Raw genomic sequence first — 52,687 nt, forward strand, 5'->3', positions numbered from 1 at the left:
CCGGGTTTACTGGTATTGTAACTGCGCCCATTTAATCCTGCAGCCTCGAACCGCACATCCCCAGCACTCATTACTGTCACAGTCCTTTAAGATTAGATTAGCGACCCTTTGGAAATTAGAGGCTGGCCAGAGAAGGAGGCTACAATGATTGCCAGGAGGGATGAGGAGGGTTATCGCCCACCATCCATCCAAATCTCTTATGTTCCCTTTGGGAAACCGGACGCCGTGGCCTGAGCTCATGTCATCCGATGTGGCCGGTAATCGCATTAAAAGTTCACACAGTCGTGGGAGATGGCGTTAAAACGGTGCTGCCCTTAAAGGGATCACGGTGCGGCTCTCTGTTGTACATTACATGGATGTGACCGGGGGGCTGAAATGGAGCTTGTTAGCCGATGGTCACATGGACACTCGTGGACCGATCTGGAGAAGTCTTCAACAGAAGATACATCCGCCAGCTCAATGGTGAATGTATCTGACAGCGTCAAACTTTGGAATAAAAAGCCTACGACTGCATTGGTCTCCACGGTATCCTGTTGGCTTTCATGGATATGCTTTGATACAAAATCCGGCATCTCTGAAGAGGTTCTATCTACCATTGGTGTCCAGATCTACGGCGTACCACAGAATCATCTTTACTTAATGTAAAGCTTTTCTCCTCATGTCATTTGTTTACCCAAAGACATCTCCTGCTCCTGCCCCAGAAGGCATTCAGAAACTTTGAGTTTTAAACCGTGTTTTCCTCCATATATCACCTCGCACATGGAGCTCATTGGACCTCTGGTTCCTCTGCTGATTTTTGCTGTGGGTGGTTGCGGTTGGCCGGTGATATGGCACACTGGTTTGATTAGCAGTGTTTCGTTTATTCCACGTGGAACATGTCATCATGTTTGTTCCATGACAACATGAAATACATGGCATTTGTAATGGTAAACACAAAACAGATGCAGATTTTGGACCAACTGGAATAAAGAGCTTCCTGATCAAACAAACAGTGGTTCCTGTTCCATCACTCCCAACAAAGCAGGGGTGAGAAGACTGTAATGTTGTGCTCTTTCGTCATGTTCCCACTTACAAAAGTGGATGAATGTGTTTGGTGTGGCCAGTGTGATTCTTCATGTATGACGAGTGTTTCTGTCATCAGGCAAGGAACATCTATTGATTACACTTCTGAGAAATCCACTAACTCGGTTATTTCCTGCTCTCAGGAGGAACAATCATTCTGACAAATGATGTCAATTTATCAAATCACAGGCACTCTCTGGTAGAAAAAACATTCACATTATTTATTCAAGGATGAGGAAAATCCTGAATCATGTGCTCTTCAGAGTGACACAGACAATAAAGGAAGACCTTTCTTCTTTTTTGAAAAAAAATCTGCTTTGATGTCATGCTCCATAACCGACGCAATACTCTCCATTTATCCTGCACAGCCAACAGTGGAAAACCAGGAAATCCACGAGGTTACATACAGTTTAAAACTTGAACTCTTTAGTGTCCCAAATTGTAACTTTCTCATAACGTTGCCCACTTGAAAATACTTACATGCTAAATTTCAAAATGAAAGGGAGAACAGGCAGACAATATGAGCAAAGAATAGGAGAGAACATACTGTACGTCATGCAGTTTTGGGTCAGTCTGGGTCAGATGTAAATTTGTTCCATCTGACTTGGGCAGAGGATACGGCCAGGACAGAAACATCAAAGAAGAAAGAAATTCATGAAAATTCATCATGAAAATTGATAAAGCGTTTTGCACATGCAGCCTTTAGCTTGTATATCTAAGACTCTGCAAGTTTATGTCAAACCACAAACCACATCCTGATGATGATGTGAAACAAAAGATCTGAAGGAGATACAGAATAAACCATCTCCTTGTTCAAACACAAAGGTTGGCACAAATGGGGGCCAAAAGCTACAGATGTTTGCTGACATCCGATGATTGTGTAATTGGTTCTGTGTGGCAGTTTTTCCTTTTGTTAATTTCTACAGGACAAAGACAAGCTCAGTCTTAGAAGAACCTACATGGACTCTTGGATCTCTACTCAGATCTAAATCAAAATCAAGGTGCATGAATCTAGATGATCTAGATGCCAGTAATCACACTGGGCAGTCCAGCATCATTTCAAAGGTGTGTCTCAGCCTAGTTTCAGAGTCCAAATTTCCTGGTTGGTTTTAGTTTTCTGGGTCAGCGGGGTCGGGCGTAGACCCGTGTCACTAATATTCAGTGACATCGTGGTGACTCCAGCCGTCGCCACAACTCTGATTTCTGGAAACCTGAGCTGGAAAAGGCGGCGAGCGAGCCAAAGTCGATGGAGGCCTGGCATTCGGCTGGCTACGAAGCTGCGGCGCAGCACCGAAAATGGCAGCTGTCAAGAGCTGTGATGCCCAGGCGGAGCAGTCGAAGTCCCCCGACCGACGGCAGCGACTGTCTGAGGACTTTGTCACATGCGCTAGATCCTCCTGGTCATCAAAATAAATGCAGACAGGCAAGCTTGTCAAGTTGAGTGAGGAGGTTAGTCTGTGTGTGTGAACTCAAGTGTGACTGCTTAGGTAAATCCACTAAAGAGCTGAGAACTAGGAGGAATTCTTCAGATAAATACATCCCATTGATCATCACATTCCTCCTCCTATCACTCAGGACAAACGCGTGATGAGAAATAAAATCCTGACATTACAGATTTGAATTGTCTTCATGTAACTGCTTGTTTTGTATACGTTTAACTCATTTTACATGAAAAACAAGTTTTAAATGGATAAAATTTGTAAAGATTAGTGTCAAATGTAGCAGCTATACATTTCAGACTATTAGAACAAAGACTGCGTCTAACAGCACTTCTAGATTTTGTTAATTGTTTTTCATGAATTAATTGGGTTTTCTTAGAAACAAAATATAAACATCATTTTTCTGAGTTTTTAATAATCCATGGGAAGGACGTGATTAAGTCACCTCCACCCACAAGACAAAAATCCATTGGATATATTTCAAACAGTAAAATAGACTGAATACTCCATTAGAATGGGCCTGGAAAACAAAATGTCCCTGTAGATAAGAGTGATGGGTCTTCTGTTGGATTCCAGAGTGTTGAAATGAAGGCAAAGTTCTCTGCTGGGACAAGAGGAAACAAGTTTTCTCCTGACGTTGAGGAAGTGAAAAAACTCCAGTGACAGGCTGGGAAAAACATCAGCAAGATGAACCCTGAACACGACAATTGGTCTTTGCTGTCTTGCCCCTGAGCGCCTGGGGCACTCTGAACCGGGGCTGGTGGTTGGACACGAGAGTGGGTAGGTGGGGGGACGGAGGGCTGCATTTCACGCTGGAGGAGACAAGGTTGGACCGATTATCCGCTACCAACTTAAGCGACGGCAAGGCTCGTGGACTTCCTTCTTCTCGCAAAAGTGTTTTCCCCCCTGGGGGACAGGCTGCTGTGGGACCATCATTAAGCTGTAAAGGGATGGCGCTCAACAATCAGCCCCCGTCACCGGGTTCAGGAGCCCCCCGGTCTGACATGTGAAGCAACAACTAATCGAAAGGCTTTGCTTTCACATCAGCGGCTGCGCTCTTGCTGTTCGTTCTCTGTGTCGTTCTTGGTTCTAGTCCTGGTTCTTGACCCATTCAAAGACACGCGAGTCAACTCGAATTTCTTGAGCTCTCCAAACACGCAAAGAAAAAAGGCATCCCTAAATAACAACTCTCCATTTTACTTAGGATAAATCTAAAACGCAGACCTTTCACTCACATTAGCCACTTTTGAAATATTTCCTGGAGCTTTTATTGTCACTCTTGCATTTATCTGCCTACTTAGGCTTTTCAGGGAAGCTTTGGGGTTGAGGGGATGCTCTTTTCACAGGTACTTTCAGTGGAAATTAAGCGCTCAAGTTTTTCAAAATTCTGGTGAAATAACAAAGTTCCTTCAAAGTTCCTAATTGTTTATGGACGTTTAATCTTAATTTTTTAAACTTTCGCATCTGGATGAATAATGTCGCAGCTGCATTAATACAATCAGCCTCTCTGGGCTAGCTCACGCCCCCACTACAAAGAGCAACTGTACCCCAAAGGGAACATCTGCATCAGTATCAGTCACTCTAAGGAACTGTATGCAGTTTACAGTTTACAAAAACTCAAGATTTCTGTGTCTCTGCATAAACAAAGTCACTATTTTCTGGATCTGTTGGCTTTTGTACATCACAAAAGCTACATGACAGAAGCTAACAGGAAAGAGTCGTTTGTCACACAACGATGCTACTGGGTGCATCATGCCTCTGGATGAGAAGCCCGGCAAAGCGTTAGCATCCAACAAACGTGGGAGAGGATGAAGTGATTGTTGTAATAAGCAGGCTGTCAATCGACCGTCCTACGTTTTACAAAATAACCTTGAGCAAGAAGTTCCAACCAAGCAGTCCTGCATATGTACTGTACTGTATGATAAAAAAGAGAGAGCGAACAAGCCCCAGGACGCCGGGCTGACCTGATGCTTGCACAGAAGGTCTGACGGCCTGGAAGACATTTTAGTAGAGTGGAAAAGAGAGAGAGAGAAGAAAAGATGTGCTGACACTCATCTGGACCGGAAGGAGAGCAAACAGTCACCAGGAGCAGGTGCCTTTTGATGGTCAAAGCTGCCAGCATCAAGGCTGCCCAGTAAATAAAACACAGATCTGGGAGGAGAGGACTGGGAGGCTGGTGGGACAGAAAGACAGAGTAAAAAGAAGGTTTTTATAGAGGTCTGACAAGCAGTTATTCTCTATTTGTGTAACCTGTGTGCAGTGGCTTTAATTTCCCTTAAAATCTTTACAATTTTAGTAAACTTAAACATACAATTAGCATTCATAAACTAGCAGCAATGAGGTCACACACCTCAGAGCATTCCAGAACTTTAAAATAGAGCCCCTCCTGTTTAAAAAGAAGACTTCCCTATGCATGGAAGTTGTCAGACTGTGCTAAGACAGTGACTGAAGATTTAATAGAAGGCGGCTCTGGGAAACCACTAAAAGCTCCCGTTGTGACATTAATCTTTTCAGCCCAGTGTTTCCAGAAATTAATCCATACGTCCTCACGCGGGCTTTCTCTTCCTCCCATGATACCCCACGCCAAAGAAATTTCAGACATCTCAACCGCTGAGTGAAAGGAGTTGAAAGGATGGTTCTGAGACGACTTCATCACCTGTTTTTCCCCCTCGTCCTGCCCCCCGGAGCCTCCTCTCTGAGCGTATTTATCCCGATTTCACTCTAATCCAATTAAAGATGGGAGCAGAGGTGCTGTCACTGCCAAACATGTTCCTGCAGAGGCCAAAAAAAAAGCCTCCAGACAGATTAAGGCAAAGAAGATCCTTAATTTGTTAATCACTCAACTCAACTGTGCTGTCACTGATAGGGGGAATGAGCACATCTTCTTACGTGCGCTCTGATATGAGTGGGGAGTCAAGCGTGAAACACAAAGGGGGAATCAAGAACAATTACAGGGAGACGGCGAGTGGATCAAACGCCGGCTCCTTTCATTAAATAGGATCACTGCCTGTACGTCTCCAAACATCTTCCTCTGAGGGGACTGAGGTCCAGCATGCAGGCATGTAATGAATGGAGGAACCACAAGAGGTCCTGTGAATTATAATCTGACGTCCCAAATTATGAAATCAAACATTCCAGATCTCAAGAACTGTCCATTTACTGTTGAAAATTTTAAGAACAATCAGGTGTTGCCAAGGGGATAGGGTTTGACAGTCTGATGACCTCATTCTAGTATCTAGCAGCATTCCAGGAGATTCTGGCTCTGTCTCCCGAGACCGTCACTTACCCACCACTGAATTGATCATTCTGAAGGATGCAGCAGGCAGCAGAACTTTCTCCACATCATCTCCAGACTCCAGACACATCAGCTCATTGGGAACCTGCGGTGCAGAAACAAGTCCAGGTCACAATTCTGGTTTTCTGGCCTTCCTACCATTGTCTCAATGGTAGAAAACCTGTGTCTCAGTTTCAGCAAAAATATGCATAAGCAGCCTGTTGGAGGCCGTTTTTCGGCCTCCTCCTTCTACAGGTTGTGTTCTTGCTGCTGTGCTGCTGCCTTCCTATGCCTGTCTCCTAGTATCTCCTGGGACACAAAGCAGACATCTTTGAAGAAGTTCTGTGGACTGCAGGGTCGTCCTCATGCTACTAATATGGTGTTAGAATGAGGTTTTCTGGAAAAAGGCTCCAGAAAATGGAAAGCTAGAATCAACAACAAAGGAAGAGGTCTGTGGCCTCCGCCTCCTTACACTATTTATTAGCAACAATTCAGTTATATGTAAAGTTAATTCTTCAGCATACACAAAGAGACCATCTGTAAAACTCATGAAAAAACAATGTTCAGATTCTTTACCTCAGTTAAAACAGCATTTTTGAAGGTGACACGGAACAGCTGATGAGGTAGCTGTTCCTGTTGATTTGGAAAAATTGCTTGTAAACAGCAACAAATGCTGACTTCAGGCATAATCACCATTCACACGTATTTGGTGGACACACTACACACTCTCCACACACACTGGCACACTTTGGCTTTTGTGTGCTGCAACATTTGGCCTCGGGTCATGATTGATAGATGTTGTTTACTTGTGGGCAAGGCACTCAATTTTAACTTAAAACGCCATTAGTGACTAACAATGCTTTCTCAAAGGAGGAAAACAGGCTAAAATAAGACTTATTAAGGTAATTATGAGTTATAGGCGCTATTAGGCCTTGATGGATCTTTGTTATTGAGACTAATTTTTTTATCAGGTAGATTTTCTTGTGCTGGTTTGATATCTGACACACCTGCAGTTCTGTGATCTCTTAAAGTCCCTTTTGAACCACAGGAGGATGGTGTTAAATAATTGTAATGCAAAATTACATTGTCCTTAATGAGCGTTGTATTTTTAATGCTAATCTCAACTTTTTTGTGGGGGGGACTCTGTCCAAATATTGGCATTTTAAGCTAATTCTATATGGCATACAGGTGGAGCAAACCTAAAGACACAAGAGTAAACTCTGATGGCTTCAAATTTTGATTTGGGGGAGAATTACTAATGAGGAATCCACTGGGCTGTTGGAATTTCGGGCTTCGAAAGGTCAAATGGAATGCATTAAGTGAATGAGCTCCGCTTCCTCTGGCCAAAGTGACATCAAGAAGTCACTCCTGGCTGCTTTTTCACCTAAAACAGTTTCCATCAGCGTAAAGATAACTATAAATCAAATAAAAAATTGATCCTTCACTTTAGCTCTTTGTTAATATTTTGTATTTACTCATTGTTTTTCTTCCTTTTTGCTTCAACACCTGGTTGCCTCCATTCGTTCCTCCTCTGCCTTTAAACTCTGTGACAAATTCGCGCAGTTCCGATATTTTCCGAAGCCAGCGGGTTCCCCTTAATCTCTACGTTTCCAAAATAATTGGAATGACAAGCTTCTTGTTGCTTTTTTCTTTCTATCTTTGTCTTTGTTTTTTAGTGCTGCGTTCAGGATACACTGAGTTAGGTTACGTAGATGGAAACCAAACGGCGTGCAAAAGAATTAACATTCCAATTAAAACCCTAATTAGATTTTGATTTGCCGGATAATTATACTCGTGTGTCGCTGTTCTCTGGACTGTTCAGATTTGATGAGGTGTGTTAGTGATAATTATCTCACTGATTTGGAGTTGTGTGACAGCACAGTTTTAACACTGTTGCAAAAAGGGAAAAAACTAAAACATAAAGAAGCTCCAAAGTAGAACCATTCATTTAGGAGCCTGTTTTCAGACACTGGATTCTGAATTATATCAGGAATTTTTGAAAAGATTTTTAACTTTGTTTGGTTTCCTTGCAGGGATTTTGAGGTCAGCCTTCCTGTGAGCTGCATCAACTTTATTTCCTTTGGTTTTCATTCCCTCCCCAGTTTCAGCTGTGAGTTTTGCTCAGGTCTGCGACCTTTTCTGGCAGAAATGTGCTCAAATCCAGAAAGTGTAGCTTTATCTGCTCCTGTGAACAGAAGCAGCCGCGGCAGTTTTCACTTCATCGATGTCAGTGAATTTCATAGCCTGGGGCCTCCACCATCTTGTTCACACAGATTAGATAAGACCAAACTTGGAATTTCCTGCATAAGGAATATTACTGTGTCAGTCAGACAGCAGTTGTGAAACACGCTTACTCACCTGTGGCTAATATACACATAAAAAACAGGAAGGATAAACCTAGAGAAGTGTAGTCATCTGGATGTTAAGGCTTCACATCTGCAGTCTCTTCCTGTTCTCCTCTTGCCAACATTTCTTTCTCTAGTGGGAAAAGAATTTTGGAGGCCAACTTTGCCAAAATAACACTCACAATGCAAAACCCTATTATTGAGATTGCAATTTGACATGTAAACAATCAAGTATATATTCTAACAGATTGATGGCCATAAAAATTCCTTTATGGGAAGATAATGATCAGAACAGTCTTCTCTTAAAGCTGTACAGATTCCAAATCCTGTGTTTGGGTTAAAAGTGTCAGTGAAAATATTTTGATTGGTATCTGACACCAATCAAAACGTGTTAAAGGCCAACACTATTTTAAATACAAACTAATAGTCCTACAACAATCAAAATGATTCCAAAAAGACAGACTTTATGCAGATGTTTGTGGGCGTAGAACCACTGGCTCCTGTTACCCGGAGCATGCGCACTCGGTAGGAAGCGGATGAAGCCTTCAGGAGCCGTGGAAAGATGAAAGATTTTTCTCAAAGATGAAAAACACTCAATATAAAATGGAAGTTTAAGGACAGATTTTATAATTTATGAGTTTAACATCTGCTGTCCTTTACAGTGTCGGTCCAAGAAACCTCCCTTTACACATTTTTATATGGTCATACTGCCTGTCAGTGTAATTTATTAAGGTTTTCTTTCCCCATCTGGTGTTTTTTCCCAGTCCACCAGATAGCGATAGCGATTGTATTTTTGTCTATCTCCAAATAGTTAATAATAGTAAGCGAATGCGTTTCGATTATTCTACGGTTGGGTTGCTGCAGGTGAGTCCTGGAACCAACAAAGGACGATTTTAAGCGAGGTTCGTGAACGCACCACTAACTTTCCCCGAGGTTTGGACTTTCGTAAAGTTTATTAATCTCATTTATCTTCTCTTAAAATGGGTCAATGCGAGTTCCGGATCCGGGCTTGTTTTATTGAGTTTGTGAGGGCATGAAGAGTGAGTCATGAAGATGAAGAAACCTCACATCTGTTGACGTCTGAGCGGTTATTTCCTTTATTTCGCAGGGGAATCGGTTAAATCGATTGTTCTCCGGAACTTGACATGTAGTTGTCTCAGACAGATGTGCGCGTCTTCCGCGTCTCTCCCTGAAAGAAGAACCCAAAAGTCTCTCTTTTTGCAAACAAGACATTTAGTCGAGATTCATTAAAGTTGCTCGTGTGTTTAGAAGAATGTTGGAGAAGTGGTCGGCGGATTTCACCGCGGAGGATGAGCTTCGCGGGACGGGTCGCTGGACTTCGGCGGCGTTCGCCGTCTTCTTCCTCTGTTTGTTCGCCTCGTCCTGCTTGGCCGAAGAAGCATCGTGTCACGGAGCCTACGACCTCTACTTTGTTTTAGACAAGTAAGTGAGCCAAGCAGACCAAAAACAAAGGTCTGAACCTTTGTTTAGCCCTCAAGGCTAAATTATGCTTTGTTTTGTTAGGATGCGAAACAAAAGGTTGGAAACTGATTTACACGTTTTCAGCTTTTAAAATGGGCCAACTTGGTCTTCTGACCAGGACATTGATAAAACCAATTTATGCTGGTGTAATCATGTTTAGCTTCGTCTACAGGAGGTTTTAATGGAGCTTCTTGTAACCTGACCCATGGGACAAAGACGGTGTCCCTCCCCTGGTTATTGTGTCATTGTTCATCATCATCATCATCATCATCATTACCATCCTCATCACCAGTATTGTTTTAAAATGGCAGGGACCAGTGTTGATGCCTGCAGTTTACGCTACATCACGGAAGCTAAACATGGTCCAAAAAACCAAATTGTGAGTCTGAACAAGCTTCGGAACCAAACTGAGGCTACATGTTTATTTTAAATGTCATTGTATACATGAAAGAATGAATGCTGTAAACATCCGTTTAATCTTCCAACTGCACTGGGCTGGGTGTTATCAGGGCTGATGGTGCAATTCCCAGCAGTTAATAACAAACCTGGAGGAAGCGCGAGCCTTACCGTGACCACACCTCAAGCTGGTTGACAATTTCAGCCAGCTGTGGTTAACCGAACCTCACACATCACACTTCACCATTTCAGTCAGCGTGCGCAGGTGTGTGTGAACGCCCAGGGACAATATGACTGCATTTCCTGCAGCGCCGCCTCAGCCATCAGCCAGAATCTGCTCGTTAGTAAAAGAGCCTGAAATTGTCTGTGATATATTATGTGGAGTTTACGACTCTGCCAGTAAATGTTCTGAAACCGTCCTCGCTCAGATTGAAGCTGTTACAGTTAAACTAAAACAAGCCCCCCGACCCATTTCAACACGACCTCCACCTCTCTGAACCCCAAATGACCAGATAAAGGCTGAGACGATCAGCAGACGCCCCCTGTCCTCCCTCCCTTTAGACTAAAGAAGCTTGACGTCATCTCCGGAGGCTCGTTCTGCAGAGGTTGCTGCAGCCGTTTGGAGGGTTTTTGCAGCTCTGCTGACGCTGCAGATAATTGCTGCCGGACTTCCTGATCCACAACACAGATAAGGAGGACGAGATGTTGCCAATTTGCTGCAGCGGTGAATTTTGCTTTTCGGGTAGGGGTCGGTTTTAGTCCCAGCCACCGCTGTCTGCTGGTCACACCGATAATTAACTGCTAAATATTCCGCCACTCAAATATTGTTTGATATTCTGTAGAGAGGGGGGAGGCAGTTGGTCCTGACCGGTTTCTATCCAGCGTACGCAGAAAACTGTGATTGTTAATTACACCTGTGCAGGTGGACTTAAGCAGTACTTGGTGAGCTGAGGGGTCTCACTTCCATCCTGATCAGCGCACATTCATCAGCCCCGGTATCCAGCACGTGGCTGTGGATGGTGTCGCCATCCAACTGTGGCTGTGGTACCGGGCACCAGCACCGGACGGTGTTTCACTCCCCGGTGCTCAATCTGCTCCTGCTGACGAGCTGTGAACCCACTGTTGTTCTCCTGTGACAGGTCTGGGAGCGTGGCCGGAGACTGGGTCCAGATTTACTCCTTTGTGAAGAACCTCACCGAAAGATTCGTGAGGTGAGTGTGACCAGCGTGTAACAAACATTTCTGTCTCACCAGCAACACACGCTGATATTGTCTGAGATACACTGGATGTCTCCCCCCTGCATCCCCCTGAAACCATAGATGTTGCACAGATATTAATCGGCCTCCACCTGTTTCCCAAACTGATCCGAAACAATCAATCATCTGTGTCTGCACAAAATTCCTTGAAGAGGAAGGAGGAACCGGATTGAAATGCTCGGCTTGCATAACGTTTGAGTCAAGCGGCGCCTGCCAGCACTGTACAGACGGTAGCGACCCAGCCAGAATGAAGTGGTTGGTTGAAGAAAATAGCAAAGGCACCAGGTGGGAGTGGGTGGCAGAGAGGAGCTGTCTTCTGGGCTGTGAGAATGGCCATTTGCACCGGGGGGGTCCGGCTCCACACTTATCCCCTGCTTCCACCACAGAGCGGCTGACAGGCAGACAATGTACAGTAAAGGAAAAGAACTCTGGAAGGCGCCGAGGACAATCTGCTAAACAATGCTAGCCCACCAAGAGCTCTTCTGTTCCACCATGTGGACCACACTGGACTGTTCTACCAACCGCCCCCCCCTCGCCCGCCTCATCCCTGTCCTTGGCGTCAGCCCGGCTTTAGCCCTCCCTGCCATGAAAACATGTCGGAAGGACTTTGAGCTCCTCCGAATGTCAAAAGTTCGGCATTTAAGCCGCCGCCCACGATTTGTCATCTGCAGCTTGAGCGAGGGTAGTTTTTAGTCGACATATTACTCTAAAACTTGCAAACAGGATGCGGACGCGTACGCCTGCTCGCGCTCGATGCCAAATCTGGCCGTGTGCTGTGTTTGCGGGGGCGGATGGCGACGGGGCCGTGTGTCACATGGTTGAGAAATATCAGCACCTCTCCTTATGCTCCCAAAGGTTCGGATCTCTACAGGAAGCTCCGGAGCGCTTAATTATCAAAAGTTGAGCTGGAGAACTGAGCACTATTACTCCAGTCCTGGGCTGGAAGGAGACTGGTGCTATCCCAGGTCTCCCAGTCATTTTTCCTAAATGTGACTAATGTGAATTTTAGCTCAATACTTTCTGAATTTGTTCCTGTTCCTGTTTTATTAAGTATGTGATGGAGATTTCACTGACTGTTGGTCACATGTGTCTAAGTCATGAGTCACTTCCCATTTTTATACCCACATGATGTCCCCCAAATATACATTTTAAGGAACTTCACATTGGGTTTTTTTCTTTTGAATGATCAAGGGGGCAAAATATGCTTACTGTTTATATTATATGGAAAAGGGAGGGGGGCAGATTTAGGAGAACTTTTCTAATTACAACAATCATCTGCTGGAACGTGTCGCTGAACAACGGCGACAGTAATGCGAGGGTGACAGCGCCGGACATTAACGGTACATCTGGTACAGCAGATTCAGTCCGACGCTACGCTCACGCTCCTAAAGTCACAGGTACAAAATATATATTTGTGCGACAGGATGTTTGTGTGCGGAAGCGTGATTCATCGGTCCAACATGTTTTCTTGCCCGTGTGGTTATTAATTTCATCCCATGGGAGAGCCAGAGCCGCTTTAAAGGCTGTGCGATGGTTAAAAAAACCCCCAAAACCTCCATTGGCTAATAATTTTAATTTTCCTGATTGGGGTTGGTGGGATTTATCACCGTCTGTCACGCTGACATTAACAGCCGTCCCCGGCGTCTCTCGTGTTCCCTGTGCACGCGAGTCGGGGGACAGAAGTGATGTTTTTGGGGATTAAACCCAAATAAACTCTTAAACACGTGTTCCCTAAATTCCTTTAAATATTATTTCTCCTTTTAGCCCCAGAATGAGAGTTTCCTTCATCGTTTTCTCCGCCCAGGCGACAGTGCTGCTGCCCCTGACCGGAGACAGGTACCACACCTTTAAACATTTTATTTAGTGCGTTGCCATGGTTACACGAACAAAGCCTGTATGTTGAAAGATGCTGTTATCTGTCTTCTTGATAGAGTCTGCTTTGACTCTTCCACCATCAACATTTGCCTCTAGATAACGACAGGCTGCTTTAGATTATGATCACATTCCTTTAAAATTCCATTCATTTTAAGATTTTATTTTTTCAAGTTTTACTGCACATTTTTAAAGTAGCTCGGCCTGCTGATGCCAATTTCTGTTTCACTGCTCTTGGCATTAAACGCATTTCAAAATTAATGGTTAACTGTGCATTAAATTCCACATTTTATTGCAAAAGGTAAATTGTAAATTACTCTTCCTATTTTGGCATATTGTACAAATTAGACATATTTTTATACAGATATTTAAATAAATATAGTTGATCTTTTATAGGAGGTTCCTGAGAAATGTAAAAACCTCATAAATAACACTAATATTAGACATATCGTTTATAAAAATCTACAAATATATTTATGATTTTGAATGATATACTAGTAACAAGTGCTCCACATTAACATGAGACAAAAGAATCATCTTCAGGATTCATACTAAAAATCTGTCTTTCTTTTGCTGGTTTAGCTACAAGATTGAGGATGGTCTGAGGAAGTTGGCTGACGTGAAGCCGGCAGGAGAAACCTACATGCACGAGGGGATAAAAGAGGTCAGATCAACAGCTTTACTGTCTCAGAACCATTAAAATAACAAAGGCATCACTGTGAAACTGACTGGTTTGTCACGTGTCGTTAACCTGAAGGCCTCGGCTCAGATCCGGGCCCAGTCCAGCACCACCTCCAGTATCATCCTGGCTCTGACGGACGGCAAGCTGGCGATTTATGTCCATGAGCTCACGGTGAAGGAGGTGAGATTGGACATAAATCTGCCCTGCTGTTGATGTGCAACCTGTTGGATTTGATCTGAAAACCTGTTTGTTCCTCAGGCTGACGAAGCCAGAAAATACGGAGCACGTGTTTACTGTGTGGGTATTAAAGACTTCGATGAGCAGCAGGTAAGCACACACGCACCAGACAGGAGGCTCCATGTCAGAACACCTGCGCTCACCTGAAAATCAGCCCCACTAAAGCCAGAAATACCCACGATTCTGCTCCTGCTGAGAACAGGAAAGGATTTCATTTGCAAAGGGATGTGGGTTTATTTGGATATTTTCTTAAGGACACATGTAAGCGTGTGTTCTTCACACCCCAAAATCACAAATTTTGCAGCGTGCGGTGTAAGTTTGCGTGTTAGACATTCACACTTGAACGGGCCGGCAGGGGCCATGCACGCGTGCAAGCACACATGCACAAATCTGTTCAACACTGATGTGTGACCATTTAGAATGTCCAGAAAATCCACTTCAAATCAGAATAAAATCAATTTTAATATGTCCAGCTTTAGCTAATACCACTATTATTGTAACTAACAGTAAACGCATCGAACAACAAAAGGAAATGTCGAGTCCCAGTTAGTGCTTCAGTTTTTTTTTTTCTTGAACTGGTTGAGCGAAGTGTTTGCCACAGTCAGGCCATCTGTTACGTCTCCTCCTGCCCATGATGCCGAGGCAAAGACGCCGCTCAGTCATGAAGACGAAAGGAGGATAGCCGCGTTAAATCGACTTTGCTTCTTGTTTACCGACTTCCTTTGTGACTCCGACAGCTCGCCGATATCGCCGACAAGAAGGACCAAGTGTTTCCTGTCAAAGATGGCTTCCACGCACTCAAGGGCATCGTCAACTCTGTAAGTTTCCTCGCATTGTTTTGCTCCATTAGCCGACCGGAACGCACTTGAAATGTTTGCAGCTGTTGCGTTTTTGGCCCTTGCTGCAACTTCCTGTGAAGGTCTGTGGAAATAAGCGCTCGCTGAGAGGAAGCGTGTGTGAACGCTGGGATAGGCGTTAGTCACCGTCCATCTGAGTGTCCCTTCAGAGGATTTTACTGTAGGACAGAATTAGCAGCAGCAAGAGTCCCTTTAACTGTGTTTACATGAAGTTCCTCAGTCCCCCCCCCCCCCACACTCCCCCTCCCCCCCTCCCCTCTGCCAGCTAATTAGTGATACTTTCCATTTGCTGCAGCTTTTAGCCGGATTGCTGTCAGCCAAGGCGGGGGTTTGTATGGCAACATTTTCATATGAATCTGAGCCCGGAGCCCCTCTCTGACCGGCCGGAGCCCATCTCACTGTATAGGACACGCTCTGGCCGGCGAGTTTGTAGAAAGAGCAGAAGAAGAAGGATGCTCGCGCCCGCCAAAGGGATACGCCCTCAACGGGCGATGCAGACCGCACGTTTGTTGGAGCAACAACCAAATGCATGTGAAATCTGCAGAGCTCCGCTGTGTTCAAAGGAAGATGCATTTAAAATGGTGGACAGAGAAAGAATTTCCAGTCTGTCTTTGTCTCTGATGAGTAAAAAAAATATTTATAGAAGCTTCTGCACTCATGGGTTCGGAGCCACGGAGCCGAACACAGAACCCCTCCGAATGTTTGAAAATCTGCCCATAAATGATGAACCAGCTCATCTCTGGGTCCTGGGAGGTGCTGAGACGCTTCCAGCATCCTAATGAAACCCAGCGCATTCTTCTGCCCTTAGTAATCCTGGACGGGTGACTGGTTGGCCCCGGCGCTTCTCTCTCACATCATCTGTGCAGCGTTTTGCTGCTGGATCCCTCCTGCCTCTGTGACCAGCGTGGCAGGTTTCTCAGGCGGGAGGCTGGGAAAATCTGCTCTCTGCTGCTCCGTAACACAAATGGCTCTTTGTCGTGTTTGAACCCTGAAAGAGCTGCTTAGCTTTATTTAGCTTATCTTAGCTTAGCAGGTTAGCTTCGTACCTTTGCTGACCGATGTTTGTTTTCCAAATGATGATCTGGCCAGAGTTGTTCATATTTAAGCACTCAGGAGGGGGGCAGCAAGGTCATTCCTTCTTTTTCTTTTTCTCTGGGAAGTAATTAGACGGGGAAAATAGTGGCCCAGTGGAACCGCAGCAGATCCTTCTCCTCCCAGCTGTCGTCCCCGGCCTCCCCTCAATTTAACTGTCCCATATCAACCCATCAGATTTAATAAGGTGGCTGTAAACACTTCCGTCTTCCACTCATCAGACTGAAGCCTCCGCCAACGTCAGATGAAAGCTTCAAGTGTTCTGTACTGCAGTTAATATGCTTCTTTTTACCAACTGTGTAGTGGGATTTGCATAGTTTGTCCTTTGTTGATTTATTGAATCGCAGCAGATCAGTCGTCTTTGTGACAGCGGGCTCAAAGGCCTCTTTATATGATAATGCAGCTTCCCGGAGCTCTTTAATAGAACTGAGAAATGTAATCGTCTTGCATAATTTTCCCATAAATGCCGACACAGCTGCCGTTCCTCCTCGCAGCGAACATCCGGAGCTTCCCCTCAGAAAATAGGCCGCAGTCGGGATTGAGACGTTTCTCAGGTGTTGCGCTCTAATCTGTTTTTGAGAGTTGACAGAGCCGATAAATGCCAGGCCTTGATGTATTTATTTCTGAACCCTGGGCCTTTTCCCCCTCCTTCATTCTACAGATATTAAAGCGATCGTGCACGGAGATCCTGAGCGTGGAGCCCTCCACCGTCTGCGTGAACGGTGAGTGGAGGCTTGGCGAGAGAAACCTATGAGCTCCACACGGTCTAATCTGCCCTTCTGTTTACTTTGCAGAGACCTTTGACATCGTTCTTAGAGGAAACGGCTTCACTCTCGGACGCACTAACGAAGCGGTTGTCTGCAGCTTCATTGTGGGCCAGCAAACCTTCAGTAAGCAGCAGTTTCACAGGATCACCCTGTTATTTATGATGACGTTTAGTAGCAGACTAGCTTATTATTTAGCGTGGGTTTACGTCCATAATCGCTCCCATTGTCACTGGTGAGCGCTGCAGCATCTAGGATCTAAAGGAAACAGGAGAGAGGAGGCTATGTGGGTCACCCGGCTCCGTATTTTCAGCTCCGGCCTGTTCTGTTGAGAAATCCTTTTTCAGGAAGCAAACAGGATTTGGCAGCGGAAGCCATATTTTCAAGCTCTCATTTGGCCGAGGGAGCCGCCGTATTGACGGCTGCCAGTGACAACACTTCCCGTCCTTGACAAGTTATTTTTGATTTTTAACATTTTTACTTGACTAAAACACTGGAGCATATTTTCTTTACGTCTTTTTTTATTTAATAATGTAATCCTAATCAGGAAGCAGCTATTAACAGATGCCTTCCTGTTAGTCCTTTCTCAGTTAGGCTGTCTCACATTCGCCCACTTGGGGCTATTTATTCCCTTACTGGCTTTTGCAAGTGTGCAGCTCAGACCTCTTTAACAGTGGGGGCCTCTTGGAATTGTGGACATGCGTCACAGCAAATGCGGAAGGCATCACATATGCGGAACAGATGCTACTGTAGTCTTTATCAAACAGGAAGCAGTATTAATAATCTGAACGGCCTCCGCAGCAGGAGAGGGGTCAGCACTTAGGTGTCCACGCGTTCTTATATGTTCTCAGACGTTCTCAGACGTTCAGTCTGAGCCCTGGAACTGTTCCTCTCAGAGAAAATAAATGGAATTCTGAAGACGATGATGTCTGCATTCTCCAGTAAACAGCTGAAGACAAGAGCCAGAAAGCTGAACGTTGGGTGGGGTTGAGTGTTCCAACAGGGAAATTATCTGGACCAGAAGAAGTCTGAATCAGGCCAGAATTCAAAGTTTGGCCCAGCCTTCACACAGTCCTGACTTGAACCCCTCTGAGGACCTGCAACAAGCCTGTCTGAGATCCAGAACCTCAGAGTTGTGGATCACTGTCTCCACTGACACCAATGCAGCTTTAGTACATTTTATTTTCCAAAGATATGTCATTTAAGCTCGATTGGTCTCTTTGTTTCAGATAACAAGCCGAGTACTGTTCTGGACGATTACATGCTGTGTCCTGCACCCCAACTCTACGAGGGACAGTAAGTTTGTGAATGGGGGGCAAATAATGCTGGTCTCATCTCTGTGGAGACACTAACCCTGATCATAAATGTAGCATTTCATCTACCGCAAAAGTATTTACTTTTGCATTTGAATCGAGCAAGCACAAACACACGCACACACACACACGCGCGCTTTACTTTAGCAAAGACGCAAAGTTTATTTTTCTACTCATTTTTTGCAGACAAACACTTGCTAAATCTATAAATCAGCTGAATGTTAAATCAGTAGATCAGAAGGATGAAGGCTTTGGCGTAGTTTGTGGTAAACACTGTGGATGAATGCGACTCGTAAAGCACCTCATACATCTTCCCCGAGGATCTAAGAGAAAACAGTGTAAATATGGATTTATTCCAGGCCGTGCAGATACTGTTTGATTTAAACATCATCTCTTATAATCCCAAACCACAACAGATGATTGCTAAGGCATTCTAGATGGAACAACAGATTTTAATGTCCCGCTTGACTGCAATCCAATCAAAAATGTATGATTGTGAGTGCTGTATCCTCCTGGAGGGTCCTTCAGTTTTGAGACAGATTATGGATCATATGATGGAACTGTAACTCCTCCAAATCAACTTGAACCTCAGATAATCCTGTCAGGGTAATGTCTGAAACAGATAGCAACACAAAAAATATGCATGCGCTGCAAAAACAGCATGGCCCCTCGGCAGAAGGTTGTTTGCGAGGTCTTGTTCCTGCCTCCTTCTGTCCTGATATTTTCTCTGAATAGAAATCAGGGCAGCTAAGCTAAATCTGCTGTTCCTCAATAAGATGGTAAGAAGGTCGCCTCTGACTACACCTGTAAACCAGACACCTACGGCGCTGCTGCGACCTGCCGGGACCTGAGCTGATGCTCCGGCTACACAACCGCCTTTGCAGAAGGCCGCTTAATTAACTCTTGGCTGCCGATGGTGACCCATTAAGTAGTTAGCTGGTACGGGCGGTGAGTAAACACATCTGCTGGAGGGGCTCTAAAAGGATGTGTGACAGATGCAGCCATTCCCGTTTCCACGCTTTCCATTTAAATAATTCACCATGCACTGTCAATCCCTGGACCCTGGACCACCTCCACGGAACGACAGAGCCCAGAAAGTTCCGTCTCCTTCCATCTGTCTGTTTGTGCGCCTCCACCCCCTCGTTGCGCCGGGGTGCTCCTGGTAACTACTCAGCCGAACGAGCACGCTTTTTTTCATTGCCTGTTCTACCCGTTTTTTTGTTAAAGGCGAGGCCTCCTCTCCTAAGCGAGAGCGCTGGGACTACCCGCTAACACGCCATAAATGGCAGCGGCCCCAGCCGCAGCACTTGGCTGCAGATTTCTTCCAGCGGGACATCTCCAGTGTCCAGGCATCACAGCATCCTCCGTTGGTCATGGAGCACTCGCAGCAGAGGCATCATCTGTGCAGACAGCTGCAGCATCAGGCTGGAAATGCTGGCATCTGCCGACACCCTTCCTCTCCCCCCCCCCCAGCCTTTCCCTGTCCTCCCTCCCCCATCAGGAGACGAGGCGCACCCCAGTGCGGCGGAGACTGCAAGGTTAAATAGCTGCCCTCCCGCAGCAGCATGTCACCTGATGTTTTCACAATAACGGTGGAGGGCAAAAAATAACTGAGGCTCCATTCAACACCTGCAGGACGGTCAGGTACAGCAGCTAATGCTAATGCTCATTAATAATTCACACTGGCTCTCAGAGGGCTGTTACCAGCAGTGACATCACTCCATCTGCTCCAGCAGGGCCGTGAATATGTTTATATTAATAGAAGCATCCTGGTGGGAGTTTTTTCCCGTGGCATGAAAAAGTTGGAACCGGCTCTCAATATCTCCGGTTTTCCACCTCATCATTTGCTGCAGTCTAATCAGACGGGTTGCGTGTCTGAGGGACACCGCTGTGCCTCAGACCCCAAACTTCTAGGGCTTCGCGACATCGTCACAACTTCTGCAGAACGACGGCTGCTGGATTTGGAGTGACAGGCGTCGCATATGCTGCGCTGTGAATAATTCAGCCTGCTCACTTTTCACGTCTTTAAGGGAAGTTTGGAAGCCATTAGCGTGCTCGTCGTCAGCCACTCCAGCTGTAGCACATCAGCAGAGCTTAGCGTCAGCGCAAACGCACTTCCTGATGGATGAGCACTGGCTTGGGGACAAAGTTTAGGCTTCTTACAGCCACACATCCACAGCTGGAAGGAGCCTTTTGCCACTCAGCTAGTTTCTAAGGGAGTCGGTGCGGCTTTTTACCTAAATTTGACTGATCCCTCGGCTCCTTTGACGATCGGGCTGCTCATCTTCCATCCAATCAAACACAAACAGGGACTCGCCAGCAACTGGAGTGTCACTCACTGGCTTTTCACCATGAAAAAATAAAATGGCAGAAACACGCCCTAAATATTTCATCCAGCTCTGGTCTCTACAGTTAACTTTACAAAAAAATAGCGTCAATATTCCTTCGGCCTTCGTGTTCAGTCTAAAATTTGATTTTTAAAATAGAAAATCAGTAAAAATTGTTTGTCTAGTTGACCTGTGTTGTATTAAGCATGTGCAGTAATGTGTGTGTGTGTGTGAGAGAGAGAGAGAGAGAGAGATTGGGGTATCCTCTGTGTAACTCTCTCGGGACCATTCCTCCTTCACACACGGGAGTTCAGACCTCCAGCCTGATTAACAAACTGCCCACCTTTATCAGAGATGGAGTGTGTCAGCTAATTTAGCTTCTCCTGCTCCTCCGCTGAGCTTGAATGCTCATGTGTGCGCAGAAGAATGCTGTCGGATAGATGAACCGGACTCGTTGTTGAGACCAACGTATCTTTTTTTTTTTGAGAACTGGGGAAACTTTAAAACTCTATGTGACAGATTACAAGGAAAACAATGTGCAGTTCTGATAGTTTTGTTGGTAAACCAGGAAAGGTGCAAAGGATTGGGTTTAGAATGTTTCGTATACACTGCATAGTAATGGAGACATGGTCTGGTCGCTCAGCTGTTCTGAACCGCAGGAGAATCGGTGGCCCGGGGCGCTGCCTCAGGCAAGATCCAGAGCAAAGCAGAGAGGGTTCTGGTTATTATTCTGCAGCACCGGCCTCCCCTGCACACTGCCACACACTCACAGCTGGCCCCTCGCACACACAATATCACTCCGCTCTGCTTTTTCATCCCCCTCCTCTTCTCCGGATGGAGGGAGGATTTCAGGCGTTTCGCTCGTTCCATACCCTGAATTCTCATTAAACCTGCGGTAATTGGATTGGCCGTAATAGACATATGGAAATCGCGGTGCCGTTCATCATTAAGGATTTAATTGTGCCTGTTTTACACTTTGCATTTTACCTTCCACATAAGTCCTGGCACTCCAGGAAAAGACACTGGGAAATGTGGCAACAGGAGGATTTTTGTGAAAAACCATCAAGAAAAATAGACATTTATTATATCATTCCTGTGTGGAGCTCAGGGTTGGACAGTCAAGCCTGCGATGTAACCGCACCTGAGTCAGAGGGACATAAATGGCATACATTAACACCATTGGGATGATGTAACGTCCGCTCCATTTCTGGCCCAATAAGTTATTGTTCCCTTTAGGTGTTGATTTCAGTGGTTTTTCTTCTCCCTGCAGGACCATGGATGTTCTCATCAGCCTGAACCAGGGAAAGACGTTCATCTCCGGCGCTCACACCATCACTGCCTCTGCATGTGTGCGTGAGGATTTGCTGTTTTTAATTTGACACATGTATCGTAGTTCTGGGTGGAAAACAACAATTTCACTTCATCTTTTCTACATCCTTCTTTCTTCAGACACTGGTTACACTTTCTCCCTTTCTTCTCCTTTCTCATGCTGAACCTTTGACCTGTGTCCAGCTGTATAATCATTGATTTCTTCCTGTGACTTCAGTCCGGAGGTTTGGCCGTGGCCATCGTCTTCCTGGTGCTGCTGGTCCTTTTAGCCCTGGTCCTCATGTGGTGGTTCTGGCCTCTTTGCTGCAAAGTGGTGAGTGTTGCTGCTACAACAGCTCTGTCTGTCTGTCCGTCCGCCTGTCTGTGTGATCGTCATAGAATTTCTGGCACCGAGAGCGATGATAAGAGCCCTTTGACACAAATGTAGGACGTTGGCTGCTGCCAAAACCAAACAATGACGTGCGACGCTACTGCTGGTGTAGCACCAGGAATTATGAGCAGGACAGAGCTCACAGCGGGACTTTGGGTTTTCACCCACCCGCTCTGAAGGGAAGTCGTGTCACACATCTGTTCTGGCCTGTCATCCCCACTTTGATCCGCTCCCGGCCGTAACCCTGACAACAGAACGGGAGGCATGAAACGGTGACGGGCCACATCCTGATAACTGCATCTACTCATACGTGCAGGAGGAAACAAGTGTGTGCACAGCCTTTCAACAAATAACAACAAGAGCTGAGCCGGAGTGACAGATTGTGTAGCAGTTAACCAAACCCACAATTAGACCTACCTGGGGACTGATGTGATTATTGATATGCAGAGATTGTTTATGGTTTAATCTCGGTCGAGTCTGTTCGGCTGCAGCTTAACGCAGTGGTTTTGCTAAACACACAATTGTCTTGCTAATCCTGTCAGGCAGAGCTTTTCATTTCACGTGCACTTTGTTTTCATCCCTTTGTCCCTCCCGTTGCGATTACGCGCTGCGTTTTCTTCGGAGGTGAACCCCGCTGCCGCCAGCTCCTCTTGCCCTCTTTCCCTTAAACAAACACTCTCTCGCCCTTGTACATTTACAAAAATACACAGCAGATTATTGTTCGGGGCAGTGGGAGAGGGGCTACAGATGGTGCCCCCCGCTCCCTTTTCCCCTTTCTCCCTCTTTTTTTTTAAATACTGAGATCTGATAAAGGCAAATTTACCCTTCAGTGTCACCAACCGCCTCCCTCAGCCCTCTCCCTCACATGCCTCCATCGCTGCTCAGTCCTGCCTCCCCAGAATGATAGATGTCACCTGGCTTTGTGGACCTGAGGGGAGCCCGTCCAGGATGAGATGGAAGCATATTTTGGAAAACCAACAAAGGCATTAAAATGTAAACCCCCTGCAGCATGTCTGGCCACCGACGTGTTTGTCTTGGTGGAGGGAGCTGCTGTTGCCTTCCATCCAGGGACATGGCAGGAGAGGAGGGCCATGTGTGGCTTGTTAATATTTAAACCCCCAGTCTGCCAGGTTTCAGCAGTCGGGATGAGGCCGCACACACAGGCACACATGCCTACCCTTTATCCCCACAATTCTTGCGCATGCAGCATGCACTTCCTCCCTCCGACATGGGTTGAAGTCAGAGAGGTCAGATAAGCTCTGATTGATGAATGCTTTGTTTAGGATTTGGTTGGAAATTTAAACTCTGAAGTTGACAGCATTTAGACCTGAGTGACTTTAAAGAATTCCTAGATCGAAATGGGCAAACCTGATGATAACACTTCCATAGCTGCGGTGTAAAGAGCAGAGTATGCTCTCAATCTACCAGTGCTCTGCCTTCTACAGTGATTATAAAGTTCAACCAGTCATCAGGAGATGATGCCCCACATGACTCTGTGGTGCCATTTCCCAGCGGTGCCGAGCCCGCGGTGGCGATCCCAGCAGGGCCGGTGTTCAGGATCTCCCAGTTTAGTCTTTAATTACATCACTGAGCGCTTCTATTTATCGTGCATCTGTCCGTCAGGTATGCGGGAGCCAGCAGCAGCGCGCTGTCATTTGTGTAATGCTTTATTTATCCCACAATATGTCCAGAAAAGCTGCTGCATAATTACTTAATAAAAAGCCATAATCCTGCTAGCGTAAGGTGTGGCTGAAATGACGTTAATCAGCGTATGGAAGAGCTGCCGGCCCGCCTCGGCTGGATTTGCTCACAGCCAGTTGTGTGTCAGAGAGCAATGAATTAACTCTAATTGATTATTTTCATTATTCTAATGACGCTAGTGTGTGTGACGGTATCTCTGCTCCTAACAGAGAGTGAAACAGCTGTTGGAATTTCTGATACACCATAATTACGCCGCTCTTTTCTCCCCTCCAAAACCAATTTAGCAAATGCAGCGGTTAGAGTGAAGTATGCGTTGCTTGTGCTTAATGGACAAAGGTCTGACTGGCACTCAGCTGTATTTATAGTCGCACCACAGCCACACACACTTTTTCTTTATCATCTTAATGTCCATTCCTGATAAGAAAAAAAGCCTTTCGCATGAGTGGACAAGTAAACAGCAGAATGTTCCCTTTCCCTTCAGAATTCAGACATTTTTCATTTTAATTTAAGAAGTGATGAAATTTGTTGATGCTTGTCAGCATTTCTAGAAGCATATGTAATAATTAGCATATTTAGTGAGCATTTATTGCTATTTTGGGGGTCAAACACAGAATTTTTACACTGACATCAATGATGTGGAAGAATCTAGTGCATATATCATTTCGGGGACTATTGGTAGCAGAAGTATAGCAGCAAATAGTTCAGAAATGGTCAACAAGTCTTCCTCTCTTCTTGCTTTTTTCCTCTTAAAAGCTCAGAACCCAGAGGAGTTTGTAGACATGAGTGTTTTTTTAGCCGTCCTGCAATAAAATAAATAAACCCACAGACTCCAGCGTGTGAAGCATCTGACTGACACCTGACAAATGTCGCCGTCAGGCTGCTCTTTGCTTTGCGATGCACATCTGAAAAACTCAGCGGAGGCATCTTGTCCTTGAGTGGAATCACATTGTGGACAACCTGCTCCTCAGGTGCGGTGCCATCCGCTGTTGTCATAAACAGTGCCGGGGGCCTGGTCACTCTGCTTAGGGAAAAGTGCGTCCCAGTTCTCTGCTTTGTTTTCCTGCGACTTCACTACAGACGGAGCTTGGAGCATAGCCTGAACCACCTCCTCTGGATCTCATCGGAGCTAATTAACTCCTTAGGACTATATGATTGGGAGGACTGCTCGGAAGCGCTGAACCCCGTCCAATTAATTAAGAGCTAAACGGGCAGCGGCGCACGCCCCAAAGACTCCCCTGTCAACAAGTTGATTTTCAGCTTTCCTTTATTTTGCACAGGGGGCCCCTGATGTTGGTTTACAAAATGAACCCTTGTAATCAGTAGTCAGCGGGGTGATGGGGTGCCAGTTCCAGCTAGCAAACAGCCTGGCACGGACAGCATCTCCACCGCGTGACAGGCTGAGGGATGTATCTGTTTGACTCAGTCACCTGTCACGAATCACCCCCGTCAGACTCATCAGCTGGTGTCTTGACAGGGTCTGAGCGAGCGCACCCACACCGTCCCTTTGTGCTGACACTCTTTTTGCCTTTTCTGTTTATCCAGGTCATCAAAGACCCGCCACCACCCCCTCCACCGTCCCGTCCCCCGCCACCTGTGAGTACATTGCCGTTGTGTTGAACAGCCACAGAAGGCCAGCTGCTGTTGGAGTCAATTACAGAATTAGCCACTCATCTGGAATCACTGTACATTATTTATCTGCTATTTCTCTCTTAATGTAGAAAACAAAAGGGTTGTTACGAATTATTATGGCTGCTTTGAGTCAGAAATGGTCAATTAATTTGTAGAAATTTTCAAATTAAAAGCACAAAATGCAGAACTGACAGGAACAAGTTTACAGTGAACTGTAAAATATTCCAGGTCGCAGAAAAAGTGAATTCAGCTTTGCACAACTGTGACCAAGTGGTTTTTTTTTGATAGGAGCCGGAACCTCTGCTGAAGAAGAAGTGGCCCACTGTGGACGCCTCTTACTATGGAGGAAGAGGAGCAGGGGGGATCAAACGCATGGAGGTCAGAGTCTTCTAACATATTGCTTTCAGGAACATGAAACGGGTCCCGTCGTCATGCCGGCTCTCCCGCTTGACGTGCAAACCTCTTTCTTATGTAAATGAGCTGTTAAAGCGCCGGCGCCGTTTTAATGTAAACACGAAGCAAATGCATGAATCCGCGCTTGCGGGGAGGCGTGTTTTTCTGACGGCTGCAAACTGCTGACGTCCAGCCTTTTGTCTGAAGCTCCAAGTTTGTGGAGTTGCAGGGGGTCTGACGGACTGACCGCCGTCCTCGTCAGCCCGCTGATGCCTCCGACATGACAGGCCCTGCCACGCCGTCCTTGGCTGCGCGGGCCTGATTGGATCAAGTCCTCTCCAGGATGAAGGATTGAGCGCTGCTGTCAACTTGACACATCCACCTCACCCACCTGCCCCCCCCCCCCCCCCCCCCCCCCCCGCCTACCAAACCTTGGCAGCCTCTTTGTTGTCCGCCCCCTCCGAAGGGAGCCCAGGTTTAAACGCAATTTTCGACTCCCTCTCTCCCCTCCCCCTTCCTTTTTTGCTGTTGCGCCTGAGCCCCAAAGAAGCGCGTTGGTTTGCGGGGATTTCCCAGAATCCTCAGGGAGCTCCCATCTCCGCGCGTGTTTCCCTCAGGTATCAGCATGCCGTCCCGTCGCTCTTTTCTCGCCGTGGCAGGTTGATTCCCACCGACAGGCTTCTGAAGCTTCCCCCGACGGAGGGAGGACGAGGTGCTTGTTAAGATCAACCTACCTCTGCTTTGTATCCACATTTAAGGCACCATGCAGGGAAAACCACGTCCAGCACTTTGCTGCTGCCAGTATTTCAAACGTCTGAGGTATCTTTTATTCATGGCGGTGCCTCTCTTTTCTTCATGCAACAGGCCAGGGGCGGATGATTCTGAAAAGCTGTTCTATATTTTCACGGCTTAACCTACAGCTTGAAAAGGGTGCTGCTAATTAATCACCTCCCCCCCCCCATTCATGTGACACTTTGTTTTTTTATTAATCGCCTTAATTCAACAGATGTGGTGAATTGGGTTAAAAAGCAAGATGACCCACATTCACACGCTTCTGTGATGACTTTGCAGCCTTTTAAATCGCGTGGTCAAACCTCATAAAGCAGTTTTAAATCCCCTTTCAGGCACATTCTGAAGTAGAAAAAAGATTTTTAACACAGAAGCTACAGGCACATTTGTGGAGGGGGTCCTCACGCTCGGTGCTGTTCTGGGCTTTATTGATGCAGGTGCGTTGGGGTGAGAAAGGCTCCACGGAGGAAGGGGCCCGGTTGGAAAAAGCCAAGAATGCTGTCGTGACTGTTCCAGAGGAAGAACCGGAGCAGCCAATGAGCAGACGTCCCACTGCTTCTGCAGCCCACCACCAAACCCAGAACAAATGGTACACTCCTATCAAGGTGGGTCAGCACTCTCTCCACTTCCTCTTTAGATGATCGTGGTGTCTGTTGGTGTCTGTTTTATGACAAATGTCAAATGGCCACTTAAGCCTTTAAGATGTAACAGCTTCTTTCTTTATCATCAGTGAAGTTGGCTGAGATTAGAGTGTAATAAAGGGAGGTTTAATCAGTCTTCCATGAAGGAGATCTCAAAAAACTCTAAAACCATCAGTGCAAAGTCGTCATTTTAAATGCACGTCCTGTGTTCTGTTGCGGTTCTTTCAGGGTCGCCTCGATGCCTTGTGGGCTCTGCTGAGACGCCAGTATGACCGCGTTTCCCTCATGCGACCCACATCTGAAGATAAGGTAAGATGTGATGCTCTCAGCGCAGCGCGTTTTCATCCCCCTGAATATTTGGAGCTGTTTTGTTTGGGAGTATTTTGGCATCTGACGTTTTTCCAGGGTTGTTGTTGATGTTAGCCGCAGCTGCAAATGCTCAGTGAGGGGAGCAGGGACATACAAACCCAAATATGGTCTCTGACTGTGGACCAGTCGCACGGTTGTGCGGCTAACATGCTAGTTCCTGCTGCCCCCATAACACAACTTGTGGTTGCATCAAACTGTTCCTCTTCATAACTTGCCTGTGGTTTCTAGTTGTGCTCAGTTGCCCGTTACATCATATGACGCTTGAGAAAATTAACATGGCAACATGAACTGCCATGTTAGAACAGGCCCTATTTTCATGCCGGGGACACATGTGACAACAGTTCCCAGCAGCCATTGCTCTAATATCCCTCTGCTCTGAGCGTCGCATTGAAAAGAGCAGGACTTGGAACCACGGCGGCAGAATAGATGGTGATAGATTCAATTCAATTCAATCTTTATTTATATGGCACTTTTCATACACTAGGTAGCACAAAGTGCCTCAAATCAGATGTCAAATCACTTGTTTTTCATTAGAAAGGAAGAAGATCCGCCTGTTGAGTTCATGGCAATTTTGGATCATTCTATTCAGGCAGCATCGTCATGCTGCATTTGATCAGGACTGAAGAATCCACCATGTTTGTGGCTACCTAACAAACATGGTGCCACTAGCAGCCATGGAGGGGGACCGGTATTCATATTTTTATAAAAAATCTTAATTACTAAGACAAGAATGCAGCACTTTAAGGTTCCATTGTTATGGGAGTGAAAGCTTCTGGGAAACATTTACAGCTTTATTCCACATTTCAGTCTTCACCTTTTATTAGAATCTGTAGTTGCCAACCTGGAGTTCAGGAGCTTTGGAAAGATGGCGCAGAGAAAAATGTCTTTTTGGAGCCATCTTGGGAATGTCCAAATGCTAGGAGGCCTCAGGAAAGACTCAGAACAAGCAGCAGTAATAATGGGTCTTATTGTGGCCTGGAACAGCCTGGGGATCCCCTGGAGGAGCCGGGGAATCAGAAGGGAAGAGAGATTTCTGGCGTGGCTGGACACTCGGACACCAACATTTTGTTCATTATGATAGTTTTGTCGAGGATGCTTCCCGGACTCTCATTTTGTGTTTTGCAATTGTACAGTGTTGGGATGGAGCGCGTTCTTCCTGCTGTCTTTAGTTGAGTGCCAGCAGAGTTCACATCTTTAGTCCTGATATTGATCGATATCGGTAATATTGCTCCCATCACTGAAGCGCCTCAAACATCAGGCTGAGCAGGTGAGTCTGATCTGGTCCAGTCGGTCAGGCTTGTCCAGTAAGAGGTTCAGAACAGGCGACGACAGCGAGGGAGAAGGGGCGGCAGGCTTTGATGGTGGACAGGAACCCTCCAGGGTCATGAATTTTTCAGTGGGCTGCTTCCGTAAGGTTACAAGGACTCGTACAGGTGTAAGGAAGCAGGTTGTCGCAGACATCTGTTCAGCACAGGGACCCGGGTGTCCGATCCAGCCCCTCCCTCTCTCACTGAACTTCTATCCTCACCCCTGCCGCCCTCCCCACAGTCCCCAACTCACCTCCCATCCCTTCCCTCCCCCTGTCAGCGCTGCTGCCGGCAGCCAGGCTGCTGGATTGTCAGCAGATGCGGAAGAGAGACAGAAAATGAGAGTGAAACTGTTTTTTTACGGTCTCACATTTACCGCCGGCGGGCCTTCAACACCAAAGGTAGAGCGGGGGTGGACACAGCTGCGGTGCCGAACTTGCCCCAGGCACAAATAAAGAGATCTGATGCGGTTTGACTGTGTTGTGGGTGAGACCGGGGAGCAGGGGAGGCACTTCAGAGCCAACTTAGCACAGCAACATCTGCCGCCAAGTTTTGCCGGCGATCGACGGGGGACAGCAGGTAGAAGGAGGCGGCAGAGAGAGCGGGGGAGCTTGGCCTTATTCTGGCGTTCACCAGAGCTCTTTTGAAGTGGCTGGCGTGCATGCGTGTGCACGTTCTCGATGTACACGCTTCACATTCTCTCCTTCTTTTCAAAGCAGCCACGTTTGCCACGTCCCACCCTATATCCCCCAAGACGTTCCCTTTAAAGATGTAGTTACTCACCGGGGGGACATGCGGAGCTTTAAGATGTTTACTGACACAACAGCCTGGGAGGGAGCCTTTCATGGAGTGACTGCGAGCAGAGGGACTCGTCCCGTCTGACGGGAGAGAGCCGAGAAGATGGTGTAAAAAAGAAGGGAGCACCGAGGGCAGAGGTGACAAGCTGTTCACCCGATGCAGTCTGGCATCCTGGAGGTCACAGCAATACAGGAGAACTGGAACATTTTTATAGTTTTATATTTATATTCATATTCTATTTTTAATTTATTCTATTTTATTTCTTATTTTATTATATTTTTATTATCTTTAATAGGTTTAATGGGGTGTAATGGTGGTGGGAAATTTTGTAGATGCTTGTAGATCTTTGGAGATGCTAATTTCCCTGGTGGACACCCCCTAAAGGGATCAATAAAGAATCTTGAATCTTGAATCTTGAATACATGCTCAGGCGGGTTTCTCCCCTTTTTCAGCAGCACAGCTAAAGATGGGAGGTGTCTGTTGACATGGAAGTGGAGCCGGTGACACGGTGTCAGTGAAGTGTTATCGATCCTTTCGTGTTTTAAGACGTGAGCGTGTTTACTGAGGATGATGTGACGGGAGAATTAAACTGTTGAGCTGCTGTGTTTTGGAACGTTCACATCGGAGCATCGCGAAACTCATTCTGCCGCTCTTTATGCTGGTGTTGTTGGTTGCCATGGAAATGTGTGATAGAACCCTGTATTTACAGCAGATGTTAATATTCAAACTAGCACAGTAGAAGACATTTGTGTCTGATCTGAATGTTGCTCATTTTTCTTCTGGTTCTAGATTTTGCGGTCCTGCTGGTAACACTGGTTATACTGGAGCACCAGTATGCTGCTGTGGGCAGAGCTCATTTACGTTTAGAGTTAGATCTGTCCTCATCCTTCAGAGATGACGGCGCCGTCTTTGACTGGAGCACGTAAAGCGGAGCAAAAAAAAAAAAAACGTAAACAGATGCAGGAACGATGGTGTTTCTCACTTTCTCTTTGTCGCCTTTGTCTGGTAGCATCACAACACGGCACGGAATATGGTGAGAACATCTTTGCCGCGGCTAATAAAGGCCGTCCATTTGTATTGTTCAGTGTCTGAATAAATGCGCGCCAAGAGCCAAAAGATGACACACAGTGGAGGGCCCACGTTTTGCTTCCTCCGCAGCCGCTGAAAGGAATAACTCTGTGTCTGATTTAAGGTTCCACCTCTCTGCCAGCGAGCAGCGCAGCGGCGCTCTCTGGGATGTTTACCATCACGGGGACGAAACAAACCTGGCACTTCATTTCACAATAAAGGCTTTAATGGAAGGTAAACAGGCTGGCAAACCACGTTAGGCTGAGACGCAGCCCCAGATCAGAGAGCATGAGATTCCCTAATTAAGGGACGTAATTGGAATTAAACCAAAGCGTCACAAATAATGAAGCTGGGCGGAGGGACGGGGCTCCGGCTGAAAAGGCTGGAGACAAAACCCGGGATCGCAATAACACGGCGAATCAGACGCCGCTCATGCTTGACATTTACCCCCCCCTCCTCCCCCCGCGACCGCCGATGCCGTGGTCACCTCTCCAGCCTGAGGAGGAATATCCCTAAGAGATAAAAAATAAAGGAAATCCTTCCTCATTTAGCTTTATTTCACTTCCAGTTTGCTGAGTAAATGTGTATTTAATAATCTTTTTGCGGTAGCAAACATTTCCCGTCTTTAATGCGACGGTAGCAGCGGTGGTGGCGGCGGGCTGAGCACCGCGGCTGGCGGAGCCCAGGCCTCATTAGTCCTATCAGTGGACGCTCTTGTTAGCCCTAACAAGTACCCAGCTGACAGCTCCATTCAGCCGCTGCTCCCCCACAGGAGAAGTGACAGCTTTAACTATGGCAGAGGAACGGGCTCTCTTAACCAGATTAGTTCTTTTTACATTAACCGGAGAAAAGTAGGGCAGATGTCCGTGTGACTGGTTGTAAATTTGATAATGAGTGCCACGTTAATCCCCCGCTCGTCCATCCTCCGTGCCCCCGCATGGCAAGACCAGGGTGGGACCTGACTAGTAAAAGGATCATTTTGTGTGTGTGCGCGTGCGTGTTTTGCACCAGGAAAATGAAGCTGACTGTGGTTACGGACCATTATTGTTGAGGTGTCAGGAGTTCTTTTCACTTGTTCCCTGATATTTCCCATTTTTTTGCTCTAACGATCTTTGGCCTTTGATTTTCCTAATCTCGGGGTTTAAAGAGTAGCAGGAGAACGCAAACACGGTCAAATTGCTGAGATCATTGCCATTTAAACATTTTTTTTTAATCCCGTCATGAATCAATCACTGTGTTTTATTTTCTGCTTTTCTTCCTTCTCCACTAAAATCCAGCTTCCATCCCTCCAGTCTCCTGCTGCGTTTTTTATTTTTTTTATTTTTGACTTGTCCCTCCCATGTCAGAGGTTACCCCCTTTTCCTGTCTCTGACGGGTGCTGTTGTGTTTGGGTGGCCGGGGCTGGTACCTGCACCCACCCTTCTCTCCCCTGGCCCCCTCCGCCTGATACGATCTGAACTGATGTCCTGCCGGTGCCTTTTTTCCCAGAACCCCCTCAGACTGGTCGGAGCGGCGGCGGTGTCACCGTGCGCCGAGCCGTTTCTTCATCGCCTATTAAAATCAAAGCGGTGGTGTTGGGTGAGGGCAGCGCTGGGATCTTGGCTTTAATTAAATTACATTATTGTTAACGTCAGCTTCGCCGGGGCTGTGCGCACTTTGCCCTCCTCCTCCTTCGCCTTCTCCTCCTTCTCAGCTCAGCTCACCTCCTGACAGACATACAGAGGAGGGAGGAAGAGGAGGGAAGTGGTGGTGGTGGTGATGGGGGTCACACATACTTGCAGTAATGTATTCTAATCCCGCTCATTTGAATTTTTAAAAGGATGGAAGCAGGGAGTAATGTTATGTAGGGAATATGTTCACAGTGAATATTCAATTAGCATGCTCATATTTTGTATACATAAATGTAACAGTGTGTTGGTGCTGGTTAATATGTAGTGAAGGGCCCTTGCATGAAGCAATGTTATATGATCTAACATGTTTGATAACGGCGCGCTATAAATAAACATTTAGCATGTTCCGCCGGTGAAACCGAACAGGTTCAGTTGCAGCAGCGTCAATGCTAATGTTGCCTTCACAAGATTAGCACGCCACAGTTAGATTTCTCTGCTTTAATCCCCTTTTTTTGTCTGTTTTTTTTTTTAAATCTGCTTTGTTGGAATACGCCTTGATTGGCCTCCTGAGCATCTCTCCACCAGTTTTTTTCCTGTTTTATTGTGAACGGAGCAGCGAGGTGTCACTAATGCAGCTCTATTCATGGGTTCGCAGGCCCGACTTGGTCTTCGGCACCGACTCCTCCTCCTCCTCCTTCTCCTCACTTTCTTTTTCTGCTCTTCTTTAGTTGCTCCAGTAAATCTGATCAGATTTGGTTTAGTAATGATTTATACATAATGACTTTTCACCCTTCCGACTTCACTAAAACAGCGGTTTATTGTTATTTATTTTATTCTAATATAATTACAACTTCATGAAGGTTTTTATTATTATTATGTTTGCCTAGGTTTTTTTCCCCCCTGTAATTAACGAACAAAAACACTGACCTGTTTGGAGCGGGTGACCTTTCTGAACCGATCGATCCACGGTCGCACTAAAATGCTAACGTCTGTGTTTGGATCCACCTCCGGTGACCATTTAAGTGAATTAACCATGTCCCTGTCAGCAGCTGTGAAAGGGTCGCGCCTCGTCCAATTAGGGGCTTCACCTCGTTAACTCCTTCCCTCCACCGCCGCTGTAGCATTGTTTTAACAACCTGCTTAATTACGTTAATGAGCTTAAACGTGCGAGCGTCGTTCTCATCTTAAATCAATTTAATTGAACCTTTTTTTCCTTGTAATAAGTGACCTTGGCTGAGACCTCTGGCCTCCCGCAGCTGAGCTATGGAGGTAAAAAAAGATCTTTTTCTTTCTTCTTCTCTGACTTCCTGGGGGCTGAACTCTTGGTAGATCCTCTCAACTGGAGCCCATGAATAAGTGACGCCTCTCATAATTGATTCAGGGAAAAGATGCAGACGTGACAATAGTTGGCAAAACGTCACGGCAGCTAATTGAAAACATTGTTGAAGCGGTTCCAATATCCCCCCCCCCCCCCCCAAAACACGGTGAAACAGAGGATTAAAAATTCATCCGGACCTACATCCACGAAAAGGCTGATTTTTAACGCCTGTTTTGTCAATATGTCGTTCATCATGGTAATCGATGTGAGGGATGTTAATGATGATAGTTTATAAAACAGCTTATTAACCTTAATGACGCTCTGATCTCTCACAATTGATAGGTTGTCTCGCCTTCAATTATTCTGAGTAGACTAATGATGATATAGATTTAATTACAGCTCAAGTGCTTTGATGGCTTTTTTCATGGCGCGGCCGTGGTGCCGCTTCAGCTTTTTTTTCTTTTATTGTTGTTTAGTTGTTGGCTGTTGATAAAGTTTTCTGCCCAGGCCTCGGAAGGACGCCGCGGCGAGGAACACGGGAATTAAAAAAAAGCCAAAAGATGCTAGAAACAGTTTTGGTGAATTAAACCAGAGCATACTGAGATGAGCTACTTTCACATAAACCTTAATTCATCTTAAAGCTGTGTTTGTTCATGAACTTCCAAAAGAGATAAAGCCGCCATAGAAGCGTAGTAGCAGAAAACAACAAAAGAATCTGTGTTCTTGGGTCGCTCCTCCGCCGTCCATCTGTGTGCGGCGGAGCGAGCGGCTCAATGGCGGCGTTGAATCCCACTGTTTGGGAGCACAGATGTACATTCAGTCCCGTGTTCTCTGCAGTCTTAATAGTGTTAACCCGTCAGCTGTCCCCAATCTGAGGACACAACCGTCTCTAGTGTTTTCACCACTAAGCCGGATTTTCACTCTTTTCTCGCAGAGCAAGTAGCCAATATGAGTTCTTCAGGAAAAAGCCCAGTTGGGTGTGTGTCTGTGTGTGTGTGTGTGTGAGAGAGAGAGAGACTCAACACACAGGAAGTTTATTTTTCAACAGGATAATTTAAAGTCTTTTTCAGCCATTCTCATCATGTTTTTTCACTATTACTGTGGCACGGAACGGACTCTCTTAGCCAGATTAGTTCTTTTTACATTAACCAAAGAAAACTTCCCTAACTTACAGGAAATTCCTCTTTCTTTGCTCGCCCACACACACCCAGAGACACACACACTTCTCATTTCCCTGATTATCCCGCTCTTTCTCTCCTCCGTTGTGCATCTATCACTTCCTTCATTCTTTGTCCGCTGCCTCCGTGTCTGACTTTGTCCTCCCCTGCGTCTTTCACACTCCCTTCTCGTCTCCATCGCTCTCTGTCCGCTCGCATCGGGACGAGTGGCGCTGGGCCCCTCTGACAGTGCTCCTAATTAAGACGTAAAACTGTGGGCAGCAGGTTTCTGAAGGTTACACTGTCTGTACCGCAGGAAGTGATAAAGAATGGACTTACTGATGACATGTGACGTTTTCCTGGGAATGATGCAAACCGCTGCTAATGAAGGTGAGGCTGGGGAGGAGGAAACGAAGGGGACGGGGGGCCTCTGTGTGCGCGTGAGCGTGTCTCTGGAATACCAGGAGTGGATGTTTGAGTTGGACAGACAGATCCCGAGCAGCCCTTCTCCCTCTGGGTTGTGCTTCCTTTGTAATTTTATTTAAAAGCAATAATTCCGGGCTTCAGGTGAGGCCTAGCAGGACAAAACTACCATTTACTCCAGAGAAAATACACTTCCCTCATTAGACTAAGACCTTCCAGACAGACTCCAACCATCAGAAGCGTGAAGTCCGTACGGAGGAACTTATAAAAGCCGAAGGCCGAGTCCAGCTCCGTCCTCCAGAAGAGACGGAGGAATCGAAGTGAAAAGCAAATGCGTCAAACATGACAGCTGGCGTCTTCTCCTCCGATGCCACAATCCCGACAAACTGCATTTAAAAGCGCGTGATAAAGGACGCAACGTTACTGATTAGAATGTGCCTCACCCCTACGGTACAGCTTGACTCCCGCTCAAAAAAAACTGGAAAGTGGGCCAGTGAATGTAACATCATATGTCGCCCCTCCTGGTGGAATATCATTTGCGGCTCGTCGGCGGCGCGATAGTTTGATTCGGCGCCGGCTGCATTAGCCTTTTAGATGGTAGATAATGCACGGCGCTTTCGCTGGTGAATAATTGCTCATGATTCCGTGTCGCTGTTGACGCTTCAGGCGACTGTCTGTTGTCTGCAACATATGCGAATCGCTGTTGTAGCGTTGGAGTCGACCCGCTGCATAGCCGAGCGGCGCGGCCCTCGCCGCTGCCGCTGACGGTCACCTTTGCGTCAATGCTAGCTCATAGAGATAAAGGATGAGGCCAACATGTTGCCACTCGTAGCCTCTAAGCTGCTAAATCTCCCCCTCAAACACGACGGCGGCGCTCCGCAATCCTCACCAGTTCATCGGTGTGAGCGTCTGAGCCCAGTGTGAACTCTAGCCCAAATGTGACACACTGGCTCTGGCCATATGCAAGCTTTTCACCCCCCCTTCCCCCCCTCTGCACACACTGGTGTTGTGAGTCATGACTGTTGGCCACCGCAGCACACTGACTCACATAACCCCTCGCGCGAGCTCGGGCCAAGCTCCTCCAGCCCAGGCCAAGCCAGGCCGTCTCTGCATAAGACCCTAATTGATTTGATGGACTTGTGCGCCATTCACACCTCTTCCCCAAACAAACAGTCCGCCCAAGATTTCCCTCCTCTGAGACAAAGAGTGCAGCAGCACCGCCGCGCCGTCGCCTGAAAGGGCGACGTCGGCCTGCCAGAGTTGCTAATTTCACCGCTGGGCCTGGGGGAGGGTTTGAGCGTGCTGTGCGACAATTCATCACGCAGCAAATGAAGCCCCCCTCATTACTCCACCGAGTCCCAGGTCAACCAGAGTTGACTTAAGTTCACCCTCGTGTTTTCAAGCTCGTAGCCAGAGTGCAGCAAGTGCTAAAAGTGTTCCCACGCAGAGGCGGATACGCCGCAGAGGCGTTGCTTTTTATCAGCGGCGAGACCTCCGCTAAGTGTTTGGCGACCCGCAGATTTCTTAAAGACGTCGCGCCCGAATCACCGAGGCGTCATTATTTTCATCCAACAGCGGTGAACTGCTACGTGGGGAGATTCTTGTGGAACCCTACAGGTTCAGCCTCTCACCTCACTACGTCCATTCATCACTTTACATTCACACCTTTTTTACAGTCTAAACAGATGTTTCAGGATGTCCCAGAACAGAATCCAACCAAAATCCATTTTATGAGTTCAGCAAACCTTTTTTTTTTTTGACACACCTTCTGCCTCAGTTGTCGTTATTTATTAGTTTATCTTTTATTTTTATTCTTCTATCCCCCATTTACATAGCTTCGCGCGCGCGTGTGTGTGTGTGTGTGTGTGTGTGTGTGTGTGTGCGTGCGTGTATTAAAATGCCTGTTGACAGTGTGCTCAGTGTGTGTGGCTGATAATGTCTTCATTGCTCAGGTCACATTAGCCCAGTTCTCACAGTTTGTAGCTCATGTTTAAAAATAAATAATTTTCTACAAACGTACACACACACACACACACACACACACCCCTCCCTCCCTGTCGTCAGGCTCGGTCATGCTGTTATATTTCCAGCATGGCTGGACAATGATCGCATTATTTACTGCATGTATTAGCATGCGGCTTGATAAGCATATTTTCCTCAGTGGAGCTAACAGGATGCTTTATCGCCGAGCCTTCCCGCCCGGCGTTGCGGGCCGTCGCCACACGCCCGTCTCTCCCGCCTCTTTACGGCCTGGTGAATAACAACTTTTCTGCAGCTGAGATTTAAAGCTGGAGAAACCTGAAACATAAATCAGCGTTGAGTTCTGCCCAATAAGCAGAAAGACGTTGTTAATATATTAATATTTAGTTGTTTTCCAGGTATCCAGCTTTACGATTTAAAATTCTTTAGGAACTAATGCAGATTAGCAGAGACAGCAGGGGCTTGGTAAAATAATCCTAACACCAACTAATGACAGAGAGAAGTTTGAGTAACTTTTCCACAGATGTTGAGCAAAGCTGTAAAACAAACTAATAATCAGTGATTCATGGAGTCGGCAGAAGCAATTATCTCCTTTGTGCCTTTGATTAGACCCAATCTTCCCTTTGTTTGAACTTTGTTGTAATTGTAATCATTGATGTTTCTGTTATTAGCCGTCAGTCTGCATCTTTCATTCCCAGTTTCCTTCCTGTGAAGGGGGGGGAGGGGGGTCCGACACATCTGCGATGCAAATATTGCATTTTTTCCCCTCACGCTCGTCTCAGGTCAAGCTTGACCCAGAGCAGCCTCCTCTTCACCTCTCGACAGGGCAGGCGGCCAAGCCCATTTCCTCCTGCATTAGTCTCATCAGGGACTTTAATATGTGCCACCCTCCAGGAGGCGTGGGGGGGTTTTGGGAGGGGGACTCCCTGGCACGCACACGACCGACACACCGAAAACACACCGCCCTGTCTTGACAGCTTACTCCAATTACCGGCCCTCCCTGTCGCATGGCCTGCATCTCTGCTCAGAGCAGATCACATCTGACCCCGTCCAGCATGCCGCTGGGAGGGGGGGCAGTAACACACAGCCACTGGTGCACCTACACACACACACACATCCCAAACTGTGTGTTTTAACCCAGGAATTTGTGGGAAATCTGCCTAAATGCGACTGGAATGTCTGTGTCTGTATTGGAATGACTGGGAATTACTTTTGATGTTCCGAGTTTGATCTTGATGTAACAAACGCTGATGTTTCACACTTTTTAGCATAAAGCAGACAAAATTTATGCATTCACTCAGAGACGGGCCCCCGCTTGTTTGCTGACTGGGGGTCGTGGCCCGCAGTCGCGGTGCGAGCTTATGTTCCCAGCGTCCGCGGCGTCTCTCCCGGCCTCTCCGGGAGGACGGGTCCTTCGATGACGCCTAATTTAAAAGTACAGATGAAGCCAAAGGCCCTGCGAGGACACTGATACGCCGCGGCACCCAGGAGAAAAACTAGCCAGCGTTGGCGGTTTGGGCTGGTGTTCCGAGGCCTCGTCGGTGTGATGCTGTCGTTGGAGACGCCAAACAGCTGTGTGCCCGCTGCACAGCTGGCTCCGTTTCCCGTTGTGGTCGGGTTGGACGCCGGCTGTTTGCACGTGTTTATCTGGAGTTTAACTCTGTGTTGATGTGAATACAGCAAATGTACAGGCATCATAAACATGGCAGCTTCTTATTGGTGGGGGAGAACTGAGGGGCAGTTAGCATCAAAGCTAGCAACTGTACATGCTAAAAGCAGGAAGCAAAGGCGCAAGGCATTATGGGAAATGTTTAAAGGATCACCATGTTTCCTTTACCTCTGTTTCCCGTAAAGGCTTTAAAAAAAATAAACTCTCGGCTGTAACGGGCTCGAATTTTAAACTCTGACGAAAAGAGCAGGTTGTCAGCGGCTTCTTAACACCACTTAAAGCTGTGACAAGTTCTTCCTACAAGCATCTGCTTAGCACTGCTAGCTTAAAAAAAAGGTGCCGTTCACGCTGGTTCTGTCCACTCTTTCCACAACAAAGGTTAAGACAGACTGGACCACGATTAAATCCCGAGTGTGCAGCCTGAGCGGCTTTAAAACGGACCAAGGCGCAGAACAAAAGTCCAATTGTCACAGGAGAAGGTTCAGTCTATCAACTGTCCTGACAGACAGCGCCTCAATCTGTCCATTAGCTGTAAACCCAGTTGTCTTTCTGGACGGCGCTGACTTGGACGCCACCGTCTATCTCACTTCAACACATATCGGCGCGGAACAATCTCTCCTCTGTCTGATCCTCCTGGCGCTGTCCCACACCGGTCCTCCCACCCCCCCCTCTCTCTCTCTTATGATTATTTTATCATTTTAAATTCTTTATGCTGTATTTCCATGGCATAATACCCACTAGAGCAGAGTAGCAGGTTGGCCATACAGTACATTCACACTACAGTTATTTGGACGGCGCTCCGGCGTGGCACTGTCCCGGTCCCTCGGTTGGATTCTGCTCGTCCATTAGTGCCATCTGTGCCTTCCTGCACCGTCTGTGAAGCCCCCGTCGACGCCAAAACGATTGGCATTTCTCTGGAACAACCAGAGGGATGGTGCCCAGAGCTTTTAGCTGCCAATGATGTGCACTTACTCTGACAAAAAAAACTGTGGGTGGGGGTAGGAGGGTGGGGGTGCATCCAAATAAGCCAGCAAAGGAGCTGCTGTAAACAGCTGCAGCTACAGGAACGCAGCATCTTTGTGGGGGTGCACCGGCAGGGTAAAGTCACGTGACTCTCTACCATCTACACTAAGTTGTGGCACCATTTTCCCAGTTTGGTGCTCATTGAACTGGGAGCCGGCGATGCTACATGGGATGGTGTGGGAGCCATTTTCTGCTAGCTGTTGAGGTGGGGGCGGCTCTCTGTCAGACCAGTAACCCCCCCCCCCTGAACAGCTCACCTCTAATAGATCACTGGATCACCTGCTCCTCCAGCCTGGGTCCTGTTATCTCTTCTGCTAACCCCTGAATGCTGTTAGCCTCACTTTTTAGCCTCACTGGTGCTCTCAAATGGAGCGTCGCTCATCTTCAAGCTCCGGGTTTGAATATTATATTCACACAAACTCAAACATCTGAACAGACAAGACAGATAAATGCAACACTTTGTTTTTTTTTCTCTAGCCAACTAATTCCAGAAGGTCCGCAAACTCCCCACCAGAGAAAGGAGCCACTATTTTCATGTGGCTCCACCATCTTTCTTGTTGTGCTGCTTTAAGCTTTATTAATCTCTTTACAAAGAGAAGAATTGCAGAGTTTGTCTGCGAGCATTGCGTATTTGGCCGAGCCTCAGGTGGCTCTGATTTCCCAGCAGGCCAGATGGCAGCGTTGTGTGGGCAGTGTGTGTGTGTCTATGTGTGTGTGTGTGCGCGCGCGTGTGTGTGTGAGGGGCCACAGCCTTGTGGAGGAAGGATTGGTCACACCCTGGCTCCGTCCCCTGTCCCCGTGCAGCTGTGCTCCTCCCTTCAACTTGAACTTTTAATGTGTTCAATATGTGGCGGAGGACAGAGAGGAAAGCAGAACACATGTCTGGTGGGCGGAGCTTGACAGAGCGGGCCATTTTTACACCCGTTTATATTAAATTAAAGTGTTTTAATTAAATCTAGATGTTATAACCACCTGATTATCAGGTATGAGGGGTGAACACAGATGGTCCCACCTCTGAGGGCTTAACCAGAGAAATGAAGTGTTTTAACTCTGCCAGGGTGTGAAATTAATGTTCAGCTCATTAACATTTTGTCAGAACAACAAAAAGTGTTGGAACCACGAGATGAGGGATGTCGTCGCCCTGTTGCTGTTGAGTTAAGTAAGCCCTGGATTAGCTGAGCTACTGTATAGGCTGCAGATCTCTAATGTTGGGGGGAGAAAGTGTCTGTTCTGCTGATGAAATCTTTCAAAGCCTGTAGCTTATCACTGCAAAATAAGCATCTTGCAACTGGATTACAGCGCTCGCGCTCGTGCTCGTGAGCGTTTTCACGCTGCAGCCCAGATGGGGGATTCATTGGGTAACCTCGGCGGGGGTCTACTTCTCTGCACCTGAAGGGCTCAAACCAGCCCCCGCCTTTGACCTTGGCGCTCGTATTAGCATTTATGGGCTAATTGCCTGCTAAGTAATGTAGCCACCGTGTGATGGAGAGAGCTGGAATGGGTGAGAGAAATTTATTTTCTTATTCATTTGCCCCAAACCCTCCCCAGTGCAACCATGAGTTCATTTTTGCTTTTTAAATGAAATAGAAATCTCTCAGCCTGCCCCCCCCCCCCCCAATCCTCCCAGCCTTGCGGTCACGTCTCACCCGCCCGTCTGCTCCTCTCCTGATTGGGATCTCACCGACGTCTCCTGCCGACGCATCCAGGCTGCTGTTCCGCGGCTCCTGGCGGCACAGGTGGGCCTCCGCCGCTCCGGCGTGGCCTAGTTACAAGGCGGCGCTCCCTGCCAAGTCAGGCCCCGGCTCATTCGGGAGCGGGGGAGCTGGAATGGGTTTGACCGTATTGTGCTGCACCTGCTTCGCCCCTCAAACCATATCCCCGTGCTTTGTGTGCCGCTCCGCCACCGCGCGGAGCCCCTCTCCCCCCGGCCAGCCCCCGCGCCGTAAAACCCATGAAATCCACTAAACTTAGCCGCTCTGATGGCCGCGGCCAAAACAGCATCTGATGTGCCTTATTTGTTGACTGTGTGAGATTAGATGCAGAGGGTACACGTCGAGGGGCTTAGCACGCGGGGATGGAGCGGAGCCCCCACCTCTCCCTCAAACAGCCAGCAGCCCTGCCAAATAACGAGGACTGGAAGATTCTGCAGCTTGTCTAAAGCCCCGTCAGAGTGGGTCCATCCGTGCACGCTGCTGCTCCGGAGCAGATACTGTAAGACCGGGCTCCTCGCCGCCGCCTCCACAGGCGCCATAAACCAAACATCTTAACGCCTGGCTCGCTTTTACCTTTATTGAACATTAATGTGCCATAAACCCAGCGGCGCTGCTCGCGGTGGCGGCGTCCCCTCGTCCCCCCCCCGCCCGTCCTCAGGACAGACACACTCCTGTTTCAACTCCTTGGTGGCGTTGACAGTCGGTCCCATTGTCTGCGACATCATCGTCCGAACGGCTGCCTCGTCGACCGGGCGAGCCGCGCTCGCCGTCCGCCGTCGGCGCCGCCGCCGCCACGGAGGGACTGAACCGGCGCCGTCTGACGGTTGGATTCAACTGATTTATACCAGCCAGATATTCGCCGAGTGAATATCCAAATCATTTTCATCTCTTTCTGATCAAATATTAGGTTTTATCACTAATACGTCTCATTACATAAACGGAATATAGTCAAATTACATTTTGTTTTATTTTTTTTCAACTGTAGATGATAAAACTTCCACCGCAGCAACATTAATTACTGCATGAATACAAATTAAAAGGACGTTGTCCTCATTGAAAGGAGGAGACTCGGGGTTTAAAGGCCGCCCACAAACAAATGCACGATGACAATATTTATTCTAAACACGACGAGGACGCGAGTGCGTTTATTACATCACTCAGAATGTAAAGCCACCTTTAATGTCATGACCTAAAAACACAACAAAAACACACACCAAAAACCGTCCGTCCTCCTCATGTTCTGTCCGTTCACCTTTCACCAAGACATCGGTGTGTTCGTGCTCGCAGAGACGTTTAGAAACGAGCTTTAGGCGGAGAGAGCGTGAGGTCGCGGGCCTGTTGGTGGAGACATTTGCTGTGTGAGAGCTCCCTCTTGGTGTCAGTCGCTCTATTGTTGGTGAGCAGGCTGCTGCCACACACACACACACACACACACACACACACACACACAGAAGCTACAGTGAGATGTGTTTTTGTGCGTCAGGAAACAAGAATTTCTGCTGCAGGGTCACAAAGTGAGTCAATTAAACACATACACACGCGTATATAGTTATGTACACAATACCATGATATATATTTATCTATATATCATGGTATTATATAGAAATAAAAATACGTGTCTGTGTGTGATTAAATTGAAATAATTTTCCCAAACCACTGTAAATTATAGTAAAAATCAAAAAATAAGCTGTTTGAAATGCAGTAATTGGAAAGTTCTTTCCTGTTTTTCTCTGTTTTTCAGGGTCGGTGTGTTAATTTCAGCCGTGTGCAGCATCAGTAAAGAGGCGTGACCCCGGCTCGCTGGTCGCTGTGGAGCACTGATCCAGGTTCACCAGATACCACTATCTGCCCCCCCCCTGCACCCACACCAGCACAAATCCCCTTCTTTTCCCTGTTCTCAGGCCTATTAGCTCGTTAGAATTAAGTTATTTATAGCTTTTTTTTCTTTTTTTTGGTGAGATGAAGAGGAGCGGGAGCGGCGCTCGCCCCAGAACTCAGCGCTCAAATGCGGTTAGCTTCTCATGCGCACCAAAGGCTTAACATATTCTGACCATATTGTGCCTTCTGTGGAAAACCTAATTTCACGGACACAGACGGAAGCTATCTAAAAAAAAAAAAAAAAAAAAAATCAGGGAGAAAGAGGTTGTTGGCCTTCAGCGCAGAAGTCAGAATAATCCCAGCGGGCCTCACCAGTGCAGAAGTCCGCTGCCTCTTGGCAATGTCTCATCACGAGTCCTGTCCAACTTCAGCGGGGCTGGACGCCCGCCGGCCCCTCTTTGACTGGCTCATCCTGTCACTTTAACACTGAGAAGTGCACACGCATGACAAATTGTAGACAGGACGCCCCAAGGTGTTGGACGGCACCGATACTTTGCCTTTAGTTTCTTTTTTTTCTTTTTTTTAAAGACACCTTCCTTTCATTATGTGCCCAGGACGGGAAAATTAATAGAGCGTTATTTGACCGCGGGACAGCCTCCCGACCACGATGGCTCCAGCTCCGTTTGAGGGATTGATGCCTTCAAGACCTTGACATGACGGTTGGTGTTTTTTGCCCCTGTTTCCAGCACAGTCTGCTCTCTGCTCAGCAAGGCGTAGCACATCAGCGCCTATAACCAGGCCCATCACTTAAGACCTCCGTACCTTTAAGATATGGACGCGGTCCCGCCTCCCCGCCCACCACCTCCGTCCTCGGAGGGCGGCGGCGCCGCGCGGCGCCTCCATCTCCGCCGGAGTATCAAAGTTTAATTAAAATAATTAAAGGCAACAGCAAGCAGCAGCCTGTGAAGACTTGGCTGTCTCCTTTTTATGCCTTTTGACATTGAATGACCTATAAGAGCGCTCTTGACTGGGGGAAAAGGAGGACAGCGCCATGGCGACGGCGCACCACGTGAAAACGTAAACTCAAAGCAACGGATGCGATGGACGGATAAGTATTGTTCATTTCCAGAAATTATGCCCACCCCGCTCCCACCCCCCCCCCCAACTCCGCGGCCTCTCAAACAGGGGATCCGCGTTTATATACGGTGGATTTCTCCAGCGCGCTGTCATGACGCCGACCCCAAATGATGTCACCGAGGGGGGAGGAAGGGGGGACGCGGCTGAAGAAAAAGGCTCGAATGATCCAGTCACTTCGGATACCGGACTTCAGAGGCAAAATGGATATTGGAGTGGAAACCTGACAAAGCGCGGCGCCTTTGACGGGAAGCGGTATAGACAATGACCAGTGGCTGGGTCAGTGGGATGTCTCCGCGCAGGCAGGGAAGCTTATCAAATGACACTAAAAATAAGTTCAACCATCGTCAAGTTTCAGGGGGGACGCGCCCCCGCGTGGCACATTCGGCAGGCAGGAGACCGCACCAGACGCCTAATTATTCCTTTTGTTTGGCGCCCTCCTCGTCGGGGGGCGCAGAAATAACGCCGGATCGGATCCTCGGGGCGCGCCGCCCTTTGACGCCCCTCGACGCTCTCGGGGGGCGGGGGGGGGTTCTTGCGTCATTTCACCGACAGACATTTCGCAGTCGCTTTCAGCACGGACGAGGAGGTTTTGGGAACCGGGAGTGTTTCTAACCCGGACCAGTGCCGCCGCCGCCCTGCTGCGACCGGCGTGGCGACGGCGGCGGCGGCGGCGGCGGTCACGTGATCTCCCGCCAGCATCGCAGCACTTTCACACACCCAGAACAGGGAAATTACTCTGGGTAAAACTATTTTTGTATTCCTGCATGTTTTCATTGAGATTTTATTCTTTCATGGTGCACGAGGACTTCGGGGTTTCAACTCATTGATGAGGCAGTTCTACCCCCCCACCCTCACCCCCCCCAGCTGCACCCAAAGGCGCCACCTTTATATTACCGTCACCTTTTTGCACTGTTTGAATTCTTCATTTATTTCCTGTTATTGTTTTCGTACCCGTGTCTTTGTCTTAAATATGCGTCCAGCCATAAAACCAAGCGTGTTCGTGTTCTTCTTTTTCTGTTTTTTTTTAACACGTGTGTGCTGGTAGGGGCCGACATGCTGAAGGCCATCTTTAATTGGGCCCTCGCAGATTTATAGGGCCCGACAGGGAACGTTATTACACAGAGTGTGTGTGGACAGAGGAGTGGACAGTAGGCATCCTCTCCCTCTGTGAAGTCAATCACCAGAGGCAACACACACACACACATTGCAAATCCCTCTAAGGTCTTCAACGCCCCAAAAATGAGGTCTTGCATTTAGTAAAAATATGCACTCGTGCACCTTCTGTGCTTCATCCATGTTTACACTCTTTGGAACGGTGCCAGCTGTGTGTGAGGGTGTGTGTTTGCGTATGGTTGGCTGTGTGTGTGTGTGTGTACTGTATTGAATACCAAAATACATGTTCTACTGGCAAAGTGAGGACATTTTCTTAGAAGTGAGGACCTTATAATTGGTCCTCACAACTGTAAAAGCTTCAAAGTTCTTTCTATGAAAGTCCTCACAAAGATAGAAGCGGCAGTGTGTGTTTTATGGGTGTTGTCATCGGAAATTGCAGTTCCTCTGAGTAGTTCAACACTTCTGTCGACACATACGACATTTTGTGGTCAGATTCCTCCAAACACTGATGTTCTAGCTTCACTTCTTTGCATGTATGATAATATGGATTTAATGTTCAACAATCTGCAGTCATCATGTGTCAGCCTCATCTAAACGGGCTAAAGCTCGGACCTCTATGCTAATGCTACCTGTTGTGGCTAAATACCGGAGCCTAGATGCGCCACCTGGTGGCCAATCATGATGGGAGTAATAGTGATGATCAAACTTTTTTTTTCTTTGCTAGTAATAATTCCCCGTTTTAGGAGGAGTAGCTGCCAGTCGAAATAATAAACTCTAATTGGATTCGTCAAATTTCCTGGTTTGTTCTTAAGTAAACGACAGCTACTTCAGACCTGAGCTCATCTGATCTGTAAACGGGCTCCGGGCGTAGAAACGCTCCTCCAACCGGAACAAACGGAAGAGGAAAAGACATCAAAGAGCAGAAAAGACACCAGCTAATTTACCCAAAAGATGCGGTGTGTTTGCAGAAGCTCAGACGCTGCGAATATTCCCTGTTTCAGAGGCAAAACACCCTAAAAGGGTGAAAATAAGGAAACCTTCTTAAAGAACTGCCCCCTTTTAGCAGCTGTTTCTCAAACATAGATGGACTAAAAGCCGCACTTCCAAAAGTCTTTGAGCTTTTTCACCGCCATATTAACGCGAGCGTGCAGGAAATCACGGAGCCGACTCTGAAATCCTCCCTGAGCCGAGCCACAAGGTTCTGTTTTCACAATTTGACGGCGGCGGCTTAGCTGCCGTAAAATGTCAGCCTCCGCTCCCCCTGATAAAGTTTCTGGAGCAGCTGTCGCCCCCGCGAACGCTCGCCCAGCTTCCCAGCTTATCCGGGCCCTGCTGGATCGGGGAGCCGAGGCCCAGACGGATCAGGAGGGCAGCACCTCCAGCCAAAGAGCGGCTGGTTGGAGCTGACACTTGGTTTCCTGTTTCATATTTCCAGCAGCAGCTTCATCCCCTCCGGAGGCGCTGCCGTTTGACGGCGGCTGCAGGTGGGGGGATTAGAAGAGCTCCACGTTTCAGGATTTTCTTTTTTCCAAAAACACCCGGGTCTTAAATCCCAACGCAGTTTCTGCTGATGAAGGTTTAAGACTATAGCGGGATGTTTTCCTGTTCCTCAGAGTTAGCATGTTCACATTAGCTTGAGTGGGGGGCTCCGAATGGCCCCCCAGAGCCCCAGTGGCTGCTGGGATGGATTCCAGCACCTCTCTGACCCAGATTAGCAACGGCTAACACAGATCGGACAGATGGATGACTTAGTTTACAGTATCCGTTATGCTAATATTTACTATTCCCTGCTACACACACTCAGCTCAGGTGTAAGAGCAGGTTGCTGTCACACACACACACACACACTTTCCAAAGCAACCTGCTTTTGCACCTACTGTAAAAGTGGGCAGCGCTCAGTGCCGCTCCTGCGAGGTACGAAATAATGATGGCACAATATGTGTGCTGCAGCTCCGGGGGGCATATGTTGAGTCAGATGGCTGAGTGTGATCACCTGTGCAGCCAGAGGGGTCAGATCACCTGTGCAGCCAGAGGGGTCAGATCACCTGTGCAGCCAGAGGGGTCAGCGGTCCGTCTGGAGCGGCTAATGACAAACCTGCCCCGCTCCGAAGGACCGCTAACGCTGGGTCTCCTCTGAGCTGCACGTCCGGGCGGTCTGAATCTGTTTTGATCTTTCGGCGGATCCTCTGAGCCAATAGTGTGAAGTGGGGGGGGTGCGCCAGCCCGCCAGGGTCGGGGGCGGGGCCGGTGGAGTCACCTTGCCGACAGCTCTCTGCATCACGCTGTAATGAAGGCTGGGGGAAACTTTTGGCTGGAGGTGTTTGTGTGTAATCACGTTAGATTCCCGGGGAGGCGGAGGCTGGTGGGGGGGCCGGGGGGTGGGTCGCTTCTGACTTCTCCAGCAGATGTTAGAAAATGGCGCCGACGCTGCCGACCGTGTCTGCAGGTGGTGGCGCTCCGAGAACCTTTGACAGTAACGAACGCTGAGGCCCGTTTGGAGGCATTTCGCAGCCGTCATGTTAGCCGCATCCGGAGGAGGCCCATTATTTGGATGCGGCTGGTGCCCCCCCCCCAACACCCCCGGTGCCACCTCACCATGGCTGATGTGGTCTCTCCATCCTGGTGTTTGCTCATGGTTGAGGAGGCCCTCGCCGCCACGCCTGTGCCAGACGAATCATAAACCTTCACCATATGCCGGCGCAATTTACTGATGGGCCCAAGCTGTTTCAGTTGGTGTAAAATCTGGGGATTATGGAGGCTTTGGTGAACGGGGGGGGGGGGGTTAAAGGTGGCGGGCGAGGTGAGCTCCCATTGGTCCACGGCTCAGGTAGCTGAATTGGCTCAACCTGTGGGTAGAAACAAACAGAACAAACATGTTTTCATCCCCGGTGTTGTGTTGCCAATCAAAGTAGCCGTCAACAACAAAGCAGAAAAGTCTTCGGAGAATTAAGGATGTTGTTATTCTGCCTGAAACGGAGAGAATTACGCAGGAGCCGATCACCGGTGTTGTTGTCGTCGGTGCTGAAGCTCAGATAAAGCTTCTTTACTACAGGTGAGCAGTTCCTCCACTCCCATCCCTCTGGATCCTAAAACAGCATTTAAATCTTGAAATCACAGTCACAAATACCCGCATTTACTTCAAAGCATCAAAGAACACCAATTAATATGTAATTAAGGTGATTCCGATGCCATGTTGGTTAGGGTGATAATATCATGGGGTTTAATGCTCCCAGATGTGCAGATATGTTAACGAATAAAGAGGTAATAATAAAAACGCACATCTGTAACACGCTCCCCTTGTTTATTTGTGGGAAACGGCCAAAACGAAATACTGATATTTTCAGTAAACAGCGGCTCACATTTGTTTTGCTGCCAAAGGTCAAAAACAAACTAGCAAAGAGGCTTAATTCACTTCAGGTTTTGATTAACATGAATTTTCAGATTAGGGCACACTACTGACGGGATTAGGGATTATGGCGGCAGCGTCTGAGCGGCGTGCACAGGAAGAGCCTCCCAGGTCGACTTCCTGTCCAACTTTACTTTCCAAAGGTCAGCTCGTCCTAAACTGTTGACGTATTTTAATATCAACGGTCGGTATCGTCCCTTAAAGTAATCGCATTAGCGTTTGAGCGACAGCCACGAGAGGCCGCGCTAACTACCATAACTCACGCTAACACCGTGTAGCGGCGATTACCGCGCACCTTTTAATTGAGTGGGTTCTGAGAAGCTCTAACTTGCAAGTTTTTACGAGTGCGGGGGTCTTTTAACGGCTCGGCCGCGGTCGTTTTCATTTGGTTGAATGCTGGCGATCAATCTGATGGATGACCTCATCAATCCCTTAACCAGGACAGTACCGGCGGCCGCGGAGCCCGCATGGAGGAGACGGCCGTGAATCCTCTCTTTATGGATCACATTTGAACTAAAACTTGATTAGCGCGCTATTGCGCCGCACTCGGTGTTCATTAAGATGAGGTGTTACTGTCAGCGTTACTCAGTTTATGACAATAAATTTCCCATTTGCATAAAAATTAGCTGAAAGGTTTGAATGGAGAGAAATAGCAGCCTGGTCTTTTGTTCACCAGCGTATCCTTCCACCTATCTAGTCCCACAAAGGTTCCTGGAGGGGCTCCTCCTCCGACCCGCCCCACGACCTTTGTTTTGGCTTCATCGGCCGTGTGTTCAAACAGTCGCAGGGTGAATCATATTTGTTCCATCCTATTAATGGTTCAGATTATCCTCATGATCCTCCTGTTTTGGAGCCGAGCAGATTACTGGGGAACAGTTCACAATAAATATTAAAAACTGATTTTGTTCTTGGCTTTTCGACTGAAAATACAGATCTAAAGTGCATCACATGAGAAAACAAAGCCTCTGAAATGGGAAGACTGCTAGCTTAGCATACCTGCCTGTACCTGTTATCTAAAGACAACTAGGATCCTACAGTAGAGCTATAACAGCTAAAGGTGGGCTAAAATATGCTAACCAGGCTTCTGTTAGCTCATCTGAATTCACCAGGTGTCTTTAGACACTTCACAGGGACCTTGAAGAATGCTTGAGTAGGACCAGGAGACCCTTTTGATGATCACTGTCTGGTTCAGGAGTGGAGAAAGCTACCATCTTACCACCAGGTGACCTCAGCCACGAGCCACCGCTCCCTCACCGCTAAGCTAAGTGACGTTTGCCAGCTCCGCTTTTAGTAAACTACCGTTTGATGAACCTCTGACTGGAACCAGGCAGCGTAAAAGAAGGAATGAACAGGAAGTACTGAAGCACATTAAAGGTAAAACACTTTAATACCAAAGCACGACACCACTTGAAGACCCCTCACACATAAAAAAGGCGCCATTTTCCTGCCCATTTTACTACCTCTTGAGACAAGAAGTGTCCCGATTGGTTTGGAATCATGACAACTACAACCGCAGTGTCGTCTCTAAAAGGATTTCAGGGTCTTGACCACATTATGAAGCCGCTTGCCCCAAGAGACCCTTGAGCCTGAGCCCAGATCAGCTCTGATCTAATAACAATATTTGACATTGAAAACGCATATGTATTTTTTATTTGGAGGATATGTCCAACATAATCCCGCCAGTTTGATTTGTCTGGAGAAGCTTTAATCTCTAATAGCGTGACCAAACATTGTTGATCCCCGAACGGACTCCAGACGATCGATGTCTGGCCACTGATGTCATGGCGGCGAAGTGAAATTCTGTTGTACACCTTTACTTTTTAATACTAATATTTAATATGTACCTAAAAGCCGTGAAGCTGAGAGGATTCTTCAGTCTTTGAGGCCGTGGACGTTAATCCGAACCTCGCTAACAGTTAGCGCAGCGTGGCGTTAATGAAGATTGGAGAGCGACACGTAAAGTTCTGGCGTAAACCCGTCCTTCATCCCTGGCAATTTTACTGGCATCAGCACCTGATTCTGTAGGGATGAAGTCAGGAACTGGACCAGGATCAAGAAGACTTAATCTAATAATGGAGCCTGATCCTGATCCAGGTCCCGTCCCTGCTTTGATCATAGTAAAAAGAGCCTAAAGTTGGTTTGATAACAAAGCCGGTCCCGCTGCTCCGAACCCACTTGTGCGTTTCCTCCACCTCCATCATGTATGTTTCATCACCCCGTCCCGGCGGCCCGGGCGAAGTCACTGCTGAGCGGCGCTCCTCGGAGGCCCGGGCCCAACAGATGTTCGGAATGTCAGATGAGTGGATCTTGGGCCTTTGCATATGCTGCGCAATCAAGAGCCGGGGTGATTTATTCATACCGGTGAATAATGTAAACACGCCTTTTTAGCGAGAGGGGTCCGTTTCCGAGTGTGCGCCACTCACGGCAAACCGATGTTCGTGTCACGGGGAATCTGGATCACGGCTCCCCGAGCCGACGACTTTAGAGGCTTTCTAACAAGACCTTCTCCAGCCGGGGGTCCAGATCCAGACACAACCGGGATGTTTCCAGGGGACAGCTAAAAGTGATGGACGTGAACACGCTCGCTCGCCACGCCGCCCCCACCCCCCGCTGTGACGGTGAATTAGATATCTAAAATGGCCGGTTTGATCGTAATGACAGGCCTCTGTAGGAATCGTTTCGTCTGCCCACATTACTTTGGAAGATCTGATTAACGAAGCGCAGCGTCCTTCACGTCTCCGCTCTTTCTCTCGTTCCCACACCGATCAGCTGACATTTACTTAAGTTTGGGCTAATGTATTAATTCCAAAGATAATTATTCAATATACTTTTGTCACTGTTGATATAGCTCAGCGTCGCCGCTCTGAGGGCCTCGATATGCCTTTGCCAGATGGGAAAACGGCCCCTGAGATCTTTCTTTGAGGAATGCCATATGTAACGGTAGTATGGAGGGATAACCAGACGTGACATATTTCAGCGTTGCTATGCTACAGGTGAGTCTGTCAATCCTGCTGCGAGAGGGAAACGTGCACCAATGCGATGGTGCCATCCCCTAAACCAGCATTAACCTGCAAATTCCACCATTTTGTCATTAGCATCTTGTTCAGCCCTCCTATCTGCGTCCCGCACTAGCTTACAAGCCGTTCCAGTGGCACGCTAAGTCCCTGATGGACGCGAGACGTGAGCGGTCGTGACAAAACATCAATAACTGACAGGCCGAGGACGAGAGCGGGACGGATCTCTGAAAGCGCGGCGAGGAGACATCGCTAATTAACATACAGTGGCAAGTCGACGGGGAACGTCGCCGTCCGTCACTCAACACTTGGAAGTCCTGGCTTGATTCCTGCCAAAGTTACTGACAAACATTCAGCCGCAACAGTCGTTCAACCTCTCCGCTCAACTGTGGAATGTTGGCCAGATAGTTTGATCTGGAATGGAACCAACCACCTTTGTAGCAGCTCCACCTGAGCCGCAACCCATAGGGTAGAAAAGTCAGACGCCAGGTTCCTTTTAGGGGTATTTGGAGAAG

General features: G+C 47.5%; 1 protein-coding gene across 1 annotated transcript; it reads left to right on the plus strand.

Annotated features, from left to right (window-relative positions):
• Positions 1-9,015: 9,015 nt before the first annotated feature.
• Positions 9,016-45,627, plus strand: antxr2a (ANTXR cell adhesion molecule 2a). Its single transcript, XM_011615345.2, has 17 exons — positions 9,016-9,563; positions 11,138-11,209; positions 13,019-13,090; positions 13,709-13,790; positions 13,884-13,988; positions 14,067-14,135; positions 14,783-14,863; positions 16,656-16,716; positions 16,789-16,884; positions 17,988-18,054; positions 21,669-21,747; positions 21,945-22,040; positions 25,341-25,391; positions 25,716-25,805; positions 27,047-27,214; positions 27,479-27,559; positions 43,426-45,627. Exons 1-17 carry the CDS (start codon positions 9,394-9,396, stop codon positions 43,462-43,464), a joined length of 1,479 nt encoding a protein of 492 aa, XP_011613647.2. The 5' UTR covers positions 9,016-9,393; the 3' UTR covers positions 43,465-45,627.
• The last annotated feature ends 7,060 nt before the right edge of the window (positions 45,628-52,687 follow it).

Source organism: Takifugu rubripes, chromosome 21 (assembly GCF_901000725.2).
Source record: "Takifugu rubripes chromosome 21, fTakRub1.2, whole genome shotgun sequence".
NCBI classification, from domain to species: domain Eukaryota; kingdom Metazoa; phylum Chordata; class Actinopteri; order Tetraodontiformes; family Tetraodontidae; genus Takifugu; species Takifugu rubripes.

Excerpts from the sequence above, each read along its gene's own strand:
- antxr2a (XM_011615345.2), top strand. The coding sequence starts at position 9,394 with ATGTTGGAGAAGTGGTCGGCGGATTTCACCGCGGAGGATGAGCTTCGC. Across the intron at positions 13,791-13,883 it reads TGCACGAGGGGATAAAAGAG|GCCTCGGCTCAGATCCGGGC; the intron begins GTCAGATCAACA and ends GTTAACCTGAAG. Across the intron at positions 21,748-21,944 it reads CCATCACTGCCTCTGCATGT|TCCGGAGGTTTGGCCGTGGC; the intron begins GTGCGTGAGGAT and ends CTGTGACTTCAG.